Source organism: Alosa pseudoharengus, unplaced genomic scaffold, assembly GCF_046254945.1.
Source record: "Alosa pseudoharengus isolate Yale_2024_CS ecotype anadromous, Long Island Sound unplaced genomic scaffold, YU_APseudo_1.1 YU_APseudo_1.1_scf_23, whole genome shotgun sequence".
Taxonomy (NCBI): Eukaryota; Metazoa; Chordata; class Actinopteri; order Clupeiformes; family Clupeidae; genus Alosa; species Alosa pseudoharengus.
The window spans coordinates 15,016,057-15,077,004 of record NW_027468685.1 but is presented as its reverse complement, the minus strand read 5'-3'; the positions used below and the strand labels follow the sequence as shown (position 1 = coordinate 15,077,004).

At 41.8% G+C, this 60,948-nt stretch overlaps 2 protein-coding genes and 1 long non-coding RNA gene across 3 annotated transcripts in view; all 3 read left to right on the top strand.

Annotated features, from left to right (window-relative positions):
• Positions 1–286: 286 nt before the first annotated feature.
• On the top strand, positions 287–20,395 carry col1a2 (collagen, type I, alpha 2). The gene is made up of 48 exons (XM_076301729.1): positions 287–469; positions 981–1,064; positions 1,510–1,566; positions 1,822–1,866; positions 1,963–2,016; positions 2,141–2,194; positions 2,294–2,347; positions 2,549–2,602; positions 2,834–2,887; positions 3,262–3,306; positions 3,617–3,715; positions 4,041–4,094; positions 4,546–4,644; positions 4,743–4,787; positions 5,206–5,304; positions 7,122–7,175; positions 7,522–7,629; positions 7,938–7,991; positions 8,139–8,237; positions 8,806–8,859; positions 8,981–9,079; positions 9,271–9,324; positions 9,444–9,497; positions 9,621–9,674; positions 10,013–10,066; positions 10,363–10,407; positions 10,566–10,664; positions 10,951–11,058; positions 11,359–11,412; positions 11,520–11,573; positions 13,047–13,100; positions 13,227–13,280; positions 13,449–13,556; positions 13,803–13,856; positions 13,971–14,024; positions 14,586–14,747; positions 14,995–15,102; positions 15,202–15,309; positions 15,492–15,545; positions 16,269–16,376; positions 16,605–16,658; positions 16,801–16,908; positions 17,206–17,259; positions 17,370–17,477; positions 17,721–17,967; positions 18,376–18,560; positions 18,689–18,931; positions 19,346–20,395. The coding sequence occupies exons 3-48, from the start codon at positions 1,564–1,566 to the stop codon at positions 19,490–19,492; spliced, it is 3,813 nt and encodes a 1,270-aa protein (XP_076157844.1). The 5' UTR covers positions 287–469; positions 981–1,064; positions 1,510–1,563; the 3' UTR covers positions 19,493–20,395.
• Positions 20,396–29,004: 8,609 nt separating this feature from the next.
• On the top strand, positions 29,005–41,852 carry casd1 (CAS1 domain sialic acid O acetyltransferase 1). The gene is made up of 18 exons (XM_076301737.1): positions 29,005–29,164; positions 30,311–30,407; positions 30,568–30,688; positions 30,902–30,946; positions 31,916–31,978; positions 32,281–32,322; positions 32,631–32,754; positions 32,891–33,105; positions 33,958–34,392; positions 34,664–34,753; positions 35,182–35,301; positions 35,732–35,888; positions 35,997–36,076; positions 36,202–36,303; positions 36,523–36,663; positions 37,766–37,843; positions 38,049–38,141; positions 38,949–41,852. Exons 1-18 carry the CDS (start codon positions 29,032–29,034, stop codon positions 39,198–39,200), a joined length of 2,388 nt encoding a protein of 795 aa, XP_076157852.1. The 5' UTR covers positions 29,005–29,031; the 3' UTR covers positions 39,201–41,852.
• A 15,340-nt stretch (positions 41,853–57,192) lies between these two features.
• Positions 57,193–60,948, top strand: part of LOC143140706 (uncharacterized) — a 6,384-nt gene continuing 2,628 nt past the window's right edge. The window contains exon 1 of the long non-coding RNA XR_012990680.1: positions 57,193–57,594. This is a non-coding gene — a long non-coding RNA (uncharacterized LOC143140706). The remainder of the gene's footprint in view (positions 57,595–60,948) is intronic.

Here is a 60,948-nt window from a genome sequence, read left to right as displayed (position 1 = left end):
TAGTCCTATATAATATAAATGGAAAGATACAATGAATAAATGTTATATTTATTTATTTTCCTTTCTACAGGATGATTTCAGTGTGATTGGCATTTCTTATGTTAATGTTAATTGGGCCTTGTGGCTCATGGTACTCAGAATTAGGCCATCACTAGCTTGCTGATATACTTTCTGGTGTAAAGTATTCACACTGATGTGCTGAATAGATTTATAATGAATTTTATAATGCATTATAATTACAATAATTAAAATAAATTGTAAAACTGATAAACTATTTGAAATGGCTAACACATGTGGTCCATGTTGAGAATGCAGTGCTTTGCTGTGCTATGCTTCACTGTTTACACCTGCTTGGCTTGAAGCACACATGTGAAGGCATCATGCATTTAGATAGCCATTGTGGTCTTTTGGTTGATTTTGTGCATTTTTCACACATTCACAGGGGGCCAAAGGACCCAGAGGTGACCGGGTAAGTCAAATGATGAATTATGCTGTTCCCTATTTTTGTTTATTTTGCTTTAAAACAAAAAATCTTAAAAGGTCAAGAGTGTAATGGTTGACCTTATGACCTTGCAGGGGTCATGTCCTTATGTAGTGTTAAGATAAGATAAGTAGCTAAATTAATTATATAACTTTTGGAGCTGAATCTGTGAAGAGAGGGGTGTCTTGTATTCTATTTGTTGATTTTCTTGGATAATTATACTCATGACAGAATGGATAAGATGATGAACTAGACTAAAACTAATAATTTGCATTTCAGTTATAATTAACATTGTATTTCCCTATTTCCATCATATATGGCATAATATTCTTAGTCAAACATATGTGAGGTAATGAGAAAATATCAGTTTTGGAAATGTTAGGTTTCGTAACCATGTTTAGGTTTTGATACCCTTAGTAATGCATACAGAAGGTTTGTTATATGACATTTTGAGTCACTAAGTAAATACTGATCTTGCTGTTTGTGCGCTCCTTCTCAGGGGCCTAAAGGCCCCGATGGTAAACCCGGCAAACCTGGACTTCCCGGCCCCGCTGGCCCCCCTGGGCCCCCTGGACTTGGTGGAGTAAGTCTGGAAAACCTTCACACACGCCATAAAATACATGAGAGGAAATGTATGATTATCTGATAAAATATGTGTGCTCGTAGCTATGCAAGTTTTGGAATTTGGAGGTAAACCCATTCAGTCCCTCTGTGCAGTGGTTAAAAACAATGAAAAAAAAAAAAATGCCCTATTGAATCAGGTCATGACCTCATGACCTAGTTTCCAATGACCTTGTGACCTATGACTTTTTGGGGTCATGCTGTTAACCCTTAAAATAAGCTTTCATATACACATTACATTGTTATTACATCATTATTACAAATGAGCGGAATTATTATTATCCAACAGCTGATTTTGGACATGTACTTGAACTTACCCCTGGTCCTGTTTACGCTCATCTGACAATAAAGATAATTATTATTATGAAACCTTTTAATAGGAAAATGTACCCTTTCTGTTTAAACAGAACTTTGCTGCTCAGTATGATGGAGCTAAAGGACCTGAACCTGGCCCTGGACCCATGGTATGTGACTCTCCCTTTGAATTGTATATATTTATTAATACATATATTTTATAGACAATAAACAATACACATTTCAAGAACACTAGCTGATATTTCACTTCCTTTCAAAATACTTTTTGACTGTTGAGGTACCAGTATCACAATGTAGCTCTCTTGATTTGTGTGAGGCCTTTTGTAAAATGAAGACACATCCAAATGCACTATGAGTGTTGTTAACAACAACATGAACAATCATTTGTATTTGCTTTTGTACAGGGTCTGATGGGAGTTAGAGGCCCACCTGGACCTCCTGGTTCCCCTGTAAGTACTTATACATATTATATATATTTCTTTTTTTGCTTTTGCTATATGAAGTAATTAAATAATACTCACATGTTGATTTTATGGTCATCATAGGGACCCCAAGGATTCCAAGGACATGCTGGAGAGCCCGGAGAGCCTGGACAGGCTGTAAGAGAGCCTTTTAATCGTTCATTTCAATAATGTATTTTCCAAAGACTCATCATCTGTTGAGAAGTTGGCCTGAAGGTCATGGACACTGATGCCTTAACCCCCGTTTGCTCTTTTTGCACAGGGTCCTATTGGTGCTCGTGGCCCCCCCGGACCTCCTGGCAAGTCTGGCGAGGACGTAAGTTGAAGTGGTCAAATGGTGGGGAATGGATGCTTCTGATATTAGAGGTCATTATGGGGTCACTTAATTTGGATGTCCGCTCTTCTTGTCTTGTAGGGTAACAATGGAAGACCTGGCAAGCCTGGAGATAGAGGAACTGCTGGTGCTCAGGTGAGAGCAAACATAACATTTCATTTCTTAGGTACCATCATTTTACTGCTAGTCAAAATCTTGTAGTTAAGGTATAGGTTGGATATGCAACAGGAACGTAGTGGACAGGAGAACATAAATACGAGAGACACATTATGTACATCAACAATGTTTGTGTTGAAATGCTCATATTTACAACTCTCTTCTCTTTGTGCTGTACAGGGTGCCCGTGGTTTCCCTGGAACTCCCGGACTCCCCGGAATGAAGGGACACAGAGTAAGAACCCTCTCCCCAAAAGGCATCTTTATTGGCCATACCATCAGCCATCAGATCCCGATCATATCATCACATCGCCCTAGGAAAACTCACTCTTTTCCTGCAATTTGTTGTACTTAATCACGTAGTTTAGATGTTAGAATAGTGACACATTTGAGGGGAAATCATAATGTGATCATCATTTTGTTGGACAAGCTTGTTTGCTCACACTGTTTTCTGTTGATGCTTTAGGGTTACAACGGACTTGATGGACGCAAGGGAGAGCCTGGAGCTGCTGGAGCTAAGGTAATGTCCAACAGACAGATCAATGTTTGGCACTGACCATCCAACACAGTAGGGTCATAACTGATTACTCTGATAGCATCGATAAGCACTGATAACTCTGATAACCCTGACCCTTTATTGGCTCTCTGGGGGTCTTTCTTTATCTTTTACCCCAAAACATTCTAGAAAAGGAACTTGGGATGTTAAGGTTCCCTACAAATAACAGACACATACCATAGAATTAGCTCTGCACATATTAAAAGGTTTGAAAAGGTTCAATTGAACATACTGTAGGCCTACATTTCTCTCAATTCCCTCTATGGTTTTCCTCAATGGTCTACAACAAGCTTCCTTGTGGATTTTCTCATCCCATGTTTTCTCTTTCCACTCCCTAGGGTGAGAATGGTGCCCATGGTACCCCTGGAACCCCCGGAGCAAGAGTAAGTGACTCAAACGTTTTACCAACCCATTTTATGTCATCTCAATTTTCCCATAGATGATTTTTTTAAGATTAACTATCTAGCCCAGAAGTAGCTTTTATGTCATACACATACACTTACATACATTTCAGCTATATAGACTTAACAATTCAAGCCATGATCTTGGCATAGAAACTACCTCTCTGAATCAGTTTAGCTTCAGAGAGTGCAATTCATGAAGACCTCTGAGCATGGCTTCTGTTGTACACTGAACACCTGCTTCTGTGGCATTATGGGATACCTGCTCATGGTTCATGCTCTCTGTCTCCAGGGTGCTCGTGGTCTGAATGGCGAGAGAGGTCGCGCTGGCCCTGCTGGCCCAGCTGGTGCTCGTGGTGCTGATGGCAACACTGGACCTGCCGGCCCTGCTGTAAGTAATCTTCACCACCCACACGGTCTGGTTGGCACTCTAGAACAGTGACCCAGTGTGACGGGTACCTCTAGACTTAGTTTGCTACAGCATGAACACAGTCTGACAGGTAACTCTAGACCTGGTTCTCCAGAACAACATCATCAAACATTGACTGCACTGCTAACTAGTTGTGCTAACAAAAAACGAATACAACCTTTGAAGCAGAAGGTAGACAGTATTACGTACGTACATTGTATGGTGTAGTCAACTGGAAAAATAAACTTGACAGAAAGATGGTCTGATTACAGTTCTAATTGTTGTCTCTCTATATTCTGTTTCCTAGGGTCCCTTGGGAGCAGCTGGACCTCCTGGTTTCCCTGGTGCTCCTGGTCCTAAGGTAAATTTCACAGCTTTGAACAAGCACATAGAAGAACACACTTTTGGGACAAAAGGTTTTCCTTTTAGCTACGTAGTGCACAAACATAGATAGACCTCTTGCCTTATGTCATGGCATACAACAAGCCTTGAACTGTGTAAATAACCCCCAAAAAGCTAGAGTATTTACTCGTATTTACTGATTTCACATTGCATTACACTAGGTTTGTAGCTGTAGCATTATAGTGGTGGAAGCTAACACCTTCATATCCCCACTGTCTCCTTCTCTCAATGCAAACTGAAAAATGATTTCATATGCAATATTACAAATACATATTCAGCAATGCCACTCTAATGGTCAGCTACAGCTAAAAGAGGAGCTTGTTTTCCTCTAGTAACGATAAAGTAGGCCTCCTGGCCTGCAGCCATCTTGTGTGTGTAAGCACTCACACTGTCTCTGTCTATGTGAACAGGGAGAGGTTGGAGCTGCTGGTGCTACTGGACCTTCTGGACCTCAGGGAGCCAGAGGTGAGCCTGGTCCCAATGGAGCTGTTGGCCCCGCTGGTCCTACCGTAAGTATCCCGTTTTGTATATTGTTTTCACAAGATTATCTGACAATTCATTAGGTAATTCTGTGATCAATAACATGTTTCTTTTTGCCTCTCTGTAGGGAAATCCTGGAGCTAATGGTCTGGCTGGATCCAAGGGATCTGCTGTAAGTATCTAGTAAATTAGTAATTATAGTTACCAAGAAAAATATATGTTTAAGACGTTAATATATACTCACAAAGCAGTCCACCTTGAGTCTATTAAGCTGTCAGTGAAGATTCACCCATACTGTTGTGTGAATAATATGTGCAGCCATATTTAGCTTATGATAGCCTTTATGATACATGGTCAGTTGAGCCCTAACTCATTTCAAACCCTTGTCTGGTATTAGTATTAGTAAAGCAATCATGATGTTTATGTTGAAATTGCAAAATAGATTTTGTTATATTACCCCTTTTACTTATGACCTTCAGATATATGATCCAAGCAGATTTACTGATATGTACAGTCCTTTGGATTGAGATAACCTAACTTGACCTGACACATATGTGTATCTGTCTTATTTTTGTGTATGTCTCCACTAGGGCACCCCTGGAATTGCTGGTACCCCCGGATTCCCCGGCCCAAGAGGAGGACCCGGACCTCAGGGACCAGCTGGTCCCTCTGGCCCCAGAGGCCTGGCTGTAAGTGACCCGTGCAGTTCTTGTGTTGCACCAGTCTTATCACACTTTGACACCAAGGTTGACTTAGATAAGGACTTTGCTCCTGCTCTCGACCAGTCTTTAAAAGTTGACCCTAGCTTGATGCTTGCTCCCCTGTTGTATTGCTTTGCATTAAAAGTATCTCCCAAATCTATGTAAATGTAATGTAATTCACACTTGGCAGAAGTAGTCATCAACACTGACTTTTAGAATTATGATTTTTTTGAGGAAAGGTGAATGTTTGACCAGGATTGAATGTAAGGTGTTTTTGAACCAAACAGTTATAATAACTACTAACTGGATACTCGAACTACACAGTTCCTAAGGCTGTTTATCAGTTTGCATTCACACCGCCAGCAGGAACACTAGGTGACGTAGTGCATACATTAATGGAGCACTCACAAAGGTGAAGCATAACATTGCACATAAACTTTCCCCTTTAGAATTTCAAAAAGTGAGAAATTGTACAGTTAAAACATATTATTAAGAGGGTCATCCTCTTTATGAAGCCTACAACAACATTTTCACATCTGCTAAATGTTTAATTTTACTTTAGTAAACCTGCCTACATTCTCTGAGCCAAAGTGGTCTCATTTTCATATTCTCGACCCTCTCGACTTTGAAGATGACAAAGGCTAATAGAATAAGCTTTAAGGAGCATAGCCTACCCCATTATAGTGGAAAATGTAGCCTACTCACATCTGTCCGGGTGATAGCATCAAACAAATCAGTAATTCCATCAATTTGGCATTAGGGTAGCAGCCTATTTCTTATGTGAACATAAAAGAATAGTCAATGAATGAAGTGCACGCACATCTATAAAAAATTAAACAGGTGCTGAGTATAAAGCACACTGTTCTTTTAAACTCCCAGAGTGGTTTATTAAGCTACAACGTTTCGACCAGAGGTTTTCGTCAGGTCATAAAATAATGAAACTGATAGCATAGCTATAGGCTACTGTTTATTGAGAGAAGAGTATGGTATCAGGAAGTTCTCAACTTTGTTGTTTTTATCTGTGTATTCTGACCAATCAACATGTACTTACATCAGTCTTGGTTCCTATGTGCGAGAAAAGACCCTAACTATATATTATTAACTACAATCTCCCCCAGTTCCATGCAGTGGGAACACGCAAAAAGTTAATGGCTTTACAAAAATAGGACCTTTAAAAAGTCCCTCTAGCGCGAAAATGCTGGTACATGGTGTGGAAAATGCCTGTACCACATGGGCTTATCATTGAATAGGCTACACTTACAAAACTGAAACATCTGTGCAGTAACTCTGCAGATAGCTGATTATTTTCCAAAATTATTATCCAACCTGGCATAAGTAGTGGATACAAACATGTACACTACATGTAAATATATTCATATATTCTTAAACATTACATATTTAAAGTCTGAGACTTATTTATTTAGTTATGGTATTTATTTCATTATACTACATAAGGTCAAGCATTTCATACCGGTACATGGGTTACAAATCCACATATCCAATCCTTACAAGAGGAAACATCGCAAGTTAAGAAGAAAATGGCAAATAAAAATAACATAATAATCACACATCACCCTGTCAACATTTGATGCCAAAAGATGCCAAATTAGACAATCCAATCCAAGCCCTCAAAATGGCAAATTGCAGCAAGCATCGCTAGTCAAGGTTTTATTTTTTTTCTGATACACTACAGACCAAATCTATTGTTGCAGGTTAACTGAGATAACCAAGTGGATTACAATGTCCTGAAGATCAATGGTGCATTCTGGGTAAAAGGCCTGAACCCTTGTTTTTGTTTGTCATAGGGAGACCCTGGTCCCGCTGGTGTCAAGGGAGAGAGTGGACCCAAGGGTGAGCCTGTAAGTAAACACACACATTTTCATCAATGCAATCTTGCATATGTACAAATAATGAACATAACATCATACCAGTTATATTGTCAACAAAGACTGTTCAAAGTCCACTCATATCAAACAATCACCATCCAATTGTATTTTTTCACATTATTTCAATTTGTGTTATTTTTATACTTAATATAACATTGTTATTGTGTACCAAGTCATATTTTTTTATATTTGGTACAACTAAATCATATTTATAGACAGAAAGATAGTCAGATTGACCTTGTTCCCTCTTGGTTGACAACGTTTAGTGTTGAGTCTGCTGTCAGGTTGTCATGACTAAATGCTTGTGTGCACCACACAGGGTTCCATGGGACCCCAGGGTACTGCTGGACCCGCAGGAGAGGAGGGCAAGAGAGGCTCAACTGGTGAGCAAGGAGCCACTGGACCCGCTGGTATCGCTGGACCAAGAGTGAGTTGATCCATGATCTGATGTAGTGTGTTTATGACGTCTACACGTTATACTACAAGCCATTAGCTATGAGTAAATTCCAGGTGATGTCTTAATTGCGAGTAAGCTTTATACACATACATGGATATCCTAGATATTGCAATTTATTCATGTTTCATTGTTATTTTACATTTCTGAATGCATGCCCTTAAGCAGAGTACACTAATAGAATTGATGACCATTCTATACTTGGTAAGCACTTAATAGTTGCAGCAAGGTGATTTTACATTAGGTGCTTAAGAGTGAAAATGTTTCTTCCTTGTTCATAGGGTACCCCTGGAACCCGTGGTCTTCCTGGTAGTCCCGGCCGTGCTGGCCCAATGGTGAGAAACAGTTGAAATGTTATTTATCAGTTTAAACTGTTATTAATTAATAATATCTCTGCAGGCTATGCATTATATTAGACATGATACATATAGGTAGTGTCAAGCCTTTAATTGACCTGCTATTCTTCCCTTACTTCTCTATAGGGCATGACTGGTGCTCGTGGTGCATCTGGACCCAATGGTGCCCGTGGACCCCCTGGAGACTCTGGCCGTGCTGGTGAGCCCGGTCTGACTGGAGCCAGAGTGAGTTAACAACTTTCTGCTAAATATATAACGTTCTTCAGGGTACTTAGCCCAGACAAACTCTAAATAAGTGGCATGGCAACAACAACAACAACAACAACAACAACACCACGACACATTGCATTCATATAGCACTTGTATCAAGGCACCTAAAGCACTTTACATTCAAGGGGGAACCTCACTAACAACCACTAATGTGTAGCACCCATCTGAGTGATGCGTGGTAGCCATTATGCACAAGAACTTAACGCAGACTTTATACCAATGTGAGTGTAAGATGTTAAATGTTATCATCCTCTTGAAACCCTACATTTATACTTATAGTAGAAGTATAGTAGTAAGTAGTAAGACATGACCTGGCCAGCATTTATAGATATAGTGGGATTGTGGCTAAGCACTGGTTTCAGTTACACCACTCACTTTACATGCACATGCCATGGTGAATTAGGTATAATAATTCCAATATACAGTATTTCAGTTAATCAATGCAATACCTGTAGTGCTAGCACAGGAGTTTGCCTAACAATGCTAAAGGCTAATGGCTAATCCAATGTGTCCTATCCTACAGGGTCTGCCTGGAAGCCCTGGCAGTGCTGGACCCCCAGGAAAGGAGGGCCCTGCTGTATGTACCTTTCCCCTACTATGTGATTTCTCAGTCACATCAGTGCTCACTGCTCAGTTATTGCTCTGTACGATGTCTCCTTGGGACAGACTTATGACAAGTACGTTTTTAACTATCACAGGGTCCTGCTGGACAAGATGGCCGCTCTGGACCCCCTGGCCCAACTGGACCCAGAGGACAGCCCGGTACTATTGGATTCCCCGGCCCTAAGGGACCTGCTGTACGTATCTGAAAAAGCCTCCCCAAGAAACCCACAGTGTGGATGTTTAAATTGTTTGATCTCCTCCTGATGGGCTTCAGAAAGTGCTTTGCTCTTCAATTTCGTAAAACTGTGAATTTGAATGAAGTATCACGACCCAAACAAGCGTGTGTAAAGCAACACTTTGATTATTGTTCTCTCTTTTCCATCAGGGTGATAATGGTAAGCCCGGAGAGAAGGGACCCACTGGACCAACTGGTCTGAGAGTAAGTGCCACTATTAACTATGTGTCAAGCACAGAAATATATGTACATGTCGCTGTGTCTGTCTATGACACCACACAAAATGTTTAACCAAAATGAATCTCTCTTCCTCTCCTCTAAAGGGAGCCCCTGGCCCTGATGGCAACAATGGCCCTGCTGGACCTGTTGGACTTTCTGTAAGTTAGACTGTTTCTCAGTCATCTAGAGCTGGATTTTTTTCATGTCAAAACATTCCATGAGATTCAGTTGTTTACTCCACCATATTTGAGGTTCATGGTGATTCCTTCTTGTGCTTCTAGGGTGCTTCTGGTGAGAAAGGAGAGCAGGGACCTTCTGGATCTCCTGGTTTCCAGGTGAGTATCTGTCTCTTGCAGTCAATCACATTAGGTTTACTGTGTAGACTACTCTGGAACCACCATCACATGTCTAGATCTCCAAGGCTTTGAAGTAATCATCTACAAAAGACTGCATATTTCATCACTGAAAGTATTGTACACTTGAGACAATATCAATTTGGAAATATTGAAAATATATAGTGTTACTAATGTTATCATTATGAAATATCAAGGTTGGTCATGTCATAGCCAGAAAGAAAATCCACTGACTTTGAATGGTCCAGCTAAGACAATGTAACGCTGAATAAAAATGTATTTGATATCAGATTGAAATGCATTTCTATTTGTACTTGTAGGGACTGCCTGGACCTGCTGGACCAGGTGGTGAGCCTGGCAAGGCTGGTGATAGAGTAAGTGATGCCTAAAACCACACACACACACACACACACACACACACACACACACACACACACACACACACACACACACACATTTCCTGGTATCCAATACTGGGTCTACTTCTAGTTTGTATAAAACCATTGTTTGGATGCAACTGACTAAACAGTTTACAAAATGTCCTCAGGCCTTTATGATTTTACAATTCACTACTTATGCATGCACTGAAATGAGGGACATGGTATATATCAGTTTCTTTAACTTTTTCTTTCTGGACTGGCAGTAACAAATGTGTGCTATTCCTTTATAGGGTATTCCCGGAGACCAGGGTGCATCTGGACCTGCTGGCGTGAAGGTACAAGACCTTTGACCTGGCCTTTCTCGACCTTTCACCCCCTGCATGTGGCAAATGTTCATCCTATCCTTAAGTTCTACACAAATTTGGCCATAGCCACTTTCATCCCTTCAGTAAGTAAGAAGGAGCTAATTGTGTTAACTCATGCTGTTCCCTAGGGAGAGCGTGGTAACCCAGGACCTGCTGGAGCTTCTGGCCCTCAGGGAGCCATTGGTGCCCGTGGACCTGCTGGTACACCTGGAACTGATGGTGGCAAGGTAAGGATCCAATACTCTCTTTGGTAATAGCAAAGAATACCTTAGTTTTAATCTAATAGACATTTAATCGTGTGGATAGGAAATAGAAAATGCCCTTGTGGGTATTGCAGATAATATTTGTACTGTTAATTAGGAAATGCTTGTTGTCACATACCACCTTAGTTTTCCCCACGGAGTAAACACCTTGCTATGTGTGTTACTCTATGTCATGATATACATTGACGCAAGCATATCTGTCAGTGTTTCTCAGTATGGATGTGGCTCAAGGTCTTTATGCCCCCCTTAGGGAGAGCCTGGTGCTGTTGGACCTGCCGGTCAACCCGGACACCAAGGCGCTGCTGGCATGCCCGGAGAGCGTGGCGCTGCCGGAACTCCTGGACCCAAGGGTGAGAAGGTAAGTACTCACTAATATCATCTAAATACCATTATCTCTTCATGATTGATGAGTACACAGTGTCTACCAACAACTTGATAAATGGGCCATTTGTGTCTGTTTTATTGCCTCATTGATTTCAGATTGTTAGCTACCTTTAACTGTCAGAATATGCTATTTAGCTAATTCTGTTGGCAAGGAAGAATTTAGTCTTTGTGGGTGCCCCTGCATGTTCTGTTAATAGCTATTGCTCTAAAATACACACCTGCTTTTTTCTTGAATTGTTCATAATATGTTTATATGCCTTGTTTTCTTGTCTAGGGTGAGGGTGGATTCAGAGGCGCTGAGGGTAATGTTGGAAGAGATGGTGCCCGTGTGAGTACTTGAGTTCGCTGCTAATTGGATCTTATGACAAGACTTATTATGGAAAAAAATACATCCTGTATGACTGTGCCTCACTTTTCCGTTTGTCCACTTCTTAGGGTGCCCCTGGACCTTCTGGACCCCCTGGACCTGCTGGTGCCAATGGAGAGAAGGTAAATATCACCTGGAGGTGTTATCATCCATAGATGAAACAAAGGTCATCAGTTCAATCTGCACAAAGAAAAAAAGTTGAGGGAATTAAAGATAAATCATCACAGACGTGATCAATAGAGTGGCACACACTCAGTTCACTCAGTTAAGATGGGTGCGAAGCTGCTAGCAAGCCATGATGTTCAACCCTCAAGATCAAGATGATGAACACACTTCTCACCTCAAGACATGAGTCAGCTACCTGCAACCAAGATACCCGGTATGAGGACACGTATTATGGACACAGCCAAATTTATCTTCATGGAAAACGTCTTATTGACCCTCACCTATCACCAGCAGAGAAAATATGCTAATGACAGGAAGCATTACCTCACCATCGCCATCTGCTGGTTGAGATCAAAACTTTTTGGTCTCTGGCTGACACTAAAAGGAGTCTTCAGGAAATGTGTGCTGAACCAGAAGATATCAGTCTTTGTGGAAATTAAAACAATTATTATGGATTTTATAATCAATTATACTAACTAATTTGCACAATGCTATTTTTTTTTACTAAAACAAACAAATCAAGAAGCAAACAGCAAATAATTTGAAGGCCTGAAGACACTCAAGAATATTGGAGAGCATTTGACAAAAACATTTCACAATATGGAGTAAAACCTTATGGATTTCACCCCTACATGGAAATGATTCCTTTTACAATTTTCATGTATTTTCTTGCATCAACATAATTTCTTTGTCCATCTATGGACCCTGAATATCTGTCCAGGAGAGACACCACACCAATGTCAGCTCTCAAGAGTGTGGAATCTGGTCTGCTAGTCCTGAAGACTTTTGACTTTTTTCACGTCAAAGGAGATTGATTGAGAAGTATTTGGAAGAGAGCTTTGAGAAAGGTGTACTGGTCACTGGACTAGTGGACGGAGATATTAATTTGGCTCCTTGATTTGCGTTCAACAAAGCTCCATAAGGCTAGGACTATGTCAGATAACACTATTTATAAACGCCTGTGATGACCAAGGAAGGGAATTTATGATGACTTAGATTTGGAAACAACTATTCAGACCATTTCAACATGACCTGCATGATATCTCTTCTGCAGTCTCTTTTCTCCCATGTCCTTTAACCAAATGACAAACAAACATATTTTATGAGATTTGAAACCCTTGATGCACTCTTCTCCTGTAGATTCACACAGGAGGGGCATCTATTACCCAAACCCATGATTGGTTGGAAATTAACTTAAAATGTAAACATCTACCAGGCACACTGTCAGATAAATTGTAAAATTCACTACCCGCTCTATAATAGATCATTATTTTGGTTCTGAAGTCTACCAGCCACTTTCATATTTTATCAGTATATGGCCAGTGGCTGGTGCAAACACCCCTGCAGTGTTGTTAAAAAGTGGCATCCCATCTGGGATTACAGTGTCTTCCTCAATCACACCTCATGGTCCACCCGTGTTCTGTTCCCAGGGAGAGACCGGATCTTACGGACCTGCCGGTCCTGCTGGCCCCCGTGGACCCCCTGTAAGTCCCTTCCTGATGACATCATCCACACAACAGCTTGTCTCACTGCTGACATGATTTCCTAAAAGCTTCTGACAGACTTGGATTGAGACTCTGATTCAGTGTATGGTTTTGTATGCATCGTAGGGAGAGCGTGGAGAGGGAGGCCCTGCCGGACCTGCTGGATTCGCCGGACCCCCTGTGAGTACCCAATTCTACATTTAAAAGTCAGCGCAGGAACATTATTGATTTACTACACTGCACAAACACACATTGCGCACACAAACACACACACACACACACACACACACACACACATGCACACACACAATAGATATAAGGACCTAACATGTCTTGTGATCCCTATAGGGTGCTGATGGCCAAGCTGGAGCAAGAGGAGAGAAGGGACCTGCCGGTGTGAAGGGTGATGCTGGACCTCCCGGCCCTGCTGGACCTGCTGGCAACTCTGGACCCCTTGTGAGTTTTACCGTCATCTCTTCGTCTTGTGTATACATCTAACGTGACGGTAAAACACTCAGCTGTCAATTTAGCTTGTGCCCATATTCATGTCTATATACTCACATCAGAATAACCATGATTAATGATTACGGTATAGTGAACAATTAGCCAATTGACTTACATGTTGGTCTGGCTGATCTGACTGTAGGTCTGACTCATCTCTTGTTTGTTTGTTTGACTGATTTTCTTTCTTTGTCTTGAAAGGGACCTTCTGGACCTGCTGGCCCCCCTGGAGCTCGTGGTGATGGCGGTCCCCCTGTAAGTGCACATTATTGACTCTTCCATCATACGGATCCCCAAATTCTGTAACTTGTATCAAGTTCTTCAGTGCCATGAATGTGTCTCATTGATGTCCCTCTGTCTGTCCACTAGGGTCTGACCGGTTTCCCTGGTGCTGTTGGCAGAGCTGGCCCTACCGGTCCTGCTGTGAGTACAATGTTGATTACATGTTTCAATTAATTTAAAGAAGGGATATGAGACACATAGGACTACTATAGCAATATTTAGCAATATTCTCCTGTACTTCTGACAATTAAGATGTTAGAATAGGTCTGCTCCAGATGCATCAAACATTCTTAGCCACCCAAATCTTAGTATGGCGAATGATGAATCCCACTTGATAATGTATTAGAGGCACATGGCTAATTGTTTATTAGCCTAGGTAATGCCCACTAGGTCTAAACCCTATCTAAGGGCACTTATTTTGCCATGTGCAAATACTCTGACACATGCACAAAGTGCTGAAGAGCAGTATGTAAGCCAGTTTTTTATAGTCTTAATTGGAATCAAAAAAATCGCTTCCTGTGTGAGACTCATTATGACAATGGACAAGTCAGAAGACAACATAGTGAAACATAGAATGTCAAAAGCTCATGGAGTCCATAGAGTCTATTCGGTAATACTCACCTACCTAGAGGAAGTTAAAAATGCGTCAGCCAGATGTAATGTAATGTAATGTAATGTAATGTAATGTAATGTAACACAAAGGGTATCGTTGGACCTCCTGGACCCACTGGAGCTGCTGGAAAGGATGGCCCTCGCGGTGCCCGTGGTGATGCTGGACCTGCTGGGCCCCCTGGAGAGAATGGCATGATCGGACCTGCTGGTCTTGCTGGAGACAAGGGATCCCCTGGAGAGCCTGGTCCCGCTGTAAGAATAAGCTGATCAACATATATTAACATGATGATATGTTCCATGTCAATCTGAAAAACGGAAGCATATTCACCAGTGGTGACGGAGATCATTTGTTTTGTGTGACATTCAGTCTTGTCATATTCATTTAATAGGATGGGGCCATACTATGGAAAACTTTAGTCCAGCAGTCCTCAGACTTTCACAGATCACACTTATTACCTTTGAAATTACATGGTATACTCTTACCTTTGCTTCCTGATAGGGTGCCCCCGGTACCCCTGGACCTCAGGGTCAGCTTGGATCTCAGGGATTCAGTGGTCTTCCCGGAGCAAGAGGCGAGCGTGGTCTTCCTGGTATGGCTGGTGGTCTTGTGAGTATTCACTCTATCACATCATTTAAGCTGTGAGTTCGCAAATTACTTAGCCTTTGATGATGCTGAATTATTGACCTGGTAACTTTGTGTGAACAGGGTGAGCCTGGAAGACTTGGACCTGCTGGTGCTTCTGGACCTCGTGGTCCTCCTGGTAACTTGGGCATGCCTGGTATGACCGGTCCCCAAGGAGAGGCTGGACGTGAGGTGAGAAATCATCACACATCCAAATAATATTTAATGAGCAGATAGGCGAGCAGATAGGCGTAACCAAAGCCAAAATCCCTCTTCAGTTACTGAAAGGCAGTTGGTGATGGATACCATTCCATTTCAGCTGGTTGGTTGTTTGACACTGTGCATCTAATATTGTATCTCTGTCCATTTTATAGGGTAACCCTGGTAACGATGGACCTCCTGGCCGTCCTGGTGCTGCTGGATTCAAGGTAACGTTTTTGGCTCAGTGTTTGGTGGGAGAAGCAAACCAACCTGGCCTTATGCTCACACATACTTTCCATCATGATACACACTGAACATCTCTATACCCAATCACCCTCTGTAAGTAAGGGAAGCGCAGCCAACACAACCCACTCAAGTCATCTTTTTGATTTGATAGAGTTAGTGGATGACGAGCTGGCTTTGCATGCAGTAGCCTGAAAAGTTGTCGGTTCAATTCCCGACTTCCACCATTGTGCACCTTGAGCAAGGCACTTAACTCCGAGTTGCTCCGGGAATGTAAAAAAGTGTCAGCCACATTTAAAAAAAGATAAAGACGTTAATATGTGTTGTCTATTTAGTACCCATGCATGAACTAAACTCAACCAGATGACTTGATTAGGTTATGATTAGACACAATTTTTTTTTTTGCAGTGCACATGAACACAAAAATCTGATTCCTAAACTATTCTAGGTGCCTCATCTACAACAGGAATTCAGGAATTTGTAAAGTAAATGATCTGGAACAAACTATAATTATCATGGCACAATGATCATTGTTTCCTTCATAAGAATTATATTTATAATCTGGTCTTTAGGATAGATTTACTGCTGTCAAACAAAGATACCTATAAATTCACATCTTCCTAGATCTGCCAAGTTAGACCTGATACCCAAAACTAGGGGCATTTCTACAACACCACACATAAGGCTTTGTCTTTCTCTTGTGCCAGGGTGACCGTGGTGAGCCCGGCTCTAATGGACCTGCTGGCCTTCCTGGTAACCCTGGACCTGCTGGACCTGTCGGCGCTGCTGGCAGACCCGGAAACCGTGGTGAGGGTGTAAGTGGTCCAATCAACTTCTTCTTTTTTTATTGTTTTTTTACAGAAATACCACCAAACTCTTAAAAGACAGCTGGTCATCTCCACCAATTTCTAACTTGTTACAGTCATACATTCAATTTAATTTCTTTAAATCCTCACTTTAAATAGCTTTGCAGTGATTGCTAACACACGGTCTGTAATTTGCATTTGAGGTGATTATGTTTATTTAAACATTTTCCCCTTTAGGGACCCGTTGGAGCTGCTGGAGCTGTCGGACCTGCTGGTGCCAGAGGCCAATCTGTAAGTACACACCGCAGAATCAGGAGCTGAAACTCAAGAATTTTATTCTCTTTGTACAAATATAATGAGATGTAACAATAAATGAATCTTGAATCTCTGAATTAATCTCTCCTCGTTCTCTCTCTCTCTCTCGCTGTTCTAGGGCCCTGCTGGAGCTCGTGGTGAGAAGGGAGGTGCTGGAGACAAGGGAGACAGAGGCATGAAGGGACTGCGTGGACACCCTGGTCTCCAGGGAATGCCCGGACCCAATGTGAGTGAAAATCAAGGCTCCATCTACAACTTCTGGAAGACTTTATCTGTTTATGGAAGTGTAGTGTACCATAATTAGAATCAGACCCCATGATGCACTTTTCATTTTTGTGTAGGATAGTGTAGGCGTAGAGCCAAGCTACTTGTCTTGTTAGCAACTAACACTGCTCCTCCATCTTTATAGCCAACTCTCAGACGTTTGTGTCATTTTATTATGTAATACAGTCATTTCACTGTCTCCCATATGCCTTGTTGTTATTATACGCTTTCAAAACATTGTGTTATGTCTTCTTGCTAGGGTCCTCCTGGTGACTCTGGTCCTGCTGGTGCCACTGGACATTCTGGTCCCAGAGTAAGTAGCCCAGATTCCACAATCTTCTTTTTCAATAAAAAAAAAAACTACAGTGCTGGTCCATAAGATTGTCAACAACCTGTCAAACCCTCTGTGGTGTTGCTTTTTAGGGCCCCGCTGGTCCTGCTGGACCTTCTGGCAAGGATGGAAGAGCTGGAGCCCACGGCCCTGTTGGACCCGTCGGTCACCGTGGTCCCCAAGGACATCTTGGACCTGCTGTAAGTTCAAATATAATATTTGACTATAAAACATATCTGAATGTAGATAGCTGAAATCAACTGTTCGACTGATCTAATATATTAGTAACCGGGTGTATAGAAACTTAACACATATCTGTTTAGCAGATGGGGAATCCCCCAATGAAAGATCCTTAGGCTCATACACATTTCAGTCAGATATAACGTGAAGCGTAAAGCATAGGGAACTTGTTCCACTAAGGTCATGGTGTTGTCTGATTGCAGGGTCCTCCCGGATCTCCCGGTCTGCCTGGACCCCCTGGTCCCGCTGGTGGCTCTTATGACGTCTCTGGTGGCTTCGACGAGTACGCTGCTGACCAGGCCGCCCTCAGGGCCAAGGACTACGAGGTGGATGCCACCCTGAAGTCTCTGAACACCCAGATCGACAGCCTGCTCTCTCCCGAGGGCTCCAAGAAGAACCCAGCCCGCACCTGCCGTGACATCAAGCTCAGTCACCCAGACTGGAGCAGTGGTATGTGAACTTTCACACTGAATTACCTCACAATATACTACTATTATAATACTATTACATTTTCAACAGATACTATATATATATACGGCTGAAGTGCCCTTGAGCAAGGCACCTAACCCCTCACTGCTCCCCGAGCGCCGCTGTTGAAGCAGGCAGCTCACTGCGCCGGGATTAGTGTGTGCTTCACCTCACTGTGTGTTCACTATGTGCTGTGTGTGTTTCACTAATTCACGGATTGGGATAAATGCAGAGACCAAATTTCCCTCACGGGATCAAAAGAGTATATATACTTACTAACTTACTTACTTATACTATATATATATATATATAAATATATAGTGTCTTTGAATGAAAGATTTTTAAGCAGACAACAAATCTAACTTTATCACCTTTGGTTTCTCTGTGCAGGCTTCTACTGGATCGACCCCAACCAGGGCTGCACCATGGATGCCATCAAGGCCTTCTGCGACTTCTCCACTGGACAGACCTGCATCTACGCTCACCCCGAGAGCATTGCCCGCAAGAACTGGTACAGAAGCTCCCAGGAGAAGAAGCACACCTGGTTCGGAGAGACCATCAATGGTGGTACTGAGGTAAATTCAGCCAAATACTTTGCAAGTGACAAATCAGCTATATCTGTCATGAGATATGGTCAGTTTCACTGGATACCTTGGATATGTACTAATATGTTTGCTTCCGTGTTTCCTTTTCTTGTCTCCAGTTCACATACAATGATGAGACCATGAGCACACAGACCATGGCCACTCAGCTGGCCTTCATGCGCCTCCTGGCCAACCAGGCTGTTCAGAACATCACCTACCACTGCAAGAACAGCGTCGCCTACATGGACGCCGAGAACGGCAACCTGAGGAAGGCCGTCCTGCTGCAGGGCTCCAACGACGTGGAGTTGAGGGCAGAGGGCAACAGCCGCTTCACTTTCAACGTGTTGGAGGATGGCTGCACCGTACGTTTCCCTTTTCTAATTTTTTTTTTAATATGGCGATTCTATCACTGTTAAAAGTACAGTTCCATTCTACACAAACAGTGGATTCATTGTAGTGGTGCTCCATCATATATTTCTCAGACATATTTCAGTTCAAGTCTGTCAGCTGTCACTTGCTACAGACTCGAGGCATGAAATTAATGAATATTTGATGATGGAATGCTGCCATAGCGTAGGGCCATGTCTTTCTCTCGAAGAAACTTCAGAGACAGAAACCTATGAATCAAAAGAGCTTATTAATACTGACCGACATTCACAATCATATTGTGCAGTCCACAATGTTGAGAAAGAATTACACAGCTTTCATGTCAAATTTTGTCTGCATTTATTGTCTCCACACTAACCAATCTCTTCTTTCATCCTCTCCCCTTGCAGAGACACACTGGCCAATGGAGCAAGACAGTCATTGAATACAGAACGAATAAACCATCTCGTCTTCCCATCCTCGACATTGCACCTTTGGACATTGGTGGCGCTGACCAAGAATTTGGTTTGGACATTGGCCCAGTCTGTTTCAAATGAATAGACTCATGATAAATTAAACCAAAAAAAAGAGAGAAAGAAAGAAAAAAAGAAACAATCTCTGCCCTTCTGTCTGTGTCGTTTTTTATACCGAATGCTGATTTCCTCTGCACATCCACTTGCTTAAGCTGGGCCCTATCGGAGAGGACCAACGGACTAAATGGAAGCGTTGCACAATTCAAATTAATACAGAAGCCCAAAGAGACGCAGGAAAACATCATGTTGTGGGACATGTCATCATTTTGTAAAAAATAAATGTAATAAAAACAATGAAAGTATGCATCACTTTGTGGTCTTTGTATATCTTCCAAAGAGGAGGTTTAAAACCACAATTTTCAAAAACAAGGTTTAAAACTACCTCATGCTTATGTTCAAGAAAATAATATTACAAAAACCTGATCCACATTTAAGATGTCATAAGTGTTAAGGCTTCAAGTTCTGTCCTGTATCGAAGGTGCTCCAATACTTGAAGCGGTGATCTATGGTGCTATGCAGCTGTGGAGAGAACCACTTTTACTGGATTACTTTGTATTGTGTCTGAGGAGTCTTGCAGAGGTCTTTCCGATAACCTCCCACTTTAAGCAGGTGGACTAATTCTAAACCTGATGTTTGTCTGGTTTTAACCTGTTTGGTTTATTTTTGTTTCGACCTTTTTTCTTGGTTTTAATTTTTGTTTTGTTTTGTTTCTATTTAGTTCTGTTTCATTTCAAGATATTGCAATTCTTCAGTCCCCCCTAGTCTTTATGTTCACAGCACATTTCGTCCATTTGAATGGGTTTAGCAAGCCTCTCTCTTTCTCAAAACAAACTACAAAGTTTATTGTACCTATTTTGTATATGTGAGATGTTTAAATAAATTGTGAAAAGTTCTGAAATAAAGCATGTCCAATGTTCCAAAACACAACATGCCATGACTTAAGTGCTTTAATATATTTACATGCAAAGTGATCGGCATGAAATGTAAAATATCTGTGTACTTACTGAGATGGTACTGAGAGAGTTTTACTGAGATGGTACTGAGAAACTACTCCCTTGAACAAAACAAAAGGAGAATGGCTAAAGAGGATAACAAATGTGTGTGCATTACTGGCTTACAAACAAGAGTGAAAATTTAATTTCATGAATCAAAGGCAAGGTCCATTCTTTTGCAGATTTTTCTTTCTAATCTTTCATGTACTTCCAACGTCACATTCTTGCTTTTGCATGAAATAAAAAAAAGCCAAAAATTGCAACCTCTCCAGGCATTCTGTATATTTCCAGATTTAACTAATGGCTGAACCCATAGATGATAATTACATTTTTAAAATAAATTATGTCCTTGTTATCCAGCAAATGGTGAGGACAGAAATGACTAAAGTAGCTTTACCATGGACATGACATTGCTATTTGAAAACTTTTCTCTTACCTCAAATAATTACAACAGTTATTATACTTTAAAACTAGGAGTACAATACAGCCACCTATTGGACAAACTATGAAATGCCAAAGAAGATGTTCTGAGCCTACTGTACTGAAGATGGCGCCTGAGAGCAAGAAAAACTCTTTAAAAACTCCTCAAAAATTTCAGACCATGGCCCATTCTTTTACTTTGCTCTTTAATAACTCAGTTTACATCTTGGATGCAAATAATTGATACTTCATTTACAATCCCCTTTAAGCTGCTATAAGGCTAAAACTAAAACTTTCTTTAGGTATTATCTAATTGGCATTGTTTAAGTGTAATGGGGTGCAAAGAGCACATGTGTAAATGCTTATTTCTCAAATTTATTTATCTATTCAGACAGAGTATGTCAAATTCCAGCATCTGGATGATCACATAGAAGATCAAGATATGGTGACCCCACTACTTTGTATGAGAATTTTGATTACTAGGCCCGAATTCCAAAAAAGTTGGGACGCTTTGTAAAATGTGAATTATTGTTATTGTTAATGTTATTATTTACAAATCATGTTAACCCTGAGAATAGTTTAAAGACAACATATCAACTGTTGAAGGATAGAAATTATATTGTAATTCTATTGTATTGTATTGAATGTTTTAGGAACTGAGGAGACCAGTTGGTAGAGTTGTGAGAATGAAATGTGTCTTGCCTGATATGGGATTTCAGCTGCTCAACAGTCTTCTTAATCATGTTTTTCATTCCATTATGCACCCAATCAGACAGATCTGGACTGCAGACAGGCCATTTTAGCACCTGGACTCTTCCTCTATGAAGAAATACTGTTTGCTACATTTTTTTTTTAATGCTTTGTTTTCCTGAAATATTCAAGGTCTTCTCTGAAAGACCCACAGCCAGACCAATGAAACCCTTGTCTCAGCTGAATCACTGAAGTACAGGCAGATGTGTGCTTGGTTAGTGCTTGGATGGATAAGTTGCTGTTAACTGGCATTAACTGATGTTAATGCCAGTGCAGATGGTGTTTGCTACTGCCTTCAGGACCTGGTCATGGCGCCAACGATAACGCCCAACTCCCAAGGCCTTAGAGCAGCATCTGAGGATGTGCTCTAGTGATCCCCTTTTCTGGCAGAGTTGGCAAGCAGGTGAAACCACCAGGCCCCAGGTGAACAGGTTGGCCGGGCTAGGGAGGACGTCATACACTGACTGGACCAAGAACTTGAAATGGTGTGGCTCCGCCTTCCAGAGTTCTGCCCAGTTGATCTTACGGCCAGCTGTATACTCCCACTTTGTCCAGGCCCCCTGCTTGGACATGTCCACCACTCTGCTGAAGCAAGGCTCGTACCTCCTACTGGATAGGCTTCCGCTTCTCCTTCCCTCTGGCTTTGCTGTAGCACGGCTTTGCTGTAGCACGGCCGCCCGCCCAGTAGCCACCGTGCCCACCAGGGCCTTGCCTCCGCACGTTGCACTGCGTCCTGGGCGCGCCACTTCTTTCCAGTTCTGACCTCCACCCCTGCTGAGGAGACCTTGGTGTCAGCTGAGTCTCGGTACTTCTCAAGGTGCGTCTTTGCGTGTATACAAGCATTACAATGCTTATTAACATAGCTTGGAGGTTGCAGTGGTAATCGTGATGATAGTGTCCGTAATGGACGTGGTAGACAGCAGGGGTAGTAGAAATAGGGCTATGAAGAACTACAAAGTCACCCACGATAGGAACTGATTTGACCAGGATACTTTATTGTAGGCCTTGTGGTTATAGGCTAGTAATAGTTTACTATTGTTGGTATACATCTTAGGCCTACTGTTAATTTGTTATGTGGGTAATATGACAAAAAACAAAGTAAACCTGCTGAAATAGGCTCAACATCCAGTATTTACTGAAAGGTGCATAATTTGAGGTCCTTGCCATCCAGTGGCAAATTAGATGGGTAAATTACCCCTTCATAAACTTTTGTTTATACTCAAAGATTTTTACATTTACAGTACAACTTTATCTCTGACCAATTTCAAGCCATGGCTTTTTAAAATGTTGATATAAAAATCCAATGGTGTTGCTTTCTTAACCCTGACACCTAGGGCCATCCGGGATAAGTTACTGAGCTGCGCTCAATGAATCCAAAACAAGAGGGTACAGGCTTAATTGGTTACACAACGAGCAAGCCAGGATTAGATATCACCTGAGCCCGTCTACTTATTAGACATTCTCTGATATCACGGATTCATCAAGCCAGGTGAAACCATGGGTGAAACCTATCCTGGATAAGTGCGCGCTCACGGCTCCCTCAAATAGACCCCGCCACCGATCACAGAGTCACTGATTCACCATGGCAACTAGAGCGGCTTCATTGCTTCTTCTACGGTGTAAAGTAGGTAGCGACCATGGTAGCGACGGGCTCTGGTAGCGATAGCATTTTCACAACAGCAACAAACAGCTACACCTCTGTTTAGGAGAATATTGCAACTAGTGTCGCGACCATGGTCGCGACCACCCGCGACCGCGACCCATAGACAGTGACGCCTGTGATCCACTAGCATGCGATGCGAACTCACCAAATCGCAACGCTACCCTCCATGAGGACGCTTTGATGGGCGTTCCCTTTTGTAGATGTGTGGAAACAGGGCAAGAGCATGTAGCCTAGTAAACAACCAAACAAAATGTTTCCCTCCACTATTTTTAAATTAGGCTACCGAGGGAAAGTCACATCTATAAATTAGTTTGCAAGTTGGGCGGTCATTTCAATCATGACGCCGGTGATCCACTAGCATGCGATGCGAACACCGCGACGCAGTATCCCTATTCATTTCTATGAGAAGCGAATTCCGCACCCGCGTAGGATTCTGGGTATGCGGTGCGACGAGTGCTGTGGCTGCGGCGCGTCAAAAAGTTCAGCAATCCCCAACTTCATGCAAATGAATCCGTCCATCGCGAGGCGAGTATCCAATAGTAGAGCAAAACGCAGGGGAGGTCCATCATCACGTAGCCTAAACAAAACCTAATTTTCCGGTAGTTTGGTTACCGCCAACGTACAGAAACATGTCCGATGAGAAAAAATAAGCATAGCAGTGTCTACATTTCTGTGTTTGTATGATGTGTGGCTAGAATCCTACAGGGACAACTTCATGATTGAAATGACCGCCCAACTTGCAAACTAATTTATAGATGTGACTTTCCCTCGGTAGCCTAATTTAAAAATAGTGGAGGGACACATTTAGTTTGGTTGTTTACTAGGCTACATGCTCTTGCCCTGTTTCCACACATCTACAAAAGGGAACGCCCATCAAAGCGTCCTCATGGAGGGTAGCGTTGCGATTTGGTGAGTTCGCATCGCATGCTAGTGGATCACAGGCGCGGTACCGATCCACTTGTACTTCACCTCATTTTGTCGTGTCGCATTCCACTCTAGTCCTATGGGTGACGTCAAGCGACTTTAACGCGCCCGCAAAGCATTCCGGGAAGGCAGCGCTGCATTTGAAATAATGTCGCGCGTCAAAAAGCTGGCCGATGCCCAGCTTTATGCAAATGAATCCGTTGAACGCGAGGCGACTCTCCAATGAAAGGACGAGTTTGTAGGTCCTTTGTTCTACCACAACGGTGCCTGTGAAACTTTGTTCCGCTTACAAGACAAATAATGTTTTAACGATCTCTTCCACGACCAAGTAGTAGTCCATAAAACAAACGAAACTAGGATTTGGATGAATATGTTGACTGTTGGTGTTTCTGGTGAGGATTTGAGATTGCTTTGAGTAGTTTAAATAAAACAAGATTTCGAAATGGCTTGCATAGTTTGTTAAGGCTATTAATGTGTTGTATACTGTTAAGTACATGCCTAAAATTGTGGTCCATTTGTGGAAAAACACTTAAGATACGTTAAAACGAACTGAATATGAGCTGGTAACTGACATTTCAAACGAAACGCCCACACACGACTGAACGAGGGGAGGCAGCGCGACACCATGCGTATGTCGGGTCGTGCAAGTGGATCGGTACCGTAACCACCACGCGCAAAATGGTTACGGCGCTCCCGTGACGTCACATTGTCGCATGACAGGTCGGGAATGGCGATAGGCCTATGTAAAAGTTAATTAATGGTTATGGTTATGGTTATGGTTATGGATTTAGCAGACGCCTTTGTCCAAAGCGACATATAAATACAAAACAACATAATAATATTTAAAAATGAACAGGGAACAGATTAAAATCTAGGTCAAATATAGTAAGGAGAATAGTTGTAGTACACAATAATATCAATTCAATCAATAGCCTAATAAAAAAGCAATGTAAAAAAGGGGAAAGGCAATAATAAAAACAATAATGTCAATTCAATCAATAATATAAAACAATAACATGCTAAGACTACATTAAGGAGAATATCAATAATAAACAATAATGTCAAATTAATTAACAGCCCAATTAAAATAAAACAACATTATATAAACCATAACACATAAGCGCTTAAACAACTAAGTATATGTTGAATAGGAATGTCTTTAGACCCCTCTTAAACGACCCAAAACTACCACAGGAACGGAGACCACTGGGCAGTTCATTCCACCAACATGGAACCACTGAAGAAAAGAGTCTGGAATTAGACCCAGTTTTTATGACTGGTCGACACAACATACGCTCACCAGAAGACCGCAGTGGGCGGTTGGGGATGTAAGGCTTGATTATTGAATTAAAATAACTAGGAGCAGATCTAGTTAGTGTCCTATAGGCCAAAGTGAGAGATTTAAATTTAATTCTGGCTACTATAGGGAGCCAATGGAGAGTAACTAGGAGAGGAGTTACATGTGTCCTCTTTGGCTGATTGAAGACCAGGCGTGCTCCAGCATTTTGAATCAGCTGTAATGATCTTGTTACACAAGCGGGTAAGCCAGCTAACAGTGAATTACAATAGTCCAGCTTAGAGATGACCATGGTCTGAACAAGAAGTTGTGTGGAATCTTGTGTCAGATAAGGTCTGATCTTCCTAATGTTGTAAAGCATAAACCGGCATGATTTTGCAATAGAAGCTATATGCTCAGAGAAGTTAAGTCGGTCATCAATTACAACGCCCAAGTTTCGTGCCGATCTAGTTGGGGTCAGTGAAGTTGAGTCAAGCTGGATGTTAATCTGTTGGGGAATAGCTGTTTTAGCTGGAAACACCAAAAACTCTGTTTTTGAGAGATTAAGCTGAAGGTGCCGATCTTTCATCCAGGCTGAAATATCCTTAAGGCATGCAGAAATCCGGTGGGAAACACTAGAGTCATCAGGTGGGAAAGACAGGTAAAGTTGAGTGTCGTCTGCATAACAGTGATAGTCAAATCCATGGGAGCGAATGGTATCACCTAAGGAAGTGGTGTAAATAGAGAAAAGCAAGGGTCCTAATACTGATCCCTGAGGCACACCTGTGGTGAGGGCATGAGACTTAGATACCTGTCCCTGCCAAGACACGTTGAAAGAACGCGCTTTAAGGTAAGATTCAAACCAGTCAAGAGCTTTTCCAGAAATTCCCAGTTCAGATAGTATAGATAGGAGAATGTCATGGTTAACAGTATCAAAGGCTGCAGATAAATCTAGTAGAATTAATACTGATGACTGAGCAGAGGACTTAGCTATTCTCAATGCTTCAGTCACAGACAGAAGAGCAGTTTCAGTAGAATGACCACTCTTGAAACCAGACTGCATAGGGTCTAGTAGATTATTCTGATGAAGAAAGTCACAAACTTGCTTGAAGACCACTTTCTCCAAAACCTTTGACAAGAAAGGAAGAAGGGAGACAGGTCTGTAGTTCTTCACCTCAGTTGGATTAAGTGTACTTTTCTTTAGCAGGGGTGTAACCCTAGCCTGTTTAAAAGAATAAGGAACTATTCCAGAACTGAGAGAAGCATTAAATACATGTGTGACTGCTGGTAGAACAGCGGGTGAGATAGACTGTAGAAGAGTGGACGGGACAGGATCTAATGGGCATGTTGTTGGACGACATCGCTGAAGCAATTGAGAGACTGCTTCCTCATCAAGAGGAGAGAAAGAGTCAAATGATGGGGTCGTACAATTAATATTATAATATTATATTATAATATTAATTAGTATAATTAATGATCACAAACGTTTAAATAATGACAGTGGGTCTAGTTATATGTGATAACAAAGTGGGCAGTGGAATAACTATTAGTTTCCGTTTGTGGTGACTGCTGACTGAGATAAGGGATGAGATTAAATAGATCCTAAAATAAATGTATTTGTCATGTCTTGATGCCATGGGCACGCTGGCGACTACGCCGCTCCATCCGGCATCTTTTGTCTTGTTGTTATGTGTCTTGTTTGTGGAGCGCTTTGGGTTGCACTATGTGCATGTTAAATGCGCTTTAAAAATAAAACTGACTTGACTTGACTAAATTAGCCTGTGGGGTGTAGGCTACGAATCTCGATTAGTGGGTTAGCGAGGTATGTTGCGCTCAAAGCCAGGCTATGCTGTGACACGAAAGTGGATCTGTTTTAGTGTCGCTATATCACCATGGTATCTTATGCTGTCAACCAAACCTGGTCGGGAGGAGGTTATGTGCTAAATTATAGCTCAAATCGTGTAATCTACCGCACACTGACCAATCCATTGTCTTAAAAACGAAGTTATCTCACGTGTAGGATTCTGTCATATAGGCTATCTTAGGTGGGGCTCCGCCTCTACTAACATTTTGGATCTCGAATGCGCTTTAATAGTGCTGTGCTGCAAATATCCCACTATGGACGTGCATACCATACAACAACTGATGACAATTGATTTATTTGATGTTAAAGGTTAGACACAAAAAATGACCGCAGTGTAGATTAAGCTATCGCTCATGAATGCGATGAATGATGATAATTTGAGTTTGAGACCCCTGGGCTATAGGATATTATAGAGGTAGCCTAGCCCAGGGGTTCCCACATTTTTTTTACGACAAGGCCCCCCAAACACCACTAGGTTCTGGCCAAGGACCCCCTTGATGTGTTTTTAAACCCATCGACAATACTACGGCAAATGTAAAAATTCATTAAGCTAATCCTAATAATTATTTTAGCCACAAGCACTTCGCGATGGAGCATAAAAATGGCATTTGAGAGCTATCGCTCTACTATTATTATTCCCAGTCATTATCATTGAAAATATAATGTTCAGATATGCGACAAATTATTATAATGACATTGTATAACAACCCTCATAGTAATAGGTATATTTTAAAAATGTCAAATGTATTTATTTGTTGTTTTTATTTTTCCTTCCAACTTGCTGAGGCCCCCCTGGCACCCCCTCGCGGCCCCGGCCCCCACTTTGAAAACCACTGGCCTAGCCTATTACAGAACATAACATTCTGTGATGTGTGGCCTACCTCTATAATATTCTATAGCCGCTATTAGTAGCCTTGTCGTATAGTACTTCTATAGTATGTCCCAAAATGCTACAGTATTCCTAAGATTCCTATGATATTTTGTCCCAAATACTATAAGATATGGCCTAGTACTAAGGAAAGTTAAAGGACGTATGACAGAGGGAAGAATTTTCGAAGATTCTTTGTGCTTTAAGTTTGCTGATGTTGTTTTGGCAGGCGTAATCAAACGTAGGCTATCTAATGTTACTTATCCATGCATAGCTAGACCGCTCCTTTCTTCCGGGAAGGACTAGGGCAGGCTGTCTGCTGTGGGTTTCAACGTGTGTGTTTGAATGATAGGCTATTTTCGTACATTAGAAATATAGAACTTGTGCTGTGCTCCTTCTACCGGTGTTTGTTACGCCTATAACATTGCTTCAAACATAACACTTTGAAAAGCTGGTTTTTCTTGTTCGACAGGACTTATGGCATTTCAAAAGCAATCTCAGGTGACATAGAAAAACATTACACGCTATTCCGTACAGGCTACCTCCCCGATCTACATTCTCAAATTCCATACATACACGTAGAACTAGTTTTAGTTTTTTTAGTTTTAGTAATGGATGAAGAGCCTCTCATTGTACCTGAAGAACATGCTGAAGAAGCTGGCCCCGGTGAGGCAGCCAATGCACTAGGAGCAGCAGACGAAATGACCGACCCAGCTATGCACCCAACCACCGAGACGGTGTGCTGTCTGTTCGACTACTCCGCTACTGTTGATCGTCTATCTGCTTGTTGTCATGGAGGAGCCAAGATGGCGGTCCTGGCCTACAGCCTGGGCAAACGAGAAATAAATCAGTATTTTAGTATTAAAAATGCAAAGTTACTCTCGTTTACCGCTGTCGTTCTTCTTATCGCATTTCACTCTGCATCGCGGTACTATGGAGGTAAGTGTGCTGCTCTGATTAAGGTTATTAGTCCAGCCAGGCAGCTGCTATCGTTACATGCAGCGATAGCAAGCTAGCTGCTTCGTGACAGCTAATGTTAAAATGAGCTGTGTCTGCTAGCGAGTAATTCATCAAGAAGAATTCGAGTTTCGGGATCTGATAGTCCTTGTTTTTTGTCAAAATGAATATAACTGCCTGAACATAATTGCCTGACCTGCTGTTTGATTTCTGTTTAACTTCACCATGAAACACGCCGTTTAGCAGGATAGATGCTAGCTGCTAGCTACTGCAGGTGGATTTCGGTCGTCATCCGTGTTTACATCGTTCATGTAGTTGAGTCGCTAATGTTAGCTACCACAACAAGTTGTAGCTGGCTGTAACTTGCTAACTGTTATCTAATGTTAACCAAGATCAGTAGCCTGCTGTCACTGACAATATCAATAACAGTGTTTCCGTGTTCTTGTAGTGTTTGAAAAGTAGATTATCAGTTGTATAGCAGTGTAACGTAAACGTTGAGCTGTCTAGCCGTTCATTTACCCAGTAGCTTGTCTCGTTCACGTTTGATAAGCCAGCTAAGTTAAATTCAAAAGAAAGGGAAAGAATGAACCCATTCTGTTAAATCCAAGGGTAGGGTATCTGCTAACATGCCAGCGACGACACAGAGATTATAATTTGCTACACAGCTATCAGTATCAGGTCGCTGCAACAGTGCAGCTTCATGACAGGCAGAATGTGTCCTGTTTGGTTTCAAGCAGCACCCTCAATCTAACCAGACAGGTTTGGCTGGTCCTATTGTCCATGGGGAAAAAAAACCTCTCGCGAATGCATTCCACCCTAGGGTTGTGATCTTTGAAATAATTTGTTGGTGTTTCCGAAAAGCTAGTTGCTATGTGACATTTTGATCATTAAATTTGGCTGAAGTATAGCTGAAATTAAGGTGTGTTGTGTTCGGTTCTGTCAAGACCGTCACAAATGCTAAGGGAGGTAGTGGTCAAATTATCTTAAACTTATTTAGTGCATTATCCAGTAGCAGTTCTCTCAAGGTTCTTGTTGGCTATGTGTTCCAATTTCGCATTATTGACAGATGAAATAAAGGCAACATATTGGAATGTTAATGTAGATAATTTGATATTTGTTGGTCCATAGGTGGAGACACATGTGAGTGGCTGCTGTCAAGCGGTCGGTTTTTGGGGGAGAACGTGTGGCAGCCTTATGGCTGTATGATGCACAAATACAAAAGCACGTAAGTCAAGGTCGCAAACCATCGGTCTGGTTTAGGAAACGCCTAGCCTATTTCTAAACTGGTCAGGGTGAACTTCAGTTGCCTTTTTGAGTCTTGTAGGCTTTAGTTTACAGAACATTCACTCGTTTCAGGTTTAATCACAAGGTTTTTTATTTTGCAGTGAAGCCAAGTCTTGCCTCAGCCACAAGAGTGTGGCATTTATTGGTGACTCCAGAATTCGGCAACTTTTTTATTCCTATGTCAAAATTATTTACCCTGACTACAGAGAAGAAGGAATTAAGGTTGGTCCTGACTGACACGTTTACATTTACATGGCTTATTATGTTTCTGAATATCTTTGATCTTTGAATATGGAAAATTAAGATAATTTGCAGTCATACGTTACATTCTCCCTCTAAGTATACACAGTGTATTTGCCATTACATTGTGCAAAAGAAAATCTTTTCAGTTCCTGAAATCTCTCCATCTCTCTCTCTTTCTCTCTCTCTCACCAGCATGAAAATATCCCCTTCGAAGATCGGGCCTCCTCACTCAATGTGGTGAGCTTGTAATTTGCATAATGATCCTCAAATTTGTGTACACAGACAACATTTCCTGTACTTGCTTTAATCTCAAGCCTGCGAAAAATAATAGCAAGGAAGGTAAAAATAGCCCATAGATGATTAAGTCTCACTCTCATAGAGCACCTTACCTTACTATGCACAGAGAATCACAGGCTCAGTCCCTGCCTCAGTCATTGCAAGCGCCTCATGCTTAATCACCCCTAAGCACACTATGTGGATACTGTTTTAGACTTGATTTAGATTTAGTGTTATTTAGTATAATTTGTATATTCTTTATCTTCTACGGTCCTTATTGCTTAGTTGTTTTTTATATTATATACTTTTATTACTTTTTCTGCTGTTAGTGCATGTTGCAGGGTTCCTACGCAGTATGGAAAACCTGTAAAAGTATGGAATTTGATTTTAGTAATTTCCAGGTCTGGATAAGTATGGAAAAAAGAAACAAGGATATGGAAAAATATTTGTGTTTCCAGACTATCGCATTTGCAGTACTAATCACTTCACTCAGGTCATAATGAACCATTCCTACTGTTGTGTAGCTTAACTGTCAGTTCCCATCGTCAAGATACAACCAAAGATCCTTAATATACATATTATCAACCGTCTCTGATACAACTAAGATACAACTAAAAATGACCCAGCTAAATGGACGAATATTAAGTGTCATTTTTTAATTCACTTCAGTTGTCTATACCTTTGTTTTCACCGAGTTATCCCAAACCAGATGTGGCCACAATGTCGAAAATATGGTCAGAAAAATCTACCAAGAAGTTTGGAAATTTGAGTATGGAAAAAGTATGGAATTTTGAAATGGAAAATGTGTAGGAACCCTGATGTTATGTGTGATGTCTGTATGCTACTGAGACCTTGAATTTCCCCTTGGGGATCAATAAAGTATCTATCTATCTATCTATCTATCTAAGTGCTTCCTTTGCTTGTTTGCAGGATTTCTTTTGGTACACAGAAGTGAACAACTCTCTGAAGGAACATCTTCAAGCATATATAGAGGTGCGGACAATATCTTAATAATTCTCTTTATTTCATGTGTGTGTGATGCAGTTACACAGTGGAGCCCTGATTTAAATTCTGGGTAAAGTGCAAAGTTCTCGACTCATGCACGAACTAACAGCATCATGTGGTGTGAGAGCTTTTAGCCGACCCACCGCTGTTTGTGCTTAGGACCTATCTTGTGGTATTACATTAAATTAGATTTTGCTTCATTATTAAGCAAGCTTTAGTTAGACTTCAAATTGGGGCCCGTTGTATTTTAGAGACTGCTAGATCTGACAATGTTTGTTTTTTTTTTGCAGATGTCTGCAAAACCAGATGTCATCATAATGGGTGCTGCAACGGTAAGTGAAAGACTATATGCCACGGAAGGCTTTTCAAACAGCAGTGTATTTCCGGTGGAGCATCAGTGTAACAGCATCATTCTGCTCCTTTTGTGTTCATTCTGACATACATATATATTTAATTTTGACACACACATAAATTCTTCAGCATTGTAATACACTCATTCACTAGGTGCAAAACAGGTCCACTAAAACAATAGACACTACAACACAAATGATGGTCCTCCGGAAGTTTATGTGCTGGCTGAAAAGCCTTTCCAGGCTTTGAAATACCATCTCCCTGATCATTATGTGGTCTGTCTGTGTAGTGGTCCATCAAACTCCACAGCGGCAGCAGCGAAACCGTGCTCCACTACAAAGCCAACATCACGGCCATAGCGCCATTGCTGGAGACCCTAGCTGTGGACACCGAGGTCTACTGGGTTTTGCAAGGTAGGCAAGAGGCCTATTTATCTTGTTTGTTTTCTTTTGAGTGGATGCAGTTTCTTACAGAAGTGGATATGGTCCTCCATCGGTCTTCTCCCTTCATGTATAATAGTTGTTTATAATAGTTAATGCCGTGTTCCAGATCCTGTCTCTGAGGAGCTGCTGAGCGAGAGCCGTAAGATGATCACCAACGAGCAGATCGACATGTATAACGAGGCGGCTGTGAGCGCCCTCAACAGCAGCAAGAAGAACGCTAAGGCCAGGATCCGCTTTCTGAAGGCCTCCCGGCAAGCTGCCATGGAAACGGTCGCCCAGTCTGACGACGGCTTGCACGTGCCCGTGGGCACTAGAGATGTGGTTGGTGTTCTATTTATAATGGTGCTTTGTTTGTGAGTAGATAGAAGACCCAAGGGATGATGTGGAGTTAGAGTTATGGGTATTTGCAGGAGCAGGAGGGCTTATTTACATGGTTTCCTGTGACTTGGTGAATATAGACAAAGATAAGTTAACCTAAGAACATGTTTATGTTGCCACTGCTCTTATCATATAAAGTATTGTAGTATTGCATTGTTTTTTTTGGCACTATATATTACTATATATTATATTGCTGCAGAACAAAGTATCACAATATTGATTTATTCATAGTTGTGATGGTGCCATAGTAGCCAAGGATGCAGCAGCCAGAAAATTTGTGGGTTCAATTCCTGGCTGCCACTGTTGTGCCCTTGATGTGTCATTACAGTGTATATTACAGTTAGTATGAGTCTGTCTGAGCATTTGACACTGTGAGACAATTTTACCAATTTTTAGCCAAGATGGCTGCAGACTCTAAATGACTAGAACTAAATTGTAATGTATTGCAGAATTGAGTCACGATACTGGCTGTATCGTAAAACATAAGGAGTTGCAATAATATTGTATAGTGGCCCAAATATTGTGATGTATCGTATCATCAGATCTATGTCAATTCTCATCCCTAGTACCATGCCGTGTCACATGAGTTGTATGGATACACATGCTCATTCACATTCCCATACTAACTCACACACACACACACACACACACACACACACACACACACACACACACACTCTCACACACTCTCACACACACTCACTCGTACATAGAGACTCGCCAAGACATTCACACACAGTTACACTCACATGGCACACCTTGTCTCACGCCACTCCCTCCCATCCTCCCAACCAGGGCGCCATGGTGATGATGAACGCTGTCTGCAACAAGGTCCTCCAGCCCATCGACGGCTCCTGCTGCCAGGCCCTCCCCGCCACCAGTGGCCTGCAGAAGCTGACGGCCATAGCCTTCCTGGCCTGCGCTGCGGGCTTCCTGGCGCTCCACGTCCTCGGCTACCGGCGCCAGCGCAAGAGCCGTCCGCCGGCACCCGTCGACGTGGAGTGCGGCGAGGAGAAGAAGAAGCCCGGCTCGGCGGTGGCGGCTGCCCTCAACTCCCGCGGCCCACTGTTGGCCTTGTGCAAGATGGGCCTCATCATGGCTTACTTCTACCTGTGCGACCGCGCCGACGTCTTCATGAAGGAGCAGAAGTTCTACACTCACTCCACCTTCTTCATCCCGCTCATCTACATGTTTGTGCTGGGGATCTTCTACAGCGAGAACAGCAAAGAGGTAGGCCTCCTTCTCTCAAGTCAGCTACAGCTGGTTTTCACATATATGCATTCTCTATAGAGGCCGTGTGAAATGCACAATATATGAAAAGTCTGTGTAGGCTAACCTATAGACATCTCTACTATGCAGTGCTGGATAATGTACAAAAAAAAAATTGGACATACTAATGCATTCACAGAAAGACACTGAAGTTACTTTTGAATATCAGAGCATAAAGACGTTGTCTAGTTATTAGTTGTCTTAACATTTTTTTTCTCATCTGACTGTGCAGACGAAATTTCTGAACAGAGAGCAGACAGATGAATGGAAAGGCTGGATGCAGCTGGTCATCCTAATCTACCACATCTCTGGAGCGAGTGCTGTGAGTTTGTCCTCTCACTATTGTTGCCACTTCGTCTTCCCTGCCTGCTATACATATTGGGGTAGCTGTGGCCTACTGGTTAGGGCTTCGGGCTTGTAACCGAAGGGTTGCCGGTTCGATCCCCGACCAGTAGGAAAAATGTGGGCAGGGGAAGTGGTTGAGCACTGCTCTCCCATGCCCACATCCACGGCTGGAGTGCCCTTGAGCAAGGCACCTAACCCCTCACTGCTCCCCGAGCGCCGCTGTAGCAGGCAGCTTACTGCTCCGGGTTAGTGTGTGCTTTACCTCACTGTGTGTTCACTGTGTGCTGTGTGTGTGTTTCACTAATTCACGGATTGGGATAAATGCAGAGACCAAATTTCCCTCATGGGATCAAAAGATACTTATACACAGGAATGCATTGTTGACTCTACTTTGCCTCTTTCCAGTTCCTACCGGTCTACATGCATGTGCGAGTTCTTGTGGCGGCATACCTTTTCCAGACGGGATACGGACACTTCTCCTTTTTCTGGCTCAAGGGAGACTTTGGTCTCTACAGAGTGTGCCAGGTAACAACAGCGAGAGAGCATTGACCTTCAGTACTGCCTGTGGGCTGTGGCCGAAGGCCACTGGGTGTTTGCCTTCTCATACCACTTAGATGTTCTGTTTCAGTAGCTGAACTGTTGGTGATCAGGGAGGACACTATGATTGCATTTACTCTATGTCTTTATGTCGGCCTCAGACAGTATGAAGTGCTTGCATGAAATGTGTATATGTATTTTGAATTTGGAAAGCCACTGTACAAGGCTTTCAACTGTTGTGTGAAGTTATAAGTCAAGGATTAAACGCTGTTGGGCTGCTGCTTTATGGGCTGATTTTGTAGCCTTATTTTTATATTGTCTGACATAGCATGATTATATGGTTTAATTTTATATAGCCCAAGGTTACTATGACGATAGTGCTTATCTTTATCTGTACTTTATCTTTATTTTTCCCAAGGTGCTGTTCCGGCTTAACTTCCTGGTGGTAGTGCTGTGTTTGGTCATGGACAGGCCGTACCAGTTTTATTACTTTGTGCCACTGGTGACATTCTGGTTTGTTGTAGTCTACGCCACTATGGCTCTCTGGCCCCAGATCCAGCAGAAGAAGGCCAATGGTATTGTCTATAAAACCTAATAAATAATCCTTATGTACATATAAACGGGGATGTGTAATGTTTGCCTTGTGTTGTTTACAGCATGTTTGCATTTGTTGTTCTTGGCAGCCAACGGCATATGGAATTTGGGGATTCTGATGAAGCTACTCGGCTTGCTAGTCTTCATATGTGTTTTTGCGTATTCGCAGGTAAGTCACCCACATCCTAACCAAATGAAATGGAAATGGCTGCCTCGTAGAATTGCCTTGTTAAGTGTGTAAAAAGTGCTCTGGATGTCTGATGCCACGTCTGTTCTGTGTGTCTACTTTGACAGGTGTTCTTTGAGAGTGTCTTCTCCGTCTGGCCAATTTCAAAGCTCTTTGAGTTGAAGGGAGACATCCATGAATGGTGGTTCCGTTGGAAGCTCGATAGATTTGTACGTTTTGTGTGTGTGTGTGTGTGTGTGTGTGTGTGTTGCATCCTGAAATGTGGTTGTCAGTGAGGATGTGCCATGTGCCTGCCTGCCAGGTATTTACTTGTCTCATCAAAGCCACAGTGTCATGTTGCCTAACAACCTCGATGACTCATCAGTTGCAACCAGTGAAGCCAAACCGCTTATAATTTGTGTGTGTGTGTGTGTGTGTTCACTTCACAGGCAGTGATCCATGGGATGGTGTTTGCTTTCATGTACCTGGCGCTGCAGAAGTGTCAGCTGCTCTCGGAAGGCAAGGGGGAGCCCCTCTTCTCCACCCGTGTCTCCAACTGCCTCATCTTCGTGTCGGTGGTGTCATTCATGGTGAGGAGCCTGGGACTCGGCACTCAGTAAGGGATGTTGGGGGGCTTTCTGAGCTCGCACAGCTCTAACCACTGGCCATTAAGTCATTCCCAGTCCCTCGGGGAGAGGGTGGAGGCACAGTAGGATCAAGGACATCGCTTTTGTTGTGTTTATGGAATCAGCAGTGTATGAAAATCTCCAATGCAAAGCACCATCAGCATCTGACTAAAACATGTAGGGCCAGTTTCCCATACATGGACTAGGCCTAGAAATCTCCCTTGAAGTTCTCTTTTTGTCTAAGGCTAGGCTTTAATCCATGTTCAGGAAACTAGCACATAGGGTTTATTTAGAGAAACACATAATAACTGGCTGAAGCAGAACTGAATATAATTGAATCACTGACATACACACAAACTATACGATTGATGTTATTAGACAGTGTGTGCGATGAAAGCTGTTGTCAAGCCTTGCTTCCACTATGTTAAAAAAAAAATTCAAAATCTAGCACACTGATAGCCTGACTAGCCAGACCCACATTAAAATGTAGGGTCTGGGCACTCACCGTTCGCAGTGCTCAGTCCGAGGGGCGGGATAATCGGTTGTCTTTCAAATTCCCTCTGCACGCAATAGGACATCGCTATGAGTCCCATGCGTTTCCCACCAGCGGAGCTAGTTGGCTAGTTCAAACTTTTGCCAATTTAATAAAAGCTTAACTCGTGTCACACTGTTCGCCAACAGCAACATCCATCTGATTTGTTTTCAAGTAGCAGGGAATTCAAGCCAAACCGTTGCAACTCTGCCATCAATCATTATGTTAAGCCAGCCTAACGACTCTATACACGATTTGATAGGCCTGATAGAAGTTTAATTTTTCGAGCTCACAACGGAGAGTTGCTAGACTAGCCCTGGCTAAGGTGCGTCTAGATTTCTAGGCTAGCACACTGATCCTCCCTTAAATAAACTGGTTGTTCAACCCAAATGGTGATGATGTGAAAGCAGCGATTTTAAATGTTAATTTTAAACATATATGTTACCATCATGCCATCAGTTAGATCATGTGGAAGCAATTTTCTTCTTCTAATTTCTTTAAATCTTTAAAATGCCTGTTACTTCCATGTGTCAGACCTACTCCATATGGGCCAGTAGCTGCAAGAACAAAACAGAGTGCAACGAGATGCACCCCTATATCTCTGTGGTGCAGGTAAATCCATTACAATCTTTTGAACCAGTATACTGCATGTTTTATTATACTGTAAACTGTGTTTTGTACCAGTATACTGTATATGATCATATATTATGCTGTAAACTGTGTTTACAGAGTCAACGTCATGTTTATTTTGAACTGTGGTGAAATTGCATTATGCTGTCAAAAGACTCTTGATTTTTTTCAACTGCTTGCGCTTCAGATCCTGGCCTTCGTGTTAATCCGGAACATTCCTGGCTACGCCCGTTCCCTGTACAGCTCATTCTTTGCCTGGTTTGGGAGGATCTCCCTAGAGGTAAGGCGAGTTTTCTAGTGATGTGTTTTGTCATAACCTCATATCTTATGTTTATGTGGGTGTGGTTTTCATGGCTTTGTAGACATACTGTATGTGGTTGGGCAGCATTTTTTCAGGCAGGATGGGGAGATAATTGATGTTGTCAATTCAGACAAAAACAGAAACACTAAATCACTACAAATGATAGGGTGATAAGGTGTTTCTGTCTTAAACCACCCTTGATCTAAAATCAGCTGATACACTGGCTCCTTCCTTTGCTTGTCTTCAAGAATGTGTTATTCAGTAAAGTAAGCTTGAAGAAGTGGATTATCAAGAAATTCAATTTTACATTGTCTAGGCCTGAATTTACTTTGGATAGCCTATCAGTGTGTCCTATTTCACATACCTACATTTTATTGTACTGTAGTGTGTATTCGGTCCTGTACTTAAAATTAGTTTTATGAAAGTAAACTAAATTAATTTTATTGTGTAAGCACAAATCACAAAATCATGTTGGCTCAGTTTAAATACATCATGACAGTGAAAAAAAATACTCTAGAAATTACCACAGAATACAAAACGGGTCAATATATTGTAAAGCTAATCACTTTCAATCTGCTCAACAAAGCCGTGTAAGCCCAGAATAGCCTAGTTGATCTTTAGTAAAACTTATTGAACTTGAACTATACAGGCAAACACAGGCTTTCATACTACCAAAGATCCGTTTCAACCCTCTCTGATAGTATGATCCCAAATAGCCGTGTATCCTGTATCCTATATATTTTCCTTTAGTTTAACCGCCCTCATCTGTTCCTCCTCCTGCCTCAGCTCTTCATCTGCCAGTACCACATCTGGCTGGCGGCCGACACCAAGGGCATCCTGGTGCTGGTGCCTGGCAACCCCTCGCTCAACATCATCGTCAGCACCTTCATCTTCGTGTGTGTGGCGCACGAGATCTCGCAGATCACCAACGACCTGGCGCAGGTGGCCATCCCCAAGGAGAACGGCCCGCTGCTCAAGAGGATGCTGGCCATGGGCGTCTTCCTGGCCGTCGTGCTGCTGCTCTCCCAGGACCACTGAGAAGGAGGGTGGACAGGGGGCAGGAAGTGGATGGGGGTTTACGAGACATGACGTGATGCTGGGGGGTGGGGAAGGAGCCAGTTGGCATGGAAACTGGATCGCCGGGCACTGGAGAAGATGGAGGACGAGGTTCGGGGGTGACTGTGAAAGGGGTCACTTCCAGCTGGACTTGGTCAAGAGGGTCGGATAAAGGTCAGTGGGGAGGAGGGGGTGAAACGAGGGCTGAAAGCTGTGCCTTCCAGCTGCGCTGCTGTGATTTGTCGGGATCCTTGACTTCGCAGACAGCTCCCATTTTGTGTGAGGGGAGTGATAGTCTTGCTACACAGATGAATCTAACTGAATGACGGATGCAGTCGCGGACACAGAGGTGTGCCAGGCCATACCCAAGGAGCTCTTCAATAGCAATCTTTATCAATCTCGCCTGCAAACTTGTTTACAGTCAGCCAAACAAATGTCTCGTTAAAGGCCTAGAACAAACCTAGGACCTACAAGCGGACCCTAGAATGAATGATACTTTCCCAGATGAGAGCGGTTCCTTCTCCGTCCAGTCGAGAACACCGTAGCTATAAAGATCATTTAAGAAAAACAACAAAAAAAGATTTGATTGCTGAAAATTTGAATGGTTTCTTTTGCCTTTGCACTGACCAGTGCTGTGATGTCATAGCTCTGACACCGCTTTTAATTCGTTCTCAATGTACAGTATTTAATGTTTTAAATTAAGCTTATATTTTATACTGGTGTATATTTGTGTTTGTATTTTGATGTTTTTATCCTCCTCATGGCTTTTTCCCCTTGTTGCTGTGTCTGTGCTTTTGACTACTGTATGTGAATGAAGTATTCGCGAAGGCATTCATACTCTCACCTCATACAAGGGTGGCTTTTAAAGTCAGCTATGCATTCAAATGCAAGGGCAGGACTTTCAGAAGGTCATCGGGGAAGGCTCCACTGTTTACTTGAATCTACCCCAATCAAAGTAGCAGTGCCAGATTTTTTTTTCCATTGGCTGATTGTAAAGGTCTCTTTCCCTACATTTGTACATCCAAAGGGGAGGGGGGGTTAGGGTAAATGATCACATTTTGCATATCATCAAGTGTTGGTCTTTTAACCACTGAAAATGAATGCCAATCTTTTGAAAAGCACAGGCTTTTTTAAGAAAATTGTGATGACATTTTATGGGTATTTAATATCATCGTATTGAAGGCATACTACTCTGCATCTGCTCCCAATTGCTTGAAGCGGTAGCATTATTATAATAGTGAGGACACACACACTCCCCCCCCCCTCCCCCTCCCCCTCCCTCTTAGTAGCCACTCCTGTGTGAACGTTTCTCAGAGGTGGTACTTTGAGCTTTTGTATTTTTGTGAAGATGGGTGGTGTCAGAGAAGTTGGTAAAGCTCCTAACAGAAGAGCCCATTAGCTTTGTTTAGTTTGGAAATTGAACCCCCCCCGGGCTGTTCTATTATCAGGTTTACAACTTCCTCTGGGTTATCTTACCTAGGTTTGCCACTAAACCAACTACTTGGAATCACGGCCAGGAGTGTCTGACTGATACATAAAGACAGGATGAACGCACAGGGAGATTGAGCAACAATTTTTAATTTTGAGATTTGCAGTGTTCTTGCTTCTTAGTCTGTTTACACCTAGCTTGTATGGGATTATGACTGACTAAACCACAGCCATGTGAATAGCGCTATCTGTATGCATTGGTGTGCACTGTCAGCTGTCCATTAAAGATGCACCAATAGAAGTCTCGCACAGTGGCACCACCATTGTCTTAAGCATTTCACAGCCAGTTCATTTTTAAAAGAATAACAAGTACATTTACAGTTATAACGACAGATACTCAATGTTCAACCATGTGAAAAGAGAAAATAACTTTGCCCGTTATTCTGTTATAACTTTAGCAAAGCATATTGTAAAGTGTGTGAATCTGAATTTTAAGGCTACTGTCCCCTAATATGTGGTATACTTCAGTTGATGTGCCATCATGGGCTTTCCTAACGAAGGGGGGTTGTGTGTTCTCTTCCTGTGTGACAAGTGACCATAGCAACTGCGACTGCACTGCTATTGTCTATATTTGAAACTGAATACATTTATGGGTCCTGAATTCTTTGTCTTTCAGAAAAAATACCAACAAAAACAAACTATTAACACAAAAAAACCCTGTTCTGACAATGCAGATCATTTCTGCATAAGAAGTTTGACATTTTTCTTCCATTGTAGGGAGGCATTTAACCGTGTCAAGGCAAACAAAAGTGAACTTCTGTTTCACACAGCTAACAAACTGGTGTGATTATGTTTCATTTTATGGGTGTTGCAGCTGCTCGACAAAAGGGCAGCTTTGTATTCTCACACACTCATTGTATGCTTAAATAATGGTTAATTTTAGTGTACTGTATAATGGCTATTCTGGGACATGTGGAGACATCATGTGACCTTATTTACAGCCTCCATTTTGTTTTTGTATAGTTGGACTGGTATATATTTAAACAAGAGAAGCTTTATCCCAGGGCCTTGAGTTTTATTTTGCTTTGTAAATACATTTGTGGTGTCTTCAAATGTGAAAAAGATATCCTGTTTTTTATTTTCAGAACATTTGGTTTCGCTCCTGTTGTACACTTCATGGTTATTGATGATAAAAATGTCCTTGGACATGTCTGGTTGTGTGCTTTCTTTTACTTAGGGTTAAAAAATAGCCTTTGTTCCTATTACTATTTTGCCAGAATTAAAGTATAAGGTATTTATTTAATTACCCACAGAAAATCCTTCAGGTATTACTTGAATTCTATACATTTTAATTATTCATGGGTTCTTTGTTATGTTGGTTTGGGACTGGTTGTTTTGAGAGAGTGGGAAACCTATAGATTTCAGTTATACACAGGAAAAGTTATGAAGTTCTTTGCTATATTGGTTTGGGGCTTTCTAACAAAACTCCTTAAAGGCATGGAGTTTCTTGGCTCATGACTGACCTCTTCAGGTTGCAGGCTGTAAGTAACTTACACTGAAATCCACTAAGGAGGATGTGATAATGTCCTCTTCATTAAAATTTACATCAGCTATTTGTCTCTCAAATCCACACAGCAACTGGTTTAAGCTGCTTATTTCTGGTCAAATCAGCCGGACTGATTTTACATGATGGCTGGTCTTTGTTACTACATTGCTTTGTTACTACATGCTACAACCTGAAATATCCATGTAAACCCAAGCTATAGTCATTTCAGATACCCGTGTGAACTTTTTCCACCCGTCAGTTTAGGTCTGTGTACTCACGCCCTCCTGTGGATACGTAGACTGCCATCTAGCCAGAGGTGGGCACAAATACATCAAAAACTATTTACAAACTATAAAAACTGTCTTATGAAATGCAACAAGATAAACATAAAAAATAATACTGATGTGAAAAAAATATTTAAATAAAATACTAATAATTCGTAATTTGAAAATACAAAAATACCCACACAATGGTACATAATGGTAATTATGGGATACCAACTTTTAAAAGAAACTACACTACAAGGCATATTATTGAAAACATATCCCAAAGACACAAGAAATACTATTTTCTGATTGGCTAGCAGGGGGCTATTAATTCTCTACATTGAGGCTCCTATGAAGTAGGCCTACATCTGGTAAAAACACCGGCCCATATCAATGTAAACAATGATTGAACTGACAACAAGCAGGCTTTGCCACAGTGGAATAAACTGTAACAAAGCAAACTACTGTCGTGTTTTTCTATGACTTAAAGGATGCATGTATGGTTTTATAAACTTTAATATTACTGCAGTTATTATGAGACTTTCAAGGCCTGTACACATCTTGAACAGCAGTCAAGGAGTGGGGTGCAGGAGGATAAAGTAGACACTAGGCCTTTCATATGATGGCCAAGAGACAGGATGGTGCCAGCTGGTGAGGATAAGAGCAAGGACAAGTAACAGGTATGCTATGAAGTAAACAAGATAAGAAAGCCCTGCTTACACCCAACTGGATAGAACCGGAAAGACCCAGAACTAGATAGTTTTGCATATATTTTTATGCATAATGGGAAAATGGTTTCCACCAATATTCGTAACCCTGGTAGATGCTGATTGGCCAAAAGGTGTCTTTCGAGAATGGCACGAGGAGAGGGCACAACTCTAAGGTTAAGGGGTATAAAAGATAGACCGCAGCCATCTTTTAATCAGATCTCATCGGGGGGAGCCAGCTGATGACATCTCACCTTACCCTATTGCTTGACGACTGGTCTGGACATCGTTTAGGCTGGACTATCACTGCAATACGGTGAATAAAGATCAACAGTCTTCAGAGATCTCCTGTCTGCATTGTCTCCAGCCTTTTCCAGAGTGCTAATTAGTAAATAGTTAAGTGATTAATTGCTAATTGGATTCGAGAAGTGGACCAGTTTTTCCTCAACACCATAATTCCGCCATAATTTTCCATAACCAATGTAGTACAACAAATCAAACAGGTTGGCCTCTTTTTAAACTGAACTGCATTTCCCTTTTTGTGCTATAAATGCATGCCTACATACATAGCAACTGTTTCGCATCGGGGAGGTCTTTGCCTCTGTCTCTTCCATTATTTCCGCATATCAGGACACTTCAGCGAATGATATCCCTTACATACATCCTCATGTCAAATCCATTAAGTGGTTTATACTGTCCTGAGAATGAACATCATGGGGTATGACCCTATAATAATAACAATGTTCTCCCGCTGTATTATCTGTCTTGACATGTTCTAAGGCAGTGTTTCTCAGACTTTACCACCTAGCTAAAAAAAAAAAAACAGTAGACCTACTTCAACAGTATAAAGTGGCGTAGCTTACAGTGTTGCAGAACTGTTTGGATTTACATACAAGTTGGTTCAATATTGCAAACGACTCATCTATATTATATTTTACCACGTCTGCTCGCGGACCACTTGGGATAGCTTGTAGACCACCACATGGCAAAATACAGAAAGAATGTAATTAAATGAGGTAGCCCTACCTGATACATTTGTCACAGATGTGCTATATGTCAAAGAAATAATTCTTGTGGAGAATAAAATAGTACTGTTTGCCATCTCTACATCTTGTGATCCCCTTGATACATGGCGGTATGGCCACACCTGAGCTTGCTTATCAAATCTGTCGGCTGAAAATTCTAAATAATTTTCTCACAAAAACAGCTATATAGTTATCCCCGAGAAACACACTGACAAGCCTGCAACCCCCAAGATTCTATTAATTTCAGGAAAGACTAAATCAAGGCCGTTGGCTTCTCCTGAGCTGTCAAAAGGCCCTCCAGTTGATTTATTAGGTCTCCGTCATGCAAGGCCCACTGGGGGGAGAGACCAGATACAGTAGGATCATAATATGTAGTTGCTCTTGGCTACTGCCTGAGTAAAAAAATCATTAGTGAGGTTACCCCAATGACTGTCAAACTGTCTCCATGACATCATGTTTCTGTTGTGTGTTTTCAAGATCTGATGTCATGGTGACTGAGTGTTTTATTAATGCAACCTCTGAAATTAATGAATGGTGCTTGCCTGACACGATCCCTGTCAAAGGCAGAAAAATACAGGGATTTTATGTCATACAGCAGCCCAACATGGTCTTTCTCTGTGCCGCTGTGTATGCATGCAGCTCTCTCTCTCTCTCCCATACCCATATAACCCATATCTATTTATTAATGTGATTTTTTTATTTATTATAATAGATGGTATAACTTAAGACATGTTATGAATGTGATGCAATTGCAAAGTGGATGTTGTGTGTGTGTGTGTGGGGGGGGGGGGGGTAGTTTCAAAGTGCATGTTGTAGGGGTGTGTGTGCATATGTGCGTGTGTGTGTGTGTGCTAAACAGCCCCATTCAGTGTTCAGTAAACAGAGCTGCAGAGAGCTGCCCGTCCTTCTGTGTGTACATCACTCCATCCTGGGTGTTTGTGTGTGCATGACTAGACTCAGTTCTTTCCAGTAATTCCAAGTCAAACTATATCAGTGAAAAATCATAGGCTGTGATTGGCTGGATTGGAGGCTGCACAATTCATAAATACACACACACACACAAATACCTCCATCCTATAAATTAATTATCTCTCTCCCTCCTTCGCTCTCTCTCTCTCTCTCTAACTAAGCTCACTCACTGACTCACTCAAACCCATAATCTCTCCTTCTTTCTCACTGCCCCCTACACTGCATTCCCTTTCTTTCTGTCACTTCTTTACCTTTTATCTCTCTCTTTAATTTATCGGTAACACTTTACTTGACAGTATCGACATAAGAGTGACATGACACTGTCATGAACACATGACACGGTCATGACACATGAACCTTAAACCTAACCCTAACTGTAACCCTAATCCTAACCCTAACTTGTTATGACAAAAACCAAATGTCACTTAACAGAAGCGTTAGGATAGGCCTAGGTCATAAACGTTTATGACTTGTTTATGACACGTTCATGACAGTGTCATGTCACTCTTATGTCGATACTGTCAAGTAAATGGTTTTATACTATGGTCTAGGTTGAAACGGGTGTCGTTTAAAAAGTGATATAGGCCTACTACACCTATGAAGTAGATCTGGTAAAAAGAAGTTTAATCGCCGTTCCATATCAATGCTTATGAATGGTAACTATAGCAACGATAGTAGGACGACGGTTGAGCCTGGAGGCAGGCTTCGCAACAATGGAATCAACTGTAAACAGCTGAAAAACTAATGATTTTAGCTCTAAAACTCATTTAGTATTAATAATTGATTTCATATTTATTTATTTCGTAAGTGACCAACGGGATAATGCCCTTCGATGAATCCATTATCAGAAATAAATGGACTTGGAAGCAACCGCTTCGTGTCGGACGGTTCACGCCTCCGTCATCCATTTATTTCTGATAATGGACACCTCGTCGGGCATTATCCCTTACATAACCAAATTAACTTTCTCAGTATTTCTCCCTGCACACACACACAGACAAAAGCTCTCTCTTTTGATCAATTTCTTTTTTTAACTTTTCTCCCTCACAAACATAGGCGTAGGCTACACATTATGCAATGTTACAGAGCAAAGCTGAATTTGAAGGCACTAGTCATAACCCCTTTGTAAAAACTAATAACAGGTTAGGTTAATGTTACTTGGCAGTCTGATTTATAATTAGGTCCTACCTTTGTTGTCAGTAAGTTACAGTTTATTATACTCATGATAATAAAATATGAAGTAGTGCTAGGCCTACCGGTAACGTTAGCTTCCAGGCTACTGTCAAAATTATAGGCTGAAGATGTGCTGCTGGTTAACGTGGAGATTTAGCTAACATTTATGTAACTCCTGGTAATCATATTTTTGTGAGTTTAATAGGCTAAGTTTAGCAATACTGATATAAGTTATCTTTAAGTCATATCTGACTAGACTGCTATCATTAACCGTTCATTGGGCAGCAAAATTGTTCGGACGAACAGAGCTGCCCGAATGGCTGGTGCTGCTAGCAAACACGGCATGTTCAATGAGCTCACCCAGCTTGCGAAACTGAATTATTCTAACACTATCTTCAGCCTGGCATTTTGACAGCAAACTCAACAAACATATAGAATACATATTCTATGATTATTCTAAGCAACAAAGTCAAAAATCTGAGGGGGTCTCTCATATCTGAAGTGTCTGCCATTGTAAAAAATTAAATTGAAATTAAATATAGGCTATACTGAAATTAAATATAGGATAGGCTACTGCCAATTTCTAACTTTACCGAAGTTTCATGGGTTTCATCAGGTCCCTTTCCACAGGTGTATAAAATCAAGCACCTTGATTATCAATGCAGACTGCATGGTGCTTGATTAATACACCTGTGGAAAGGGACCTGAAACCCATGTATGGCGATAGAAAAGTGCCATTAAGTAGCCAGTGTCGGCATCTCTGAGAACCTGCTGGGTGAGTGAAAGCTCCACCAAGTAATCACTATGGAGTCGGCCCTGTTGCCTCACCTCAGAGGAGATATCCCGACTAAGGCTCCTGGTGATGTTTCCAGCAATGATCTCCTCCATAGGGGTTTTGACTAGTCGCCTGTAATATTCCTTGCTGACACCCTTGTAGAGGCATTTGGCTATCTTGCCCCTAAGTATGTTGCAGGCCTAAACCTGACTTCTGAGGTCCTATGTCTGACATTGCCACAACGAGTCACCTCAAAAGTCACATGGCTTTTGTGTTTTTTAGGGGGGGTTTTCCTTTTGAAAAAATAGACTGCCTTACAGTCGGTGAAATTGCAGGTTGCCGTGATAGTGATTTGAGGGCAGTTTTTTTTTCTGCTGTGGGGAAGTTTGAAGTGCTGGTATCTGAAGACCAGTGGGCAGCAAGGGTTGAATTTCCGGAATTGTTGGTAGAAAACATGAGTCCAAGGCTTCCTGAATTTATTGGTCCCTTTTAGGTTCTATTTTTTGGAATTTTTTTTGTGGAATTTTAATTTGGAACTTCTTAGGCCCTGGGTTAGTTTCCCTCATTCTTTTCCTGGGTTTGCCTGGTTCCTCACATGTTTGTTCCTCCACTTTATTTTTTGGGGGGCTCTCATTTTCAGGCAATTCTGTATCCCCATCAGTAGCATTCCCCTCGGGGGCTCCGAGGGACTCAGAAGGACACTCACCATCTGATGGTTGATAGACGGGAGGTGAAGTGGCATGGTTGGCCACCTCCCTTGCAGCAAGGACATCTGCCTTAATGTTCCTCCTGTTCAAGGTCCAGACATGGAGCCATTTCATGAAGGTAAGACACTCCTTACCCAGGATCTGCCTCGAAATTTGTGCCCATACAGGATCTGTGTTTTCCGAGGGAGGTGAAGTGGCATGGTTGGCCACCTCCCTTGCAGCAAGGACATCTGCCTTAATGTTCCTCCTGTTCAAGGTCCAGACATGGAGCCATTTCATGAAGGTAAGACACTCCTTACCCAGGATCTGCCTCGAAATTTGTGCCCATACAGGATCTGTGTTTGCATATTTTAAAATACGTTTCATACACGTGTTTCAGCACTGCATTTCAGCACTGCATTTCGGTCGTTGATTTTACCTTACCATTTATGCATGACAGTTATGTATCCACAGCTGCCTGCCTGCAGCACTTCCAAAACTCCAAAGCTGCTTTCTGTCAGATTTGGTTCTGAGGGCACAAGTTCAGTGTATCAACAACACTCAATAACAGTTTATGTGATGTGTTTGTGTTAATCAATTAAATTCCCAACAATTTCACAACAGCTAGTTCTGGAGTAGGCCATTCAACTAGCCCGCTTGCTTACGACGAGACTCAGGCTGCGCAGTCGGCACCCGCTTCCTTATTTGGGTTTTGGGTTGCCAGGTTTTAGCCTATGACAAAACGGTTGATATTGCAACTAAGTGATCCTGTATGTGTAGGCTGTATTTCATACACAATCGGGCAACCTGAATGGATCAATGATTTTAGAATGAAGTTTGATGGCCATGCAAATTACGGGAGTTTTCCGGGAGAAATAACAAAACGGGAGGGTGCTGGGAGATAACCTTGAAATACGGGAGAAACACGGGAAAAACGGGAGTGTTGACAGGTATGTAACCCTTCCAAGATAACCCTTTCTACTCTCTACTTTGAGAGACCAACCACCACTCATGCCATCGATGTTGAATTTTGGGCGTCTCACGGAAACTGATCAATCTGACCAACAATTAGCCTAACATCGATTTGACAGTCTTTTGCTGTCCGGATTTGCAAATCATTCATTTAGAACATTTAAGTTGCGCTATTTGTTATTATAATCACAGCACGGCCTTACGTTATCGCAATTAATAAGTCATCATAATCATCATCGTCAGCATGGCATGTCACACATAGCCTACCTGCTCCACCACTGAGTTCTTACAGAGCCATAGAAAAAGAGAGTTGTGACACTCTTTGAAGTCGCCGCCACGCGGTCACGTGGTTCACGAATGTTTCAACAGTTCCAAACAGCTCTTTGCGTGTCGTGTTATTTCAATGGGAGAGACAGCAGCGAGTGCGTTATTGAACGGGAAACATTACAACAAACCAAAAACGAGGCTACACTGTCCCACGACCGAGCTCGTGCCACACTAGCCTACCGCTTGTGCCACTGTCCTATTTGGAACAGTAGTGGCACAGGACTGGGCTGGCAAGAGATACAAGAGCCACGCACCAGTAGCAACAACAGTAACTTATAATATAGTCTAGGTTTTGCTCCTACGGCTTCCCCTGAAATTCATAACTGAAATCCCCTCGTTCACGAGTAGTGGACAGTAGCCTACTTCATGTCATGTTCAGCCCACGGTTCAGTTCACACCATAAAACTCGCCATCTAGCAAGCTAATCTATATCAGGTTTAAAGACAATAATCACATTCATTTGCTCCATTTTTCACTTGAAAAGCGTTAATCACAAACCCATTGATAATAGCACATCTGAATACCATGAGTTATCATGCTGAATGAAATGTATTTTATCAAGATAAAGTTCGTGTTCCCCCTCATAGCATGTATAGCGTTAACACAATGTACGTGAATGAGCTGACTAGCTAACGTAAGCTAACGCAATCATTATAAAAACCTGTTGACAATCAACCTATCATCTAAAGTTGCCCTACTACAATAGGCTAACCAAATGTGTTTTGTCTGAAATTCATTATTGACATAGGAACATTATCTTCAAGCTAGCCTCTCTCCACATCAAGGCTTGCAGGCTAACTTTTAGCTTTGAAATTTCGGTCAACATTTAAGCTATAAATATCAGTTAAACAAGCAGCACAAAATCCTCAAAGAACAATACCAGTATCTACTAGTGCAGTTGGTTTAGGAAATGCATATGACAATTAAAAAAACGTCGTATATTCGTCTACTTACCACTGACAATATCAGGCAGAAAGCAATGGAAGTGAATGGGGCTACAGCCGTGAATGTCAAAGTTTGGAACTGCTGAGCTCAGCATAAAGCGGAAGTAGCGTGGAAAAAGCGCCGCCATTGTTTCCTATGGAAGTCTATGAGTCTGTCTCAAATGGTATACTTACGTGAGTACACTTTCGTGTAGTACACTATGTGCACTGTGTGCTTACTGGCGGAGTGCGCAAATTTTAACAAAATAGTATTGTCTCATATCAAACACTAACTCCGTGCACTTCACGGAAATGACGATCGCAAACATTTTAACATAATTTTATTGGCGTCCTCAACTCGACAGTGACATGGTCATACTGTGTCAAAACATGAACCGTTATGTTATAACTTGCTTGTACCTCCGTAAAGTCTGTTTTCCACTGCTGCTGCTTCAGCTTTCTCAACCGCGATTTCCACGAGTTTGAAAACGCTCCCTCCCCTTCCGCTATCTGGCCAAGATGGCGTCCGTTAAGGGCGAAAAGTGTCCAGCGTTGCACACTCAGCTTTTTGACCGTTATGAGTGCACCATCCGGGAACTTGCAGCGCCCTTCGTGTCGTTGGAATTGTCAGTGTGAACACCCTCATGCACTCAAATTAGGTATTGTAAGTGCAGAAGTACGCGATTTGAGACAGGCTCTATGGGAGTGTCGCAACTCTCTTTTTCTATGGCTCTGAGTTTTTATATCATAGCCTCAACTAGGCTCCACCACCTGCTCACTGTCCCTTGCTCTGTATGCTTGCTTACATCCTCGTTCAAACTCAACGAACTTCAACATGTTGCTGACATATGCTAGCCTACTTGCAATATTGTATTTTTGAAGCTTCTACATTGGTGTTATTTTTGCACTATTGTCACTACCGGCACCCGCCGCAATTTCGTGTAGGCAACTTCGATTAGGCTAACTTTTGATGCCTCACAAAATCCTGGCTCTTAGCCAAAATGCAAGGGGTGGGGCCTGACGTGAGATTTTATTGGATCAGTCGATTGTCAATGACCTCTCCAAAATAAGTCCCGCCTCCTAACTTCCGTATCCATCCAACCTTCGACGGGCTCTGCTTCGGTCGTCAAATGTCTATGGGTAATAACATCAAAGATTGTTAAGGCGGAGCAAGATACTTCATGAGCCACTTCCGGGAACCCGGATCGCACGAGGGGGGGGGTCAAAATCCCCCTTTATGCAGAGCAGAGGCAGCGACTGCTCCATTGAAGTCTATGGGCATAGCTCAGAATTTTACCACATATGCTAAGGTCTTGGTTCTATAGAGTTAGGAATGTGAATTTCGGGCACGTTTTAATGATCCTCAAACCCTTGTGAACATTTCAGGTACATTTTTAGCATTTTTGAGGATTCCAGTCTGGAGAAAATCGACTTTATATCAGGTGTGCGCCGGTTATTTTATGCCGCTGCTGTTGGCGGGTTGCAACGTACGCTCATCAATACGTCATCGACACGCCTCTTTATGCAGACAGGATTCGATCCCCATTTCGCGCCCATAGACATGAACTACGAAGAAGTATCTTGCTCCGCCTTAACAATCTTTGATAACATGGCGTTTTGAAAGATCGTACCTGTCAACCCTGTAGGTGACAAAGTAGAAAAAGCTGCTGTATACTAGACTGTACTACTTAAACGGCACCGACAATCAAAAAATCCAGTGGAAACTAGATGGCAGAAGTGTAGGCCAATCTGCCCACCAGCTTTTTCTACTTCGCTACCTACAGATGTTTTACCGGTATGATATTTCGAAACGCCATGTTATTTCCATAGACAGTAAAAGAAATGGACGAACAGACTCCGTCGTTCTCAATGGGAGGGCACTGAGTCATTTTTCAGTTGGTCCCCCCAGTACTGCGCAGACTCGCACTTAACTTCGTGACGTTAGCCATCGAACTGAATCTTGTAACTCATATGATAGATACACAGAAATTCTTCTCACACTTCCTTCGTCTTCAAAGTCATCAAAGTTAAACATTTATTTATGTATTATTATTAATATCATCCTCACAAGTGATATCAAGTCGTGTTAATGTTGAAACTACCACACATGATCATCTTCAAAAACAGTCATGGTAAAACAAAACAAAAAAGTTATAGCTTCCAGCTGATGGGAATTATTTTATGACCCTTTTCTTGCTCCAGACGAACTGGAGGCTTAGCTCCATTTACATAGAAAGTGCATTCTGTCTTTCTTGCTTTGATGTACTCAATACAGATGTAGGTGTGAAATGTTCCCCACTGGGCACCTTTTGGCCTGTTCCACAAGCCCTTTTGTTCTGTCTTTGGAATAGACAAAGACCATGGGCTAAACCTTAGCTGAATTATATGTTTGTGTTATTAACTGTAAATGTATTCATATTTGGTATCATTTTTATAGTCTCAGTACAAAGAATACAATGAATTAAGTGTAAGAATGTTTAGAACATCTTTTATAACATTTCTACCTGAGGAGCCTGCCTAAATATGTTAATAGCAAATAGGTGTGTGTAGGTGTGTCTGGGTGTGGCTGACTGAACGGCGGGAAGAGAGAGCCAATCACAGGACGTTGTACCTATGACATCTTCTTGAACCACACCCTTGCAAATTGAGCATAAAAGGCCAGACTCCTCTGGTAGTAGTTAGAATTAAAGTTGAAGCTTCCGAGCTGAAAGCTGTATTCTCCCTTGACGCGCGTTATTGTAAAGTAAAGCCTGAACCTTGGATCTCTGGAATTCTGCCGAAGTCTGCTGTGTTTTTGTCAAGTAATTAAATCCACCTACAATTACTTTCATGGAGGTTCCAACCGCAGAGATAATATACTTTTGTCGCTGATTCTAAGACGCCGCAGTTTTTTTTTCTTTTTCTCATCGCTCTGGTGACAGCTCCCAAGTTAAGGACGCTTTTTATCTGCATTTCTTCTTTGGTGATGAACGAAGGTGGATCTGTAAATCCGGGCGGTTCCTACTAACCACAGTTTGGAATGGGCGTTAAGATATCGGGAAAGACATTCTGAGTGAGTAGACATTTTGGCAAAACCGTAACTTAATAGTGGACACAAAATTGTGCTTCCCCGATTTTGGCAATATTTTGGCAAAACCGTAATTTAATAGTGGACATAAATTTGTGCTTCCCCGATTTTGGCAAAACGTCGCACAAGACGAATTGATCCATATTTTGTAAAGCGTCGATATATGTGTTGGATTGAAGTCCAATGGTGCCTCTTTATTGTATATAAAGAGTAAATAGATTAGCGAGTGTGCTAGGCAGCTCAGTATTAAACACGGTGGTTCGTGTGCAATCTATTTTTCGCGGGTAACGGGTACGTTGGCCAGGACCCAAAAAGCTACGTAGTTTATGCCCCTTTGTGTTTACAGAACATTTTATTTCTTCATTACCAAAACAGAATATTAGACAGAACTTGGTGCTGCTGTTTTTGTTTTTATCACCAAGAGCGTATGAGCGGCTAGAATCCAAAGTGTTAAGCTAACACTAGTCTTGTTTTGTTTTTGAGTAGATGTGGTGTTTTGTTTTAGGCTACATCTACACTCAGATGATGAATCCAGGATTCATGTCGTAATCTTTTTCAAGTGTGAAAACAGCATAAGCTCAAACAGCATAGGCCTAAGCTCAAGAGAGCATGGTTAGGCCTCTTTTAAGTACGCCTGAGCTAACTAGCTGCCGCTAGGGGCGTCTAGATGTCTTTGTGAGCTAATATGAGCTAACTGAAAAGGCTTGACTAAACTTCTTTTGTTCTTTTAAGCAGGAAATTCTGCCTGCAGCCCGTTTAAAGTTGTCCTCCAGCTCCATGGAGCTGTGTGTGTCTGTGTGTCCAGTATGAATGAATGCGCGTGTGGGCCGGCCCTGTGTGTGTGAAATTTGTTTATTTCTTTATATGTGTTTGTTTCCATTTTTTGTTTCAAGTCCTTCTTTGTTTTCCTGGGTCAAAAGTTTTCACACCTTTTGCTATCTTATCTCACTGCCTTTGTTCTAGCAGCACTGTATTCTATAACCAACCCCCCAGCTTCTCCCCCATGGACACAAAAGGAACTTCACTGGGGAGATATGAACCTAAGAGGAGTGATAATGGGAAACCATTGTTGATTTCAACCATTTTCTTTCTTTCATTTGAGGGACATCTTTTGGGGTTAACATGTTAAGACATATTTTTATTTTTGCTTGTATGCCAATGGGAAATGTTTGCTACATGTTTACGCCTTGTTTGATGTGGGCAAATGTTCAATTGAATGGATTCATACCCACAACTTGAGTTTCTTTATGTTTGAAATGACTTTTTATTTGTTTTTTGTTTTTTTTTAGTGGTGTATTTTCTTTTCTTCATTCATATTGGGATCACAATCTGTTATAGTTAAGAAACTATAAAAAGGGGGAGATGGATGGTATTGACTTGAAATACCATCTAAGTTTACTGGTTTTATTGCTCAAATGGTCATTTTTTTTAAATGCCTACTGTTTTGTTTTACTGTCCCTCACTTCTAATGCAAAATCTCTTTAAAAGACATGCAGGGGTACCCTACCCACGTGAGTCTGTGGATTATTTTTCTTTTAAACATCTAAACTTAACCAAAGTTTATTTATTTTCTTTATATTGGCCTTTTGCCAATAGATGCAAATGTCTGTTTGGAGATAAATAGCCCTGCTATGTTAGAAGACCCATACTGTAGGTGTGACTGTCTCCAATTGAGAAACTGAATACATTAGCATACTGTTGTTGACTTGTGAATCTGCATTCACGAGACACTGTTTGACTCTGTTTACACTCATGCTAATGTCTCTCCCAAGTTGTTGTGAATCCACTCTCCAGAATCTCTTTCATGCCAGAAGGGACAAAGGGAGGTGTGACATGCCTTTGTCTTCGACTACCACTAAGCAAACATATCAGAAGATCCTTTCAAGATGGCGAATGGCTCCACCAACCAGGCTCAGCTACCACGCCAGAGTGTGGACCAGGCCATGCCACTGGACGAGATTGATGGACCAGACAACTCTGCCCTGGGCTCAGGTACAGCCAGCAGCAGCGGTGGGGGCCAGGCCAGTCATGAGACGAGACTGGACGAGACTCAGGAACCACAGGTCCAACGGAACCTGTGGCAGAACCAACTGCCATGACTCTGGAAGCAACAAAACCGGACTGACTGAAAGCAACGAAAGGGGGTGCCGAAAGCAGCCTCGCACTCCGCATCATCAAAGACACTCATGGCCCATTGTTCATGGACTGTTTGGACTGACACAAGGGTGCACCCTTGTAACCCTTCATGGTTTTAAACAAAGACCCCATCCCCTCCCCCAATGGAATGCTAATGTGCTGGTTTAAGGCCTATCACTTACACAAGACAAAGGATGCTACCTTGATATAATGTATCCATGTATCATGAAATGTAAATGTATTCATGTCTGGTATCATTTTGATAGTCTCATTACAAGGATTGTAATGATGTGATTGTGAGAATGTTTGGAACATTCTATAAGTGATATTTCTGATATATAAGATATCTCTCCTCATGCTATTCATATAGGTGTGAAGTGGGTGTGAGTAGGTGTGTCTGATACCAAGTGAAGAGCCAACCAAGTGGGATTGTTCTTGGTGCCATTTTGTTCTTTGTTTAAAACATTTAAAAGTAACTAAACTGCAATGTTTGTCAGATCAGATTTTCTAGACTTGGACTAAGGATGTAGCGGAAGAGAGGAGTTGGCTACAGGCCAACCTAGGCCTTTCAGGCCTGGGCTAGGCCTACATATAGACCTTTTTTGTACCCTCTCTGCTTGTAATAGAATAAACTTGATTTCTGAGTTTTTCCTGAAGTTCGCCAGTCTAAGATTAATATTAAGTAATTATTCACCTACAATTACTTTCACAGCCTTGAAGCTAATCTTCTTTACACTTTTCTGACCTACGGTCAATCCATCGAAAACCTCTGAAATGATTATCGTTAGACTACCTAACGGTAAAACTACTGTTTTTCATTAGGTTTACTTGCCTCTATGCTTTACCTTAACATACAATGCATGCTATTGTAGGCTACATAGCTCACGAGTTTCCGTGCGGGCTGGACTATGCTTCTTATCCAAACAATACGGTTATCTCCCTTCAGTGCGTTAGCTTCCCTTCAACCGGACATGCTAAACATTCTTCTTACGGGAACCTAGCGTTACGTACGAGGTAATCGAGTCTTGTTTTGCCTTTTATTGTTTATGTAGATAACACAGAAGCTAAAATATTGGCACATGATATATGTTATATGAAGTTATGGGAGTTCAAAAAAATCCTCAATGAATGGGCGTTCTATGGGGTTAGCAGAGAGTTGATAACCACCGCTGCATCGATGCTTCTACTTCCGGGAATTCGCCTGCCCCCTTGGTTATTTCCATAGACAGTAAAAGAAATGGACGAACAGACTCCGTCGTTCTCAATGGGAGGGCACTGAGTCATTTTTCAGTTGGTCCCCCCAGTACTGCGCAGACTCGCACTTAACTTCGTGACGTTAGCCATCGAACTGAATCTTGTAACTCATATGATAGATACACAGAAATTCTTCTCACACTTCCTTCGCCTTCAAAGTCATCAAAGTTAAACATTTATTTATGTATTATTATTAATATCATCCTCACAAGTGATATCAATTCGTGTTAATGTTGAAACTACCACACATGATCATCTTCAAAAACAGTCATGGTAAAACAAAAATGTTATAGCTTCTAGCCTTGAAGCTAATCTTCTTTCCACTTTTCTGACCTACGGTCAATCCATCGAAAACCTCTGAAATGATTATCGTTAGACTACCTAACGGTAAAACTACTGTTTTTTATTAGGTTTACTTGCCTCTATGCTTTACCTTAACATACAATGCTATTGTAGGCTACATAGCTCACGAGTTTCCGTGCTGGCTGGACTACGCTTCTTCTCCAAACAATACGGTTATCTCCCTTCAGTGCGTTAGCTTCCCTTCAACCGGACATGCTAAACATTCTTCTTACGGGAACCTAACGTTACGTACGAGGTAGTCGAGTCTTGTTTAGCCTTTTATTGTTTATGTAGATAACACAGAAGCTAAGATATCAGCACATGATATATGTTATATGAAGTTATGGGAATTCAAAAAAATCCTAAATGTATGGACGTTCTATGGGGTTAGCAGAGAGTTGATAACCACCGCTACATCGCTGCTTCTACTTCCGGGAATTTGCCTGCCCCCTTGGTTATTTCCCATAGACAATCGACGCCCGGAAGTTGGATGGATACGGAAGTTACGGAGGCGGGACTTATTCTGGAGAGGTCTATTGACCGGGAAAATGCCCGGTATGCCAGATGGCCAGTCCACCCATGGATCTGACTGTACACCACGGCATCATGGACTGTGGCAAATAGGCACTTTTTAGTGGTGGAATCAGAGAAGAATCCGCCACGCTCCATCTCTTGTACCACAGAGACTGGAAGAAAGTGAGGAGAGGGTTATTCACATTTGTGAGGGTCTTCAGAAGAATGGGTGCCAGAGATGTAGCGTAGAAAAACTCCAATAAGTATGTAAGTATATAGGGCCCTATTATGACATTCTAAAGTGCATCGTCACTCGTCAAAAGTCTATTCAAATTTAGTAGGATGTCCAGTTCACATTGGGAGGGGTTTCGTTATCAAACGTGGAGCCCATGGCGCAACAAGGTGTTCTTAGGTTTTTTAATCAGTCATAGTCATATGGGTGTGTTTGGGGCGTAACATCATTTTAAAACAATGAGAATGACATCTGTCATTCCCTTTAACGGCGCAAAGCGCGATATGTCAAATAAATGCATCTGTATTTTGGCATTCAACGGCGCATTTGAAGGAGGCTGCTTGCCTGAGACCGTATGGAATAGTCATTCTTAAACCATGCTTTACTAAAACCTAGCATAGCCTTCACACATTTCCACTCGTCTATTATTTGAACTCATTGGCAAAGTGAAACTAACTTCACCAAGGACTCGGTCAACGACAAGACGGTTATATGCAGTTACTTTCACTATTGACTGACAATGGGTTACCACCGAAAACATAGGCTGGAAAAAGCAACACTTACCCTAATATTGCTCAAATGACTGAATAAAAAATTTATCCTGCAGAGGAGTTGCTTATATCTCGTGACAGTGCGTCTTCAGCTGTGCTCCATACGTAAATACAGCCCATATACTCTTTTGATCCCGTGAGGGAAATTTGGTCTCTGCATTTGTCCCAATCCGTGAATTAGTGAAACACACTCAGCACACAGTGAGGTGAAGCACACACTAATCCCAGCGCAGTGAGCTGCCTGCAACAACAGCGGCGCTCGGGGAGCAGTGAGGGGTTAGGTGCCTTGCTCAAGGGCACTTCAGCCGTGCCTACTGGTCGGGGTTCGAACCGGCAACCCTCGGACCGACAAGTCCGATGCGCTAACCAGTAGGCCACGGCTGCCCCCATAAGAGGAGGAGGCAGTCTCAGCTTCAAATGTCCTGGATAGCTGCTTAATCTGGATCCTATAGCATGGAGGCGATCCACCAGTTTGCAACCGAATCTGTGTCTAACTTAGTAACAGAGATGGGATCCTGGACCTAGTGATGGTCTGCTAAATCTGGAGTGTGTCCAGTTGATGTGACCATGATGTGGGTTCAGTAGATCGGAACCTGGGCTTGGTCCAGTTGATGTAACCCCTTTTTAAAACCTCTAGATGGGGCCCTGGTGTCCAGGGAGTCCTGCGTTTGGTCCAGTAGATCTGATCCGAGGGTGCGTAGACTTTGAGCAGGTCTGTCCCTGATTTGCTGGATGTGGGCCAGATCTGAGCCGGGTCTGGATGTGACCCCCAGAGCTCCTGTTTGTGGTTTGTTCGTGCAGAGCCTGTTGTGTGTTTGTGCTGGAGTCCCTCGCACTGCAAACCTCTGTCCTGACACCCATAAAGAGCAACCCCCCAGAACAGCACCGCCTTGTTAACACTTTGCTACCAGCTATGTGTGTGTGTGTGTGTGTGTGAGTGAGTGAGTGTGTGTATTTCTTGACTTACCAAGGTCAATACACGTTCCCCTGAATTATGCTGTTACTGTCTACTCTTTTGGGGAAAATAAAAAAATAATAAAAAATAAAAAATGATTATATATATATATATATATATATATATATAATAAAAAATATATAAAAATATATAAATATATTATATTATAGGGTGCCCTTGTCTTGGCAGTATATATATATATATATATACTGGCAAGAAAAGGGCACCCTACAGAAACAATTTGTGTTTGCAAGCAACACATTGAACTAGAATGATTCCCATGTGCCTCTCTAATTCAAATGAATTCATGTGTATGTATCTGGCTTAGACTATGCATTATACAGGCCTTTCATTTATGTAAATGCTAATAATTCTTAACAGTTTTAATATTAACTTATGACCTTTAATAAATGCCACATTAACATTTAAATTAACAATTTTATTGTTAAAGGAAAAGCATATAGCCTACATAATAAAAACAAAAATATTATAGTTAGGCCTATTTACCGTTTGTATATAGCAATAACCATAAATCCCAACTAGCCTACAAAATTATGTTATAGTTCCTCATTTCTCTAATACCAAACTATGTATAGATAATTGCCTAATATGTAGGCCTTATTATGCCCAACATCAAATTGAATTCTTTGAACCTTAATGTGTAACAAAAGCATGCAAAAACACATTCCCACTGATCAGGTGTACATTTTTAATTTTTTTAATTTCCAAGTGTAGATTATACTCCCACAACATGTTTTTTATTGATGCTTCTCATGATTTTATGATTTATGAACTATTTTCTATGGAAATCAAAAAGCTAACACTGAACAGTGAGCAATGAAAGACTGAGCAGTGTACATCCTGAAGCGCTGATGGATGAATCCCACTGATGTGAAGTTCTGCCATGAGACCCATAGCAGTGTTGCAGCATCACAGTTGCTGTATCTCCCTCATGGTATGAAGGGTGTTGGTGTCTCCCCTCACACAGCTCATGGAGGTGGCATTACATTTCAGGGTCTCTCTGCTGGTGGTATGCAAACATCTGTTTGTTAACAGCTATTAGGTTATTTTGTCCTGTTAGTTATTCAGTGGTCATGGTTAGCAGAGCCTCAGCAGCCATTAAGACTGAGCAGTGCGTGTGTTTTAAAGCAATACTAAACCATTTGGAGAAATACACTCATTTTCCACCTCCCCTCGAGTTAAACAAATGAGTGTATTTCCCCAAATGGTGGAATATCCCTTTAAGACGTATGCTTATGAGTTATCAAACCAGTCTGATAACATTTTCATATTAAAGGGCATTTTGTGCCCTTAAGTTATATTTTAAATGCAAATCTTCCAACATTTCAGCTTTTTTTTTTTAAATACCTGATAGCCATCAGATCTGAGGGCAGGCAGCTGGGGAGAGGCAGCTATGCGCAGATAACCACTCTGGCAGTAAGAGCTGCTGTCACACATGTAGCCACTTGGACAGCAGTGAATGCCATCCCTACAACAGTGGCCCTAAAATCAACCAATCCATCAATAAGCCTATATTTCTAATCATTCTAATATTGCTAAACCATGTGTTTAAATATGCATGGACTTGTATGGGGTTTTACATAATACAAAGAAGACAATTGCTATGTGGATTCCATTAATTCAATGACATAGACAGCAATAGTTGGCAGGAGTAATTTATAATTCCATAAATATCACAAATAATGTATTTAACCTGAATAGTTATAGCCACTGTATCAATAGCAAATGAGAACAATGCTTCACATTTCCACTCACATGTGAATACACGCAGCATCCCCAGGTACCAGTAGTGCTTAAACAGCATGTTTGACCATTACTGCAGGAAACACCCTCATCACATATCACTTCACCAACAGCTGATG

Coding starts and splice junctions, on each gene's coding strand:
- col1a2 (XM_076301729.1), top strand. Junction 7,630..7,937: donor CTGGTATCGCTGGACCAAGA/GTGAGTTGATCC, acceptor CCTTGTTCATAG/GGTACCCCTGGAACCCGTGG. Junction 8,238..8,805: donor CCGGTCTGACTGGAGCCAGA/GTGAGTTAACAA, acceptor CCTATCCTACAG/GGTCTGCCTGGAAGCCCTGG.
- casd1 (XM_076301737.1), top strand. CDS start 29,032: ATGGCGGTCCTGGCCTACAGCCTGGGCAAACGAGAAATAAATCAGTAT. Junction 30,408..30,567: donor ATGCACAAATACAAAAGCAC/GTAAGTCAAGGT, acceptor TTTATTTTGCAG/TGAAGCCAAGTCTTGCCTCA. Junction 32,323..32,630: donor TCATAATGGGTGCTGCAACG/GTAAGTGAAAGA, acceptor CTGTCTGTGTAG/TGGTCCATCAAACTCCACAG.